The following is a 71,371-nucleotide window of genomic DNA, read 5'->3' as shown; positions in this document are numbered from 1 at the left end:
GCAACAAAACAATCCCCCCAAAACAAAACAAAACAAAAAACAATAGCACAATTTCACTCTAGATTAAAGGTGCCGTGAGAGACGCGATGACTACACACCATGCACAGCCCCAGCGGGGTCCTTTGGGATGAGCAGGCAGCACCAGAAAGAGGCAGATCCGAGTAGACAGTGTCTCAGCAGCATAACTGAGTGTTGATGGTAGCACGGCAGCTAAGAAGACATCATTTTTCAGTTCTTATAATTTTGGGAAGTATTTCTTAATTAGAAAACCATTGATTTTGCTCTTTGAGACCAGGTCTCATGGGACCCAGGGTGCCCTCGAACTCACAAGGTAACTGAGAATGACTGAACACCCGATCCTGCTGCCTCCACCTCCTGTGTGCTCGACTCACAGACATGCACCACCACACGTGCTTAAAATGTCATTTTAAAAAGCCTAAAAATATCTAGGGGAAAATGTCAAGAAAATGATACCTTATTTTTAATTGGGGAAGAAAAAAAAAAAAACGAACAGCAAAATGTTAGCAACTGTTGAGCGCAGTTGACAGGTCCAAGGCAGGCGGGCTGCCATTCTCTCTGAGGACGTTTGTAATGGAGTTGTTCTTCTAACTAATGCCCATTCCTTACCGAGGGGATAAATGCTTATGATATTTTTTAGGATTTAATTGTATTTATTTTGTGCCCATGCCACAATTGGCTTATGGGGGCAATGTCTAAAGAGAACTGGCCAAAAGAAGCCAGCTCTCTCCCTCGGCCATGGGGCGGGGGTGGGGGGCGTCCCAGGAGTCGAACTCATGCTGTAAGTGTTGGCAGCAAACACCTTTACCAACAGAGCCATCTTGTCAGCCCCGAACCCCTGCCACACTTTTTTTTTAAGTTAGTAAAGTCTCCTCAGAGCACAGTAGGTTGCTTCTCTTTGCAGCTGGATCGCCCAGCAGGGGAGGATGACACACAGTCAGCCTGCAGTGGCAAGACGATGCCCATTCATTCCCTTATGTTTCCAGAGGCCAGAAGTGCAAAGTCAGTGTCCCTGGGTGGCAGGTCTGAGTGGATGCCATTTCAGTGCTATTCCCAACACCCGGCCATCCTGTGGAACCACCACAACCATGAAGAAGGCCCACGATGCCCTTCATGAACAGGCCAGAGTCCCAACCCGAAGCAGAGCTGATATTTGGGTCAGACCATTCTCTGTCACGGTGGCCTGTCAACCACCTCGGGCCAATCAGCAACCTCCTTGGCCCCAATCTACCTCAGAAACAGTGTTCCCTTCCCCCATGCACTGTGACAGGCCTGTTTCCAGGTGAAGTGCCACAACTGCTCAGCATAGCTCCTGTAAGAGGGATGTGGAAAGTGGGGTGAAGGGGATCTGGGTTTAACTCCCAGCACCCGCATTGCAGCTCACAACCCTCTGCAATTTCAGCTACAGGGGACTCTGGTGCCCTCTTCTGGCCTCTGAGAGCACCTACACTCACATGCGCACATACCCACACACATGATTAAAAATAGCATCAAGCTATAAAGGAGGGCATGGGATCTGTTTGGGGTGGTGGGTTGGATTCCCGGGAGCGTGCCACAGGAGGGAGAATAGGCCCAGGCTGGAACAACAGACCTCTCATGGGGGGGGGGCACTTATTCCACAAGGGTGTAGGGAACCAGTTAGATGGGTGCATGTCCACCTGGCTATGGGGATAGCAAGCCGTAGGGCTCCTTGTGGGAATGGGGTAAACCTTGGCCTCTGGTGTCCCTGGAGGGGCTTCTTGCTGGGCCCTCAGGTCCATGAAGCTGCATGTGGTCAGCCAAGGCTGCTTTACTCTTCCTGCCACAATGCCTGGGCCACGTCCTGGGACCAGGAGCTGGCCTACCTGAATGACTGTGGAGCCTGAGCCCTCATGTCCGGTCTTTTCCACTCCTGTTGCCCTTTCTCTTCAAGACAGGGCAGGCCTCTGCTGGCTGTGACAGCCTGTGACAACACTGCCTGTGCTCATGCTGGTGTCAGCAGTGACTCATGGGTCCCAGCTGCAAGCTATTAGCCTCAGAGTGCCACTGTGTGTGTGCCAGGCTGAGTGCTGAGGGCTCGCTGTGTGAAAGCATGGCACCCTGAGCTAACACATGCTGGGCATCTGAGAGTGGTGACTGTATCTTCAAGGTCACTCAGTGGTCACAGGCAGACCGCAGGACAGGAGGCTCCTGGCAGGGAAAGTGACCACTCTGAGGCTCCCATGGCGATGACTGTAGATTTGCCATAGTCTACAGTCAAAAGGCAGGACTCAGTGTGACCTGAGGGCTATAGGAATATCTGAGAGAAGGGAAACAAAAAACAAAAAAACACCCATCTGCTCGGCTGGCTATATCCCCAAGGAGGCAGGAGAAGGGGGCTGAAAATAGAGCCAACGCGCTGCCCATTAGCATGTAATTTCTCTCTGATTTGCATATTTTGCACTAGAGCCTCTAAGCGTACAATTATGAAATCAAATGCGTGAATGAATTCCTGTGCCTTCCTAGAATAGACACACGGCAACTTTAGCTTCGTCCTCTCTCCCTACTCTCTCCCCTCCAGAACTCCCAACTAAATGTGTCCTTGCTCTAAATAAAACTCCCCAGGGATGGGAGGGACGATGGCTACTTGGGTAAAGTGCACCTGAGCAGGATCCCAGACCCCACATCAAAAAAGCAGCACACACACCTGTAATCCCAGAGACCGGAGGCTTCCTAAGGCTTGCTGGCAGCTGGCATAGTTGAATCAGCAAACTCCAGGTCCCAGTGAGAGACTCTGAGTCACAGAACTGGGGGATGGTTCCTGAGGAAAGGCCTCTCTCTGTCTCTCTCTGTCTCTGTCTCTCTCTGTCTCTCTCTCTGTCTCTGTCTCTGTCTCTCTCTGTCTCTCTGTCTCTGTCTCTCTGTCTCTCTCTCTGTCTCTCTCTCTCTCTCTCTCTCTCTCTCTCTCTCACACACACACACACACACACACACACACACACACACACACACACACACGAAAGAAAGGAAATTCCCCAGCATGCCTCACTTCCATCATTAAACAGAGAGCCAGGAAATGGTCATGAGCAAAATCTGCCATCATGGAAGGAGTCTCACTGAAGGCTTTAGTTTTCAACAGTTTTTCCCAGGAGACAGGAAAAGGCCCAATGTGACACACCTGGTGGGCTTGGTCCAAGGGAGCTGGCCATGCACCTGGGCTTCCAGGCCTATGTTTCTGTTGTGAGCACTGATGAGACAGATGCAGAGCACAGAAGCCGGTGTACTGGCATTGGCTTGGCATTAGACAACTGAGACCTTTGCTTCTGTTCTCTGTTCGTTTGGGCTGTTCTGTCGGGCTGTGGACCATCTGTCTCAGGAGGAACCCCTGAGGTGCCACCAGTGATGTGCCACTGGGTGGGACAGAGTCTATGTGCAGGAAGCACTAACAAAGCTTCCGGAACCGTTGGACGCTCGGGTTTTTTGAGATAATCATGGGGGTGGGGAACTGTCCTGACTACAGCGGCTGATGCTGAGAGCCCCAGCATAACTGGGGCCAGGGTCACTCCCTGCCTGGGATCCTTGGCTATATAAATGCGAGAAGGGAGATGCACACGCAGAAGCACGCACTCATCTCCATCTTCTGATCGTGGGTGGGATGTGCCGGTAGCTTACACCTCTGCTGCTTTGGCTTACCGCCATGGTGGACAATGAACCGCAGCGAAAATAAACCCTTTGCCCCAAGAAACTAAAACCAGCGACGGCACTCTATAATGCCAGGCCACCCCAAAACTGTGTAGCTCAAACTAGCCTTGAACACGTGGCGAGTCTTCTGTTTTGGCACCCCAAGAGCCAGGACCACAGGCTCGTGTCCCCACCCAGCTTTCAACTTCTGGCTTGAGAGGGAGGGGCTGGTGTTTAACTGTGGGTGTCTCTTCTAGAGCGAAGGGAATTCATACAGGCTCCCCCTGAGCATCAGGGCTTGCTGGATGAGAACTTGCCTTTGTTTGTTTGTTTGTTTTGAGACAGGGTCTGTCTGTGTTAGCCTTGGCTGTCCTGGACTCGCTTTTATAGACCACGCTGGCCTTGAACTCACAGCGATCTGCCTGCCTCTGCCTCCCGAGTGCTGGGCTTAAAAGCATGTGCCACCACACCCCGCGAGAACTTGCCTTTGAAGGATTGGGGCCGCACCTGCCATTGAAGTCAGACGTGTCACATCTGCTGCGGCATTTGCTAAGGACAAAGCCGCAGGCTGGAAGCCCCCGAACCCGGGGCCCAGAGCGGATGCCACCGTCCTGGACTCCTGGACTCTCTGGGTAAATGCCTTAACCTCGCTAGACTCTATCTAGATTCTGTCTTCCTAGGAGGCCAAAGCTTCTGCTAAGCATTCCCCAGCGTCCAGGGCGGCCCCATATGCTAGGTGACGGAGACCAGCCACCGAGCAGCCCCAATCTGGGGAAACAGGATAAAAAAGACATTCTATCCACCAAGTGGGAAGCCAGGTGGTGTTCCTGCAGGGCAGGGACATTCCAGTGGGAAATTCAGTCCTGCTCTGGGGACACTAAGGAAGGAGGCGCTGGCCCGCCTGGGGCTCAGACAGCGGACACCAGGAACTCAGCGCACCAATGAGAGGGGCCAGGGGGCCTGCCCCGAGTATCAAGGTGACCATGTCCTAAACCCACCTCCTTTCTTTGGCTCTGTTCTTTCTCCTTGGTAAAACTGGCCAGCTCCACATTGTGGGCAGTCAGATGCCGAAGCTGGCCAGCACTATAAATCCTTTTAGCAGAGACATAGCCATTTATCCTGTTCCTTTCACTTAAATTGTTTTTCATGTGCGTAGGTGTTTTGCCTGCGCGCACATGTCTGAGTATTACATGTATGCCTGGTCTTTGCAGAAGCCAGAAGAGGGTGTTAGATAGCCTGGAACTGGGGTTACAGGAGACTGTGAGCCGCCACATGGGTCCAGGGAACTGAACCCACATTTTCTGGAAGGGTAGTGAGTGCTCCTTACCACTGTCTCAACAGACAGAGGAAGTGATAGTGTGATTTACACACACACACACACACACACACGTGCACGCACTCACAGCATGCACAAGTGGTTTTGTGTTTCTGAGACTGGATCTCACACAGCCCAAGCTAGATTTGAATATATTATGAGCCATTATATATTGAACTCCTTGATCCAACTAACTCCATCTCGTTTGACTTAACAATTTTTATTTATGATTTTGTGTCGTGGGGCTGGGGTGCATATGCCACGGCACACATGTGAGGGTCAGAGCCCAGCTTGGGGAAGTTGGTTCTCTTCTTCCACCATGAGGAACCGTAGGATTGAACTCAGGTCGTCAGGCTTGGTGGCAAATGCCTTTCCCTGCTATGCCATCTTCTCAGCCCCAACCTCCAGCCTCCATGTCTTCAGTGGGGCATATACCACTATCCCTAGCTTGATTTTCTGTTTATATATTTGTATTTTCACTTTTGTTGTTGTTGTTTGTTGTTTGTTTCCAAGACAGAGTTTCTCTGTGTAGCCTTGGCTGTCCTGGACTCACTTTGTAGACCAGGCTGGCCTCAAACTCACAGCGATCTGCCTGTCTCTGCCTCCTGAGTGCTGGGATTAAAGGCATGTGCCACTATGCCCAGCTGTATTTTTACTTTTTGAGGCAGGGTATCAAGGTATGTAGATGAGGTTGGCCTTGAACTCACAGAGATTTGCCTGTCTCTGCCTCTGAGTTCTAGGATTAAAAGCACAGTATTTTTATTTGTTGTTATTGTTGTTTTTTATTAAAGCGTGTGTGTGTGTGTGTGTGTGTGTATGTGTGTGTGTGTGTGTGTGTGTGTGTGTGTGTGTGTGATCTCCTGGAGCTGGAGTGCTAGGCAGTTGTGAGCTAAGTGTAGATGCAGGAGCCAAACTCCAGTCCTTTTAAAGAGCACAAGCACTCTTTACTGCTGCGCTGTCTCTCTATGCTCTTGATTTAAAATAAAATGAAATAAAAGCTTCTCTCAAATCTGCACAGGACACATGCTCCCTCCCCCTCCAGAGGAGGCACTACCAGAGCCAATGGTGTTCCGTAAGAGCCAGTCTCAGAGCATACCCCTCCTCCTTGCGTTTCTCTAGAAATTTGTCAAACTCCACAATTCTTGGGAGGCATGCAGAAGTGTTTAAAAGAGGAAATAAAAATAAGTGACTTGTTCTGGGAGATATACAGAGTCACTTGCTGGCTAAAAGCTGACACAGGACTCACAGGGCAGCCAGCAACTCTAGTGCAAAGACAGCTCGGAAAAGGGGTCCCTCGCACCACAAAACGTGCTCCACTGCTGAGGGTCACAGGATCACAAGTTCAAGGCCAGCCTATGATCCTAGTTGTGGGGAGTCCCTATATAGACAAGGCTTCCCCTCCAACCTGAAGCTAGCTGCACCCAGCAGAGCCAGGACACACAGAAGCCTTACACAGGCCTGGCCCATTCTTACTGTCACTGTGGCCCCAGGACAGACAGAGCACCATCACTCCTACCTGGCCTGAGCCATCTCTGTGAATGCCTGTTCTGGATCCCAGGCAGAGAACTGCATCCTGTCCTGCGTCCCAAGGAGGAGAGAAGGCAAGGGCGGGGCTTTTTTTTTTTTTTTTTTTTTTTTTTTGGTTGTTGTTGTTTTTGAGACAGGGCTTCTCTGTATAACAGTCCTGGCTATCCTGGGCTCACTTTGTAGATCAGGCTGGCCTGATCTACAGTTGAACTCACAGTGATCCACCTGTCTCTGCCTCCCAAGTGCTGGGATTAAAGGCATGCATCACCAAGCCCAGCTGGCAAGGGCAGGCCTTAGACAGAGCTTGGGGACTGTCGGAGGGGGATACAGGGGTGTGGCCACTGTCAAGCCCTCCAGTCCGTGAAGCACTTCCTGCCTTCCCTGGCTGTGCTTCCCTCCTTCCTGTTCCGAGGTGAGCTCAGGGTTAGGGAGGTGAGCTGTTATGTTAGCTGGGACAGGCCTGGGCTCCTGCTAAGGACGCTTCCTAAGTAGGCCTATCCCCTGCTAGGATCCATCTTGTCCCTCAGGCCCTGGTGGGGCAGAACACCATGGCCAGCAGTCCTGAGGCACTGCCTGGCTGGCTCTTGTTTTCTCGTTTGTTAGCTGAGACAGTGGGCACAGTCCCCAGGCCCTCGGGGCCTCGGTTTCTCCAATGTGTAATAAGGCTGGAGCTGGGTCAGTGAGTTCAGGGCAGGCCTGGAGAAGGCTTCTAATGAATCAGCAGATTAGATCGTCTAGTAGGCTATGCATGCCCTGACAGGGCCCCGGGACAGCCAGGCTGAGCAAGAGTGGTGCTACAAGTAACACTGACTAGCAGATTTCACAAGTATCTTTAGGTTGCACATAAGTCTATGCAAGGCACAGAGGTACATGAAGAGACACTGGCCACCGACTTCCAGGGACATGGTGAAGGGCTTCCAGGGAGTCCCCTAGGCACAGGGCACCTGGGGGAAGTATGAGCAAAGCTAGATTGGCTGACCTGGAGCCAGTGCTGATCCAGCTCAAATCCTTTCACAAATACTGTGAAGCCTCCATAAGGCAGGGATTAGTGAAAGGCCTCTGGGAGTCCAGACCTCCGTCAACAGAAATGACCCTATCCACTGCTCCTTTGGAGATAGCCCCACACCTCTGAGACAAGTCATGGAGTGGCTGGGGATCCAGAGTGCTGTGGTGGGCCTCTGTATGTCCTGCACAGTGGGAAGCTGGTGCCGGGAGGCCCGTCAGTCTATCCTGGGCAGCTCCAGGCCTGGCTGGTGGGGAGGGCTATGAAGAGCAAGCAATGATCACCCACCTCAACCCTTCTCTCTGACCAGTTCCCTCTCAAACCTAGTCCCCAAGTCCTGGCTGGCAGCCATGATGTGTTAGGAATCTCATGTACACTAAAGTGGAACATTAAAGGGAGATTCAGAGAATGAACATGGGCCGGGCGAGGGAGTGCCTCAGGTCCTCAGTCAACACTTCACGGGAAGAGGCCTCACCAGCCCCAGCTCCACTGAAGAGACTGTGGACACCAGGCCAAGACACCACCAGGCATCCCCAGCTATCCCACATCCCCAGCCATGTTGAAGAGTGAGTGAGGCCTGACTTCCTCTGAGTCTCCAGAGCCTTCTAGATGCATCTGCCCCATTCTCCTTGAATGCTTCACACCAGGCCACGGCCTGTGTTTTCCTGCAGAGCGGCAGTGCCCAACCTTCCTGATGCTGTGACCCTTCTGTACAGTTCCTCATGTTGTGGTGACCTCCCTCCCCCCAAATGGGTCACAACCCACAGGTTGAGAGTCACTGCTCTAGGGAGTAATAGATCATCTATACCCATAGGTGCCAGGATGCTCAGGCCCAAGGGAGAAGCAGCGAGTTAGCCAGCCCACTCCTTTGGTGGTGGAAGGCCCACTCCTCTCCCAGTCTTCCCTTGGGCAGCCTGCCACTGAGCACAGACCCCATATAAAGAGGCATGGTGGCAGGCCAGGTGTGGTGGCGCACACCTTTAGTCCCAGCACTCAGAAGGCAGAGGCAGGTAGATCTGTTAGTTCAAGGCCAGCCTGGTCTACTGGGTTCTAGGACAGCAAGGGCTATTACACAGAGAAACCCTGTCTCAAAAAACAAACCAAACAAACAAACAAACAAAATGGGCTGGAGAGATGGCTCAGAGGTTAAGAGCACTGGCTGCTCTTCAAAGGGTCCTGAGTTCAATTTCCAGCAATCTCATTTATAATGAGATCTGGTGCCCTCTTCTGGCCTGCAGGAGTTATATGCAGGTAGAACACTGTATATGTAACAAACAAACAAACAAAAATCCCAAAAAAGGAGGCATGATGCCAAGCTTTGTGCCCATGCAGTGGCTACAGGTAGACAGCAACTCCGCGAACACCTTGGAGGGGTCACTAGGAGGAAGAGCCTCACTGTGGAAATGCCTCTTTCCACCCTGTCCTTGCACAGTGCTGAGGGTGTGGATAGGCGGGAGGCATCAGCCACTCAGCCTTGCTCCCTGCGGTGAGGAATATTGCCAACTTGGAGTCACTGAGGAGACGCATCTCCAGGTATGTCTTTAAGGTACTTTCTAGACTGCGTTAACTGTGAGAAGACCTACCCTGGACAGACAAGGCACCATCCTGTGGCCTGGTGCTGTGAACTGCATAAAGATGAGACAGCGGACCGGGCGTCAGTGTTCACGCGTCTCTGCTTCCTGACTGGGTGCATGTGGTCAGCTGCCTCCCCAGCTGTTGCTATGACTCCCCGCCATTATAGACTGCACCTTAAATTGTGAGGCAAAGTAAACTGTCCCCCCAGGCCTATGTCATCTTTGTCAGACATTTTGTCCCAGCAAAAATAAAAAACACAACAAACAAAAAAACCACTCCCCACTGCACTGGCCACCGATCTTGATCTTGATGCTGACTGACAGACCCTCTTCCTGATTCCTCTCTGAGGAGGCCCCCGGGGTGCTGGGCCTTCCTTTCCCTGCCTTCTGGATCAGTCTGCCCTCTCCAAGAGTCCATGAAAATATTTTCATTTCTTTTAAAACCAGAAGAAAGCCTTGAGTTTGTTGGACGCCCAGTGTGTTGTGAGTCCAGCCCGTGTGGCAGGGCCTTCTACAGATAACCAGTGAAGCACACTTGCTGACACGTGCTGATGGGGGGAAGGGCCTGGGGAGGCAGAGGTAGTTGGGCCCAAGGTCAGATCACCTCCCACTTACAAGGCTGGGGCCTACAAGAAACCACTCAACTTGACTCCACTGGAAGGTCAGGGCAGGCCAGCTCAGGTGCAACACAGGGGCAGAGCCATGAACAGAGCAGATGTCGCAGCTTGGTGAGCCGCACACTCCACAGGGGCTGATGCCAGCGATTGACAGGAGGCCAGCCTGTGGACAAGAGACGAGAAAGGCAGAGACTGGGGGCAGCTTTTCCTGACCCACCGTCTTCCCCTGTCAGCTCCCCCAGCCCTTGGACCTGGTGCTCAGCCCAACACATGGCCTGTGCTCTCATTCCCAGGGGCTCTGGAGCTGAAGAGCTGCCGGGTGGTGCTGCCATTCCACTCTCCATGCTCATCTCATGTCCTCTCCTGAAGAGAAAGCAAACACAACACAGACCCTTACCAGTGCCCATCAGGTTGGAGGCTGGAAGTGCTGACTTTCCAGTCCAAAGCCAGGCTTGAGCTCTTGCCTGGGAGGCAGTCAGGAGAGTCACTTTCTGGGTTGGTGGGAAGAGGGGTGTCAGCCTTTTTATCCTAACTATCCCATGGCCTGATGGCATGGGACATCTGCTTTACACAATCTATAGAAAAAGGTTAATTCTCCCAAAACACCTTTGCAGAGGTACCTGGTTATCAGTGGGCTTTGGGCCACAATACTGACAGATCTGTGACAACAGACTTAGGGGAAAGTTTCCCTCACAGTTTTGGAGGCTTGGGCCAGAGCTGACTTGGCAGGAAGTGAGAGTAGGGGACCCCAGTGTCTTCTGAAGCTTGTGTCTGTGACCTGAAGACTTCCCAGTAGGCCCCACCTCCTAAGGACCCCATTGCCTCCAATAGTGAGCTGTGAGCACCAGGGCCTCTGGGGGCTCCTGCCTGGTCCCTGGACATAAGAGCTGGCACTGGATGAGGAATGCCTTGGATGACAGACCTAGAAGCCACCCATCACCGGTGTGAGGTGGCCTAGGCAGGGCAAGAGTGGCAGAGCAGGGCAGCTAGTCTGGGCTTAAATTTCAGCTGTGGGCTGACTATGAACTCCGTGATGGACGGCATGAGCTGGAATGGAGCTAGGAGGAGTGCAGGCAGCAGCTCTGACTCCTCCCACCTCTAACCAGGGCACAGTGGTATTGTCTATGAGAGCTCCTGACTGTCTCTGTTTCTGGTTAAGCCCAAAAGCAAGGTCAGGGTGAGCGACAGCCCAGTCCTTCCCTGTGAAGTCACACTAGCACGTGACGACAAGGCTCAGCTTTAACTGGGTCAGCAACGACAGTGAGGGACGGCCCGGTGGCTCAATGCCTCCACCGCAGCTCCCGTCCTACGCTGCTGTCCTTGGCATGGCCATAGCATGTCCTGGGCCCACTGTGATTGCTCCAGGACGTGTCGCTCCAGCCTACATGACTAGAAGATAAAATGTGCCTTCTTCCTTCAAGGCACACTGACGTGTCTAAAGTTTGTCACTAACTCACACACACACACATAAAACAACACCCTTGTTAAATTGTAATAATGGAAACAGGTTCTGCACAAGTTGAACAAACACCTTGTGCTGGAACCACCAGCTGCAATCACAGCAGGCGCCAGAAAGAGGCACTTGTCTTAGTCACCATCAGTAGCCACTTTGTGGATTTTGGCTGTTTTTAAGATGGGGGTCTCGGGCTGGAGAGATGGCTCAGAGGTTAAGAGCATTGTCTGCTCTTCCAGAGGTCCTGAGTTCAATTCCTAGCAACCACACGTGGCTCACAACCATCTATAATATGATCTGATGCCCTCTTCTGGCCTGCAGGTGTACATGCAGGCAGAGCACTGTATACATAATAATAAATAAATAAATCTTAAAAAAAAAAAAGATGGAGTCCCACATAACCCTCAAACTAGATATAGAGATGCAAATGACCCTGACCATGTGATGCTCCTGACTCTACCTTCCTGCCGCCCCATTTCTGCTCCCCCCCCTGGGGGTACCCTGCCTGTACTGGAGGGAATGAAGCTTAGCTGGGGGTGGGTGGGTACAATGCAAGGTCTCGGTTGGCTTGAGAAATTGCCTTCTCAGGAGACAGCTTCAGACAGCTCATTTAATTGGGGGGTGGGGAAGGCGGAAACAAAGGCTTTGGGGAGCAGGCTTTTGGGGTGAGTGTACATGACTGCGGGTCAGGGTGCTGGGAATGCCTTATTTGCATGAAAAGGAATTCCAGGTGCTTGCTGGACATGACCATATAAGGAGAGAGGAAGTTAAAGCCTTAGTCTGGGTTATGATAACTCCCTGCCCCACAGCTCATGTTCCCTGTTAACCATCTACTCATATTTGTGCCTGGAGACCCCTTACCTAGCCTCTCCTTGCTGTGTCCCACGTTGAATTCTGGACAAGGGGCAGAGGGAACCTGATTTAAAATATCCCATAATTAGTTGAGGATGGAGGCACACACTTTATAATCTGAGCAACCTGAGAGGCTGAGACAAGGAGGATTGCTGTGAGTTTAAAGCCAGCCTGGTTTTACATAGTGAGTTCCAGGCTAGCCCAGGTGAGACCGAGACCTAGTCCAAAAACAAAACAGAAGAAATTTTCCTGCCTTACTATCTGCTTCTGAACCCACAGGACACTCAAAACATTACTCAACACAATGTTTGCACGGACCCTCCCTCACTCTAAAAGGCTGCTGTGGGCGGCACCTGGCACCTGACCTCAAGCATCCCACCCACCTCTCTGGTCTTAGTTTTGTAGCCGCACACACCAAGTTGGTTATTTTTAACATTTAAATTGTGTCTGTGTCTCTGTATGTTTGTGTGGTGTGTGTGTCTGTGTATGGTGTGTATGTCTATATGTGTGTGGTTTGTGTCTGTGTGGTATGTGTGTGTGTCTGTGTATAGTGTGTGTATGTCTGTGCCTGTGTCCATATATGGTGTGTGTGTCTGTGTGTTGTGCGTGTCTGTGTGGTATCTGTGTATGGTGTCTGTGGTGTGTGTGTGTGTGTGTGTGTCTGTGTCTATGTGGTGTGTGCCAGTATGTGGCTGTGTTTGTGTGTCTGTGTGTCTGTGTGCTGTGGTGTGTCTGTGTGTGTGTCTGTGTGGTGTGCAGTTGTGTGTGGTTATATGTGTCTATGTTTGTGTGTGGTGTGTGCCTGTGTATGTGTGTGGTAGTGTGTGCCTGTGTTTGTGTGGGTGGCCCTCCAAGGGTATTTTTAGCTCTGTACTTCCACTGAAAGATTTCTTGATTTCAGTTGTCCCAGTCCCGCCCCTACCCTACTTCCATTTTCCTGGCTGTCAATCACGTGTCACTCTTCACTGGAGATTATAGTTTCTCTCACTTTGTGCTCCAAGCTAGTTAGTTAGTGTGAAATAACATATCCTCTCACTTCTGAGAAGTTCTACCCACTTCTGAGTTTCTCACAGGTCATTTACTGACCATCTCGACGCCCACTGTCTTCGCGTTCTAGTTCACATTTGGGGGAAGGTGTGATGAGAGTCAGGTGTGGTGGCGCACGCCCTTAATCCCCAGCAGGGAGGCAGAGGCAGGAGCATCTCCGTGAGCTCTTGGCTAGCCTGGTCTACAAATGGGAGTTCCAAGACAGCGAGGATTATATAAGAGATCCTGTCTTGGAAAAAAAAATGTGTGTGACATTTTGAGTCACCTTTTGAGTGAGGGTCTCATGTAGCCCAGGCTGTCTCTTAACTCATGGTGCACCCAAGAATGACTTTGAACCCCTGCACCCTCTTGCTTGCCCAGTGCTGGGATTATAGGCACGCACAACCTCTCTGTTTTATGTGGTGCTGTGGACGGAAGCCAGGCTTCCAGCAGGCTAGGCCAGCATCCTATGAACCGCCCCACACTCCAGGCCTAAAATTCAGTTTTTAATGTCGGGTCATCCACTTGGTGGGTGTGGGATTACTTTGGTGTGAGTGTTCCTAGGCTTTCATAGTTTACATGGCTCCCTTTCCTGTTTTGGTGGCATTTACAGTGGTAGGCCCCTCTGCTGCCAGAGCTGCCCCTGGCTGCTCAAGTGTGCATGCAGCAGGTTGGGCAGGCCGGTCGCTGCTGCCCCTAGACCCATCTGTCCAGCAAAACCTTGGGCTGCAGAGGCCTTCCTCTTATAGCATCTGCCAGACCACCTCTACTTTCTCCTTAGAGTCCATGAGGCTCGTCTATTGGTTTGTCTAAGACATGGTTGCTTTGGATGTTCTTTTTTTTTTTTTTTTTTTAAATATTTATTTATTATGTATACAGTGTTCCGTCTGCATGTAATGACTGCAGGCCAGAAGAGGATACAGGATACCAGATCTCATTATAGATGGTTGTGAGCCACCATGTGGTTGCTGGGAATTGAACTCATGACCTTTGGAAGAGCATCCAGAGCTCTTAAACCTCTGAGCCATCTCTCCAGCCCTGCTTTGGACATTCTAACATACATTACTGCCTAGTCTTGTGGCAGAGTGATGTTGATAGGAGCTATTACTATGGGAAACACAACAAATATGTCATTTTAGCATTTTGGAATGTAGGATTCAACTACACACTGGCTGCAGGTTTTGCCCTTGCTGTATTTATGTGGGGACACCGTTGCTGTCTTCCCAGAATGACTAGCTCTCCCAGTCCTCAGTTTTCATTTTTTAGAATTACATTTATTTGTATGTTCCTGTGTATGGGCACATGCATGGCTCAACATGTTATGGGGTCAGGGGCCCATTCTTTCCTTACACCATGTGGGTCCCTGCGATGGAACTCAGCTCCTCTGGCTTGGCGGTGAGTACCAGACCTGCTGTGCCATCTTGCCAAAGCCCTCACTTTTCAAGCAGAACTGAGTCTAGTTGTTTTGTTTCATGACACTGATGAGAATGCCTCCCCTGGGACTTGAGAAGTGTAGGTACCCAAGGTCTAGGCTTGGTCAGAGTCCTGCAGGGATCTGGCATCCAAGAAAACATGGGGCTGGGTATGGCAACACACACTGGTAATACCAACACTTGGGAAGAAGAGGCAGGATGGTGAGTTTCCAGCCAGCCCAGCCTGCAGAGTGAGTTCTAGGAGAGCCTGGACAACACAGCAAAACCTTGTCAACAAAACACGGAGTCATTCAGAATGAGCACATGCTAACACTCTGTCCTGGACTCACTTTGTAGATCAGGCTGGTCTCGAACTCAGAGACTTGCCTGCCTCTGCCTCCCCAAGTGCTGGGATTACAGGCATGCGCCACTTCACTGGGCTACATGCTCCTAAGCCTTGCGCATTTTCAGGCTGCTTTCATGTCCGTATGATGTAAAGCTGGAGCCAAAGCTAGGAAAGACAGGTTTGCCTTGACCACCCTTGGGAAAGCCTTCCTTGGGTTGCAAGCTCAGCAGGAAGTGCCATGGTGGCTGTGCTGGCAGGCCACTTCCTAGCCTGACTGCCCAGGGCAGAAGCATCAGCCAGCAGGGATCACGCACCAGGCTGAGACACACTTGGGAGCCTCCTGCCTCAGACCTTTCATCATCAGACCCCCAGGTACATCTCACTAGAGACAGATCAAGGACTCAGCTAGGACAGAGCTTGCCCTTCCCTTTGGGGAGGTTTTGGCTTTCCTCTGCCCTGCTGTCCTGGACTCTGCTACTTCTGCAGACCCTGAAAAAGGACAGCCAGGATGAGGTCACTCTGGCCTCCCCAGGTCCACAGCTGCCTACAGTCCTGAATTCCAGACACTCGCTTGGAGAAACCCATTTACTACTAAGCAATGTGATGGCGCTGGGAGGCAGGCCATGCCCATTGTAGCTGTGCCCACTGCAGGGTGCTGAACTGCAAAGGCCTTGGAGAGGCAAGGGGTGACTGCGGCCATCCACTCTGCCCCTGCCTTTCGGCACCAGAAGCCTCCTCTCTCCTCAACCTCTACTCTTCACAGGCCTTCCCAAGAAGAAAATGACACTTTCTTAAACAGTTCACATTTATTATTGTAACAATAAAAAAATCTTTTAAAGACTATCAGTATTGTATTACCAAGAGTGAGGTAATATGTTTACAAAACATTTACAGAATTTGATATGCAAATAATGGATTCAGGAAGGAAAGTGAATTAAGACATTAGAAACAGGGAGAATCCAGAGAGTCGGTACTGGGGGGCGGGAGGGTGAGACAGCAGCATTTTAGGAGTGCTGGGCACTACGAGAAGAGGCTCTAAGAGCCGCATGGTCACATCACGGCCAGTTACCCCTTACAAGGCAGCCAGCGCCCTGGTTTTGGGGAAGCTGAAGGCCGGTGAGAGTGCAGTCGTGTGCTCTGAGATCTTAAAGACGTGCTCAGCTCTGAGGGGCTGAACAGGGCCACTTTTGAATGGCCTTAAGGGGACCAGATCTTCAGCCTGGGACATGGCTGCGACTCAGATAGTTCTACAAACACCTCTGGGCACATGTGGGCTGTTGAGTGAAGCGTTTTCTTGGAGGCTGTCAGCAAAACCGCCATCTGGGGCACGGAGAGAGGGAGGGGGAGAGGAGGAGGGAGAGGGAGAGGAGGAGGGAGAGAGGAGAGGAGGAGGGAGAGAGGAGAGAGGAGAGAGGAGAAAGAGCAGGGGTGTCTTCAGGTCCTTTGACTTGGAGCTGGGAAGCCCTGACTGGATGCGGCACGGATGCAGTAACTACAGCCCTGGTGTGCTGTCTAGAAACAGCTTCCACACACAGGAAATACATGGCAAGGGGCCAGAGGCCCAAGCACAGCCCAGGGGGCTCACAGGCCACGCCAGGCTGCTGTGTAATCTCTCTGCATGCTTGTTGCCATGCCACGGCCCTTACACAGTTCAAGTCATACAGCCAGCCACACAATGCCACAGAGCAACATCAACACATGATTCCACGCCCGTCTCACTCACGGCCATATGGGGTTGGCACACATCTTTAGACACTCTTACCACCTACACACAGATCCCGTGCCCTTCTCTAGGGATCAACCACCTGCAGCTTCCAAACAGCTTTGTAAGAAACATGCTTTTCCCACAAAAGCTGTAAAGCAAGGCTCTGCTCAAACAGCAGGCTTTGGGAAGTCGGGAACCAGGAAAAAAAAAAAGAGAGAGAGAGAGAGACAAACCAGTCCCAGCCCCTGATCTGCTTCTATGAAATGCTGATGGGACAAGTGAAGCTCTCCTGCCTGACCCCAGCAGCGCCCCACCACCTCATGCACACACAACACCTGCACACACCCACAACATCCACTGATACACCCAAGGCCACCACAAGCCATGCGCCACCCTGGAGAGCATTGCTGGAGTCTACATTGCCACGCTTCCAAAGGCAAGTGTGACCTACTGCTTCCAAACACCCTGCTGAGAGCTGAGGACCCTGGGTGCTGAGGGCTGAGGACCCTGGGAGCTAGAATGACTGAGGATGCTTGGTGCTGAGGACTGAGGACCCTGGGTGCTAGAATGACTGAGGACTTTGTGTGCTAGGACTGAGGACCCTGGGTACTGAGGGCTGAGGACCCTGGCTGCTAGGAGGACTGAGGACCCTGGGTGCTAGAATGACTGAGGACCCTGGGTGCTAGAATGACTGAGGACCCTGGGTACTGAGGGCTGAGGACCCTGGGTGCCAAAGCCTGAGGACCCTGGGTGCTAGGAGGGCTGAGGACCCTGGGTGCTGAGGGCTGAGAACCCTGGGTGCTAGGAGGACTGAGGACCCTGGGTACTGAGGGCTGAGGACCCTGGGTGCTAGGAGGACTGAGGACCCTGGGTACTGAGGGCTGAGGACCCTGGGTGCTAGGAGGGCTGAGGACCCTGGGTGCTAGGAGGACTGAGGACCCTGGGTGCTAGGAGGGCTGAGGACCCTGGGTACTAGGAGGACTGAGGACCCTGGGTGCTAGGAGGGCTGAGGACCCTGGGTACTAGGAGGGCTGAGGACCCTGGGTGCTAGGAGGGCTGAGGACCCTGGGTGCTAGGAGGGCTGAGGGCCCTGGGTACTAGGAGGGCTGAGGACCCTGGGTGCTAGGAGGGCTGAGGACCCTGGGTGCTAGGAGGGCTGAGGACCCTGGGTACTAGGAGGACTGAGGACCCTGGGTGCTAGGAGGACTGAGGACCCTGGGTGCTAGGAGGTCTGAGGACCCTGGGTGCTGAAGACCCTGGGTGCTGGAGGGCATGGAGCTGCCCACCTACAGAAGGAAAAACAGGGAAAGAATTTCCCCACCCCCAAGTTCACGGACCAGAAAAACTTTGCTCTGAAAAATATCAAAAGATTTGAAGAGGAGAAAAGAGGAAGCGATGTTTAATGGTGGCGTGTTGTTGGGTGCGAGGAGCCTGACAGCCCCTCCTGGGCCCTGAGCACCTGCTCAGGAGTGGGCTGGCTCAGCCCCAGGACCGATGCTCCTGCTGGCTGCCAAGTCCTCAGAGGAAAGGGCCCTCAAGAGCTGTCCTGAATCCACAGGCCACCTCTACTAACAGGGAGCCGAGAGGACTCCGGTGCAGCTCAAGGGCTGCCTGCTGCAGCTTTCCGTTCCGTGGAGGAGGCGGCTCGTCTCTGCAGGATGTCATACAAGTCATTCACTAGTGGACAAGGTGGAGTTGGTTGGAAATTTTTTGCATCAGCATCTGAGACCAGTCAGTCTCTTATTGTAGATAAACTACTTTTCTTTTGAGAGCCCTTGTGCTCCGGTTTGATTTTGTGCACGCTGTATACAAAATCTATGGCTATTGAGTTAAAGTTAGGGGTGGAGTTAGAACTACCTGTCGATAGTCTGGGGAGTGAGTGACTATGTACCATCTGGAGAGCTAGCTGCTATCTAGAGGGTTAGGAGCCAGCCATCCTGGGGTGGGTGGAGCAGGTGGTCGTGGAGGAAGAAGAGGAGGAGGAGGAGGAGGAGGCAGCGGCGGCCCTCGCACTGGGCACAGGCTTCGGTGCACTACCTGGATATCATGGAGCTGGAGTGCGACTGGCTGGACGAGGTGGTGGCAGCACTCAGCTGGGAGAACCCGCTGTGGCTGGACTCGAGGCTGGTCATGGAGCCTCTGCAGATGAAATCAACAGAGAACCAGGACTGAGGAGCTGCCAGAGCTACTCAGGTGCCCACAATGCCTGCTGGACCCCCAACTCAGCTCCATCTGCTTCTCCCACATCAGCACCTGCTAGCAGGGATGGGACATGAATATCCCACTGGAGGAGTCCATGACCTGTGGTTTGCCCACAGGTGACACTGCACGAAGCAAACACCAGGGCTATACCCCCTCTCCTGATGCCCACAGAGGCCCCAATAGTGAACGAGCAGCACCCCCTGCCAGAGCCGCCCTCTCAGGCACCTACCTGAAATCCTCAGACCCGATCACTTCTGTGTAGTACATCACCTTGCACTTGTGGGAGGAGACCTGCAGAGAGGCCAGCACATCATCCACGCGGGGCAGGTTGGTGGCGGCACATGCTGGCATACTGTGAAATTTCCACTGCAGGATGTAGAAGCCTGGCCACCTGGTCACATGGGACCCCTGCAACATCGAGGAGCATCAGCAACTCAGGACAGTCTGCCAATCTTCAAACAGGTCTAGACAAGCTCCAAGGGGAAGGGTATCCTCAGAGCTCGCCATGAGCAAACAGCCTAATGATGTCCTTCCACCCACTGAATGTGGCCTGTGCTATCACCTCTGCCAGGTGCTCGGAAGGTAGGATGTACCGTGCCTACTGCCCTCAGCAGGGTCTGTCTCTCCAGAAGAGATGTCTGGGCCAGGGAACAGCTTCTCTGTCACTCTCCTGTCACCTCCCCAGCACACTCTGTCCCAATAGTATTTTCCATTCTGGATTAAAGATTCAGAGGCAGAGGAGCTGGAGAGATAGCTCAGAGGTTAAGAGCACTGTCTGTTCTTCCAAAGGTCCTGAGTTCAATTCCCAGTGGCTCACAACCATCTATAATGAGATATAGTGTCCTCTTCTGGCAGACAGGCACACATGTGGGCAGAATACTATATAAATAATAAATAAATAAATATTTTTCCCCCTTTGGTTTTTCAAAAGGGTTTCTCTGCATAGTCTTGGCTGTCCTGGACTCACTTTGTAGACTAGGCTGGCCTCGAACTCACAGAGATCCACCTACCTCTGCTTCCCGAGTGCTGGGATTAAAGGCGTGTGCCACCACCACCCAGCCCAAATAAATAAATCTTTAAAAAAAAAAAAAAAAAGGTCCAGAGGCAGAGCCAGTTCCAATGACCAGTACTTCTAAGATGGGTGAAGATTCCTAAGCTGCCTCAAAGACCACTGATGCACTGGCAGCCTGTGTCTGGAAACCACAGAGTTAGCGAGAGCAGGTGGCCACTGTGCAGGCCAGCGGCACTGCAGGGGTGAAAGGAGGCATTTACTGGTAGAGGTGCTGTGGGAGCCAGCACAGAGGGAGAGAGCCACCCGGGGCCAACATAAATACAGTATAGTGCTGACCTGTTCTTAGTGAGAGCTGGCAGCGCCCTCTGTATTTGTCCCTCTTGCTTCTGTCTATGTGACTTTCCTCTGGAGGCAAAGCCACGTCTAGTCACACATCAGTAAAGTCACCTGAAGCCCAGAGGAGTGTCTACAAAGCACGTCTTCCTGTCACGCTGCACTTGGGTGCAAACACTCCTGGGGAAACACACCCTTTTCTACGTTCATCGCTCTGCTCTCAGGCCTCTCCTTCCACTGTGCCCTGGGTGTCCTGAGTCTTCCTGGCTGTGGACCAGACGCCTCCTTGGCAGGACAGCGGGAGCAGCGGCGTGGAGCGCAGGCTTACCTGCACGCTCTCTCCCTCTTTGCAGATCAGAGGGGACTCCACCATGCTGTAGTCCCGGCCCAGCTGCCAGACTTTGTCTATGAGCTGCACGTTGTTCCCGCCTGGAGAAGTGATGCTGTGGGCCCCCAGCGAGTCCTTTTTGGGTGGCTGGGGAGACCTCTTGGAGTGATAAATATTAAAGACGATGTCCCCTTTGCACACGTCAAAATCCCAGGTGATCACTGAGGCGGCGTCCACAATCTGAATGAGAATCTGGGGAAAGACGTCCGGTCAGCGACAATCTACCACACAGGCTGCAGCTTGGGCAGGGATGGCCCTCTAGGGATGTGTGCTCAGATGTGCCAGCTGGCAGATGGCAGGATAGATTGACTGGCAGCTCTCTTAGCCACAGGTCACTCAACCATCTAGATGCCCACCTAGCAACCTACCCGCCATTCTCTCAAACAGTGTTCCTGCTGGGCATTACCTACGAGCCAGACAGTCCTGTGTGGAAGAGTCCCACTTTTCCTCTTCCCAACACAAGTCAGGAAAACTTACAAGCATGGACATGGGAGTCAGTGGACTGCCTCAAGCTAGGAAGCAGTGACAGGCCCTAAAGAGGGGACAGAGCCTAGCACAGTGCCTGCTGCCTGCACAAGGCTGGTACAGGAAATCATGGCAGACAAGGTGGTGGAGAGATCAGCTGTGCCCTGGGGGTGATGGTCGAGAGTACAGAGCGCCAATCCCAAACCTGGAATTTATTCTGCATCAATATGCAGTGTCACCGAGGGAAGAAGCAGGCATGTGAGGAGGAGGAGGCTGCAGAGCAGGAGCAGCTGTGCAACCCCTCCATGACCCTCTCAAGGTCAGACAGCAGACCCAGGAGGCACAGTGGCCCCTCTCAAAGCAGAAGGTGGCACTAGAGGGTGCAGCACATCTCTTCATCAAAACAGTGCCCCAAGGGCAGACCTATCCAGGACAGGGCAGCAGGGACTGTGAAGTCAGCCTTGACTCTAGGCAGCAGGCCTCTGATGTGACCTGACTTACACCCCAACGCAGAAGGATGCTGTTGCTGTTTCAACATTGACGGGTACTTTGTGACAAAAGGCAAACACTGTGAGGCGCTGTGCCTTGCAACAAACACAAGACTGAAGAAAATGAGGGCTCCTCCACCCCAGTTTGCCCCCCAAGAAAGAAATGAAGGCAAGTGATTCTTGGGACAGTCAATGAACCACAGTTCCCTGCAGGGGACTGGACCATGAGGGAGGGAGGCACACAGGATCTGGGCCTGCCTGTTGTCACACAGCCCTAGGAGCCGTTTTTGCGTGCCTCTATGTAGCTTCTACGTATCGGTCAGCTGTCTGGGAAGACATATCACCCATGACACTGGCAAGCTGCTGAACAGGGGATTGCCCCAGCAGAAAGTCATCAGCAAAGCCAGTGCTACACTGACGGATGGGCCTGCTCTGTAGAAAGTGCTGCCTCCCACCAGAACACTGAGCACACGCCTGCCCTAGAGCTAAGCAAAGGGTGAGGTAGCCATGCTCACGCCACAGGGACAGGCAAGAGGGACAAGTCAGACAGGGACACTGCTGTTTCTGCACCTGCTACCATACGCTCTGCTGCCAAGAAGGAAAAAAGATGTGCTCACTTCTCCTCCTCCCACCAGACATCCGCAAGCCAGCAAAGACTAAGACACAACAGAGCCTAGCCAAGGAAAACTACTGAGCAAAACCAGTTCCATAAAACTAACTAAACCCAGGAGCTGGAAACCACCTCCCAGGCAGGAGTCGTTCTGCTCCGGTCAAGGGTCTCCAGAGAAACAGTGCTGGGCTAATCTGCTTTCAAAGTCCTCTGATCAGACAGCAGCGTGTCCTGAGCCAGCTCCGCAGTGACGCCACCCCTGCCCTAAGACTAGGGAAAGGAGCCAAGGGTCTAAGGGAAGCCCTGCCGCCAGGTGGCAGGTGAGGGCGAGCCAGAGGGTGGGTACCTCGTGCGGGGCTCCTTTGAACACGCTGGCAGACTGGTAGATGGTCTCCGTCCAGAGCGTCAGGTCCTCGTTCTCCAGCTCCTCTGCAGTCCTGTACAGGGACTTGGGGACCAGTCCACCCTCTGGCACGTCACACTGGGAAGGTAAACATGGCAGTGAGAAAGAAGCCTGTGGAAGGCAGGCAGCCTGTCAGCCCACACGCCCACCTCCTGGAGCAGCTGAGAAAATGGAGAACACTGGCGTTCTTAGCACATGGTCTGTAGCACTTAGCAGAGTCTCTGTAAAGGCCACGTAAATATATGTGTTTTCACTGGACTAAATGAAAGCAAGCTGAAGCTGCTTTAGCACAGGAGGCACACTAATACGCGTGAGCTACAGAACTCAATCACTGGATGATTTACATGAGAATTAAAGAGTTTATAGACGCAGTATTTAGTTAGGCAGTCTTTTCCCAACAGCCACAGAAGTTATAATCGCCCGGGGGGGTGCAGCTCAGCAGCGCAGTGCCTGCCTAGTATGCACAAGGCTCTTGGTTTCAACCTTCAGCACCACAAAAAGAGAAAGAAATTATAGTCAAGATAAAATAAAGACAATTTCCTATGTAACGCAGGACAACGATCAATGAATCAACCAAAAATTAACAAAGAATTACCACTTCTTTTGACTTTACTTTAAAAAGCTAAATTGAGTTAGAATTTATTCTTTTTTTATTTATTTTTTAATTTTTATTGTATGTGCAGGTTTTGCCTGCATGTATGTCTGTGGGGGGGGGGTGTCAGATCCCCTGGAACTGGAGTTATTGACAGTTGTGAGCTGCCATGTGGTACTGGGAACTGAACCCAGGTCCTCTGATAGAACAGCCAGCGCTCTTAACTGCTGAGCCATCTCTTCAGCCCCTAGAACTTGTTCTTATTGTAAATGCTCTAACTGATCTTAATAAAATAAACTCACATTCGGTGCATAAGCTCTAAGCACGCCCTCGATCATCAATCTGGAAGCAACTCCACAGAAAATGAGATTACAACCCTTAGCTTGTAGCACAGGACCAGTGGGACAATGTCCCTGCAGTTACCTGAAGCCACAAGCCTTGGTGTGGAACAGGCGTGCTATCTGAGCCTTCTCAGCGGGAGCTCAATGCCCTCTGTTCACAGGGAAGGCAACTGAACTCAGAAAAGGCCTCTCTGATAGGCAGCCTGCCCTCTGTTCACAGGGAAGGCAACTGAACTCAGAAAAGGCCTCTCTGATAGGCAGCCTGAGCAGCCACTGGGGAGAGTCGAGAGCAGGCCACAGGAGGCCTCAGCCTGACTGACACATCAGAGCATTGGCATACAGCGTAAGAAGGTGTGACTAACAGCTGTGGGCTGAGCTTTCCTCTATCTCAATCCTTGTCATAACTGCCCAGGGTGGCTAGTTTCTCCCATGACAACAGTCATGGGTGCCACTGCCCCGCCTGCATTCCAACGCTGACTGTGGTCACTGTGGTTGCATCTCACTTGCTCTTTGTACTGCGATGACGTCTTTAGTCTCCCTCACAGGACTGGAGCTCAACTCTTCTGTTTACTAAACTCCTCAAACCACACTGAAAGCTCTTCAGCTAAACTCACCAGCCAATCCCAGGGCACACACATCAGAAGACTAATGTCACTGTCATGTGTGACTAGCGAGCCTGGAGAGAACATTGACTCCCTGTTGCTTCCTGTGGGCTTCCATTCCCTGACCCCTCAAGTCAGGCTGCTGGTGTGAGCCTCTACGCTCCGGCACTGGACTCCTGCACCACAGTGCAGGGTTTGCAAGCAGAGGCCTCTGGCTAATTACTCATCACCTCTTTCTTAAAACCCCAAACCTACAAAAGAGAGAAGCAATTCTACTTTTCAACTTTAAACAGTATATTGGTTTATTTATGTCAAGGAGAAATCGTCTTTGGAGATGATGCAACATCTTACAAGTGTTTTTATTGTTTTTGTTTTTGTTTTTCTTTTTCGAGACAGGGTTTCTCTGTGTAGCCTTGTCTGTCCTGGACTCACTTTGTTGACCAGGCTGGCCTCAAACTCACAGCAATCCACCTGCTTCTGCCTCCTGAGTGCTGGGATTAAAGGCATGAGCCACCACTGCCCAGCTACAAGTGTTTTTAAAGGCTGAGGAGATGGTTCAACAGATGAGGTGTTTGTCATGCCACCGCGAGGACCAGTGTTTGGGTCCCCAGCACCTCTGTAAATGCTGAGTAGGCAGAGAAGCCCATATGTAATCCCACCTCATGGGATGTGGAGGGGAACCTGGAGCAAGCTGGCTAGATGGACACGCCTTACTGAGTCCTGGGTTCAAACGAGAGACCCTGCCTCAGTTAACAAGATGAAGAGCAACTGAGTTAACCTTGGGCCTACACACTGATCCACACACTGACGCACACATTCACTCACACAGCTCATACCAGAGTCATGTAAAGCGGGGTAGTTCTGAAACATGCACAACTCCTCTGAAGCAGTCAAGAGAGTCACATAAGGCTGAGCGAATAAAGGAAGCTGGGCTGCACGGGACCCTGTGACAATTGCTGCAAAGTGCTAATGTAAATGTGCAGCATCAGCAAAGTCCCCAGTGGCTCAGCCCAGGTCAGCCCCGGCTACAGTGTTATTCAACTACATAACACCCATAACACAACCAAAAGGTCGGAGAACCTAGTGCCACCCAGTGCCATGGTGACGTGTGCACCTCCCTGCCGGTACATACCATGCACTCCCCACTCAGGAAATCTGGAATAATCTCTTTATCGATGTAATCCAGCAGGCCTCCGGGGCCCTGGTAGTCATTTCCTGCGTAAATGAGGAATTTCCTTCTGGTGTTGTCATCAATAAATGGACTAACCTGCAAGAGAGCAGACAAAATAGTGACGTCATCTGCTGAGCCGTGACAGGCAGAGACTGAGCCTGCGCTGTGACATCATGCACAGGTGGGGTGGCGGGTCGCAGCTTTCACATACTTTGTAAAGTCTACTGGCCAAGCACTAGGGTCCTCAGGAAAACCCCACTTCCTTCCCTCTTAAAGAACCAGACGCACTTAGTATCTGTGTTTACTTGCTTTCTCCTGCCTAGCGGAGGCTTCAGTGGGAGGTGTACGCTGAGCATGCCTGGCTAGCTGCAGAATGACATGTAAACCCACCAATGTCCAGAGGACAGGGAAGACCCTAGGGGCTCGGAGGATGAGGAGGCGGCCCAGCGTCTCTGGGTAGTTGGCTTCCACCACCTCGATGATGCGCAGCAGGGCTTTGACTCCAGGTCTCCACAGATGGCGCATGTTCAGGCCTTCGAGGTCCACCAGGCAGGTCCACGAACTATAGGGTGTGTGAAGATGTGTTTTATTTAAAAGATGGTACTTTGCAAATGGGGTCCTACTTCATTTTCTTCTGATGTAAAAGTCATTTACAGCCATTCCCAACATACCAGTTTTTAAAAATTACAGTGCAGCGAGCGCCTATTCCTAGCTCTGTGTATGAAACACGACTTTCAATGTGAGAGGAATAAAGCCTGAACCAAGGCAGAGACCTGATGGATAGCAGCAAGTCTTCCAACTCTAGAAACCCCAGTGCCCAGGAAGCAGAGGCAGGAAGGAAGATCAGGAGCTCAGGGGCAGCCTGGGCTAATGAGACCTTAGTCTGAAAACCCCACTAAACAACCAAGAGCCCCTTTCAGACCTGCTCAGTGCCGAGCAGGCAGGTGCCACCTCCCAGCCTGTCATCCAGGCAGACCCCTGGCGTTTGATACAGAGTGTGACCAACAGTAACTACAATATGCACAGGTCTAACTGCCTCAGGACCCCAGCATGCCCTGGTCTGGTAGAGCCGACACTGCTCAGCCTGTCAGTCACAGCCCCTTTTCTCTGAGACAGGCTCTCATGCATAGCTCAGGCTGGCCTTGCACTGTGTGCAGTTGGAGATGACCTTGAACTCTGGATCCTCCTGCCTCCTTTCTCTGGAACCATCATGCCTGGCTTTTCTTTTCTAAAATGTTTTTTTCTGCCTATTTTCAGAACAGCATTCCACAGTCAGAAGTTGGTTCATGAAAAAGAACTGGGGGTTGGGAGAAGGAAGAAAACAAAAACCAAAACCAAAACCAAAAAACCCCACCAGGCAAGCCACCTGTAGCCCTGGCTCCTAGGACCACACAGACTGGCCCCTCGGGGTGACAAACACCGAACCTTGGCACTCACCTTACCACCTGCTTTTCAACCTTCTAGATCATGTTGTAAACGGTCAACTATATTAGACTGTGGTGCCAAAGGTCAAGTAAATGTATTTAGTGCCTGTTCTTAGCGCTGAGAAGAGACCAGGCCCCACCCACCTGATCGGCCGGCCAAAGACTTTAGTGTTTTCCTCGCATCGTCTCAGGCCTTCTTCGTTTATGGAAAGAACCTGTAAGCAGAGGCCATCACGGTGGCAGGGTCAGTCCCGAGACGAACGTGACCCCAGACTCACTGAGGAGAACAGGGCAGGATGGCACAGGCCCCCTCCTCACACCCCACAAGGCAACAACAAATATGCACTTGCAGAAAACAAACGGCAGCATCAACGGCAGAGAAAGCAGACGGGCCAACGAGAGCACCAGCCCAGGGAGTCACCTGAGTAGGGAGCACTGGCGTGGGGGTGTCTGCAGAGCAGGCTTGTCTGCGACAGTAGGAGAGGGGTGAACAGAGAGGGACAGAGAGACAGAGAGTGTGTGTATGAGAGTGAGTGTGAGTATGCGTATGTGAGTGCCTGTGTATGTGTGAGTGTATGTGAGTGTGTGAGTATGAATGTGTATGTGAGAGAAAGCATGTGAATGTGTATGATATGTCTGAGTGTGTGTGAGATTGTGTGTGAGTGTATGTATGTGAAACTGTACGAATGTGTGCGTGAGTATATGTGTGTGTGTGTGAGTGTGTGACACACATGGCTGAGGCACAGGTACCTGTAAGAATACATAGCAAAGCCAGGCATGGTGGCACATAGCACTCAGCGAGGCAGAGGCAGGCAGCCAGGGCTACACAGAGAAACCTTGTCTCAAAAAACCAAAAAAAAAAAAAAAAAAAAGAATACATAGCAACACAAGAGCTGTGAATACTGGGGAGATGGGATTTGCTTTTCTAAGTCTTAGCGGAGAACAGGTCCTTCTCTGGGCCAGGGGTGCAGTAGATTTGGAGAGATACAGAGGTGTCCTGGAATCAAGAGGTCAGCAGTCTATGAAAGAGGCCATCAGCCTGTAACAGGCAAGGCCAACAGAAAGAGATCTGGCGAGAGCGGTGATGTGAGTGAGCGCTCTAGGCTGAGGTGGCAGGAGCTGTCTCCTCAGGCTTGTGTTGTGCGTCTTCCTCAGATCCTTTACGCAGAGCACATCTCCCCAGGTGTGGAGCACTGCATGAGCATCCCAGCAGCCAGCTGTGGGGGCCAGGGCTGCGGGCAGCAAGGGAGCCTCACGCGGCACTTACGTATCGCAGCAGGGCCTCCTCTCCGAGCGCTCGCACCAAGCCTTTGGTGTCCATCTGCCCCAGCCTGAGCACATACAGAGGCCGCCCATCTGTAAGGAAGGTGGGAAGACGCTGTGATGAGTGAATGGCAGGACAAGCCACTCTCACAGCATGCTTCCCTGTGCTGGAGCATGAGGCTCTGGCCTACTCTGAGGAGGAGACTGGCTTCTGTGTGAGGATTGCATTGGGAGAGGCAACACATCTCCGAAACAAATACAAAGGGAAAAAGGGTCAGCTAATAGCAACTGACAGGTCCTAGGGTTCACGTTGCTAGCAGGGCCAGGCCAAGTGGGACTGAGCTGGGGTGTAGCCTGCCTGACTTCCCCCAACCTGTGTGACCATGGGTGCTGCTAAACAGGGGACGTGAGCACAGCCAAGTATTTTCTATGAATACAGTTTTGTCCAGGTTTCTTAAAAGCCAGCCTTCCTCAATAAAGACACATATCTGGAGACCCTTAAGTTCCACAGCAGCACACGCTGTGTCTGTGGCTCCCTAGCCTGGAGGGCCAATGAGCAGGCCACCTACCTCACTCTAGAACCTGTCACCATCCATCAGAGTAGAGAAGCTCCTGGGCCAGAGTGCACCCTGCTGTGATGGCCCTGCACCCTGCAGTGATGGGCCTGCACCCTGGCCAGGCTGGAGGGCAGCACTGAGATCAGCCTCCAAACACACCAAGTCTGCTGTCCTCCTGCTGGGACCAACATCTGTCCCTGCAGAACGCCCCCACCCCCACCCCCGCAGCCCACTGTGTAGCTCTGGCTAGCTTAGACCTCACTCCACAGATGAGGCTGGCCTTGAACTCACAGGGACCCCCTCCTCCTGTCTCTCAAGGAGCAGAGCTGTAAACATTCACCTGGCTCTGCTGACAGTTGTTAATCTGCTGTTTATGACAGTCTCACTGATAACCCTAGCTGTCCTGGAACTCACTGTATTGTCCAGACTGGTTTCAAGATCCACCTGAGTCTTAAATGCTGCATAAGCCAGCACAGCTGGCCTGTCAATATCTTACTGCCAAAACTTTTTAACCTCTCAATGAGTATTCTATGTCCAATAAGAATAAAGCCATGAAAAATAAATAAATAAATAAATAAATAAATAATAAAGCATGGACATTGCAATGTCTCTAGCACGTCTCTGCATCCAAGAGCCTAGGGCAGGAGGACCTTGGTTCAAGGCTAGCCTATACTCCATAAAGAGCCTCCTTGTCAAGCAGAAACTCAAAAGTTACTGTGACCTTAAGTATACACAATATTAAAAACAAAATCAATAGATTAGTGATTTAAAGCCTCTGTCAGCTATTTAAAGTTCAAGGCTAGCTTGGGCTACATGAGACTTTTTCTCAAAAAATAAAAACAAAAGCAAAACTTAATATAGCTACAATTAATCTGAAGAACTACATTCACAAAGTTTAAAAAAGCCAAGATGTCCAGGAGTTTTTGATCTGAAAGGACATGTTCGAAGGCAGGAGGACCAGTGTCCAGGATCCCTGTCCTGTCTGCAGGGCCACATGCCCGCTCTGCACAGCTAGCCGGCTCTGGGCCAGCAGAGGGAACAATCAACAGTGCTGTGAGGCAGGTGAGGGAGCGGGGGCCGTTTCCTGGGACCGCTTCTTCCAGAGGTGGCTGGCGTGCACTGTGCTGTGCCTCAGGCCTCAGCAGAGCCTTTCTCTACTGTCTGTGGCAGGGCCTGGGCTAGGCAGCTGTCGGCCACTATAAAGGTGGAGATCACTCTGCGCTGTCAGCACTGTGCCACACACAGCAGTGTTTTCTCAACCAAACTCTCCAAGAACAGAAGGCAAGGCACTGGGCCCACTTCCAAAGCCTGGCTGTGCAGGCTGAGGTGTGAATGGGCTTCCAAAAGGGTCTCGCCAGCCAGTCATGTGGTGAGAAGGGCCCCACTCACCTTCACAGCAGGGCCACAGGATGCCATATAGGGTGACGCGTAAGACAGTGCAGAGGTCACCATGTCAGGCTCACCCTACCTTTGTCATGGTGATGCCAGCCTCCAGCGTAGTAGTCCTGAAGGACCTGGGGTGGAGTCCAGGTGTCTAGGATGTAATCCACCTGGTGCTGTTTCCGCCAAGTTAGAGACTGGCACATGATCTCTCTGGCCTTATCGATATTAAAATCCCGGGCACGCAGAAACCGCAGAATATGCTCATCCTTTGGGATCTGAGAAGAGAGGTTTCTGAGCATCGGGGGGGAGGGGGGTCCTCTGGGGAAGGCCCAAACCCACCCCGCCAACGGTGAGCCACCCCATTGACGGCTGAGAAGCAGCGCTCCTGGGTCGGCGCGGCTTGGGCAGAGTGCTTTCCTAGCATCAACACGACCATGGGTCTATGCCTTGCACTGCCCCCCCCCAAAACAAGCTGCTGGAAGAGTCACCCCAGGTGCCATTTTAATAAAACTACGATTAATCTGGAGAACCACATTCATGAAGTTCAAACACAGCAGTGCTGCTGTTTTCAGCTCAGCAAAGTAAAGGAGGCATGCCGATGGCTTTTGTCTGCTGCTTGTGTTTTCTGAGGGGCTCACTTTGTAGACACCTGCCTCTGCCTTAACTAAGGACAGATTGACAGACACCAGCACACCTGGCTGCAAACAGGCTCCTGAAACAACCAGCCTCAGTCCTACAGTCTGGCCTCCGTGTGAATTGCAGCAGTACCCAGAACACTTCAGAGGCTGGTGTGGACAGGATGGTGGTGCTGCCACACTTCTCTAGGGTCCACTACCATCAATCCATAGACTGCTTGCCTGATAAAGAACGAGGCTTGGGCTGTGTTCCCAGCCTGCTCTGCTGAGCCAGGTACTTCCCTCACAGCGCCTCATCCATGAATGAGGGTGGCGGGGCCATCAGGGGAGCAGGCCGTGAGTGGGAGCAGTAGCCTCTCAGGCCCCTTCCCAGCCATGTGAGGCAAAGCCGGTACTGATGATGTGGTGCCAACCATTTGAGAAGAATAAAAGTGATACAGAAGTGATTAAGAATGTGGGTGATGGAGTGAGGCAGGGGGCGGCACACACTTGGTGGCTGACACGGAGGGATCCAGAGGGCTTCGCTGTTTGGGGCTGGAGAGGCAGATCAGCAGTTAGACGTGCTATGTAGATGAACATGTGAGCCAAACTCTCATAAACGTAAAATAATTTACAAAAGATGCTCTAGTTTGCAGCTGGAGTAAGACCCCCCCCCAAATAAAGAGGGAGCTGAGCAGACAGCTCATCAGTCGGGGCGGGGCCTGTGCTGTGGGAGGACTCAGGTCCAACTCCCAGCTCTCACAGGGTGGCTCACAACCACCTGTAGCTCTGGTCCCAGGGGATGTGATGCCCTCTTCTGGCCTCTGCAGACACTGCATGCACATGGTGCACAGATATACATACAGGGAAAACACGCACATAAAATAAATAATATTAAAAAACTAACTACCTAAATAAAAATAAATTCTCGCCCTAACAAACTGGTTACCTACATTTCTTTTAAAAGGAAAGGGGTCAGGAGAGAGGCAGGATGGGGCTATGGGTGCTGGATCCAAGTGGTTGGAGTTGCAGTCCTATTTTATCATGCACTGAGCCCCAAGACCTCAGCTGTTCTCCTAACCCTACCTTACTTCCCACAGTGCACTCACCCACAGGGCTATGAGCATTCCAGGAGCCTGGAAAGCACCTGCCACAGCCGTCACTCAGGGCAGCTACTCTTTGTGGCTGGTGCTGCACGCCTGTAAACCTAGGCATGTAAGCCCAACAGAGCAGGCTGGCCATCCGTGATGCCTGGGCCCCTTTAACAAAGTCCACCACTGGCTAGGCATACCAAACAGCCTGTTTCCCATGACTTCAAGGCTGGGAGGCTAGATCTCCCACAGTCTCAGAACCAAAGCTCCTTTGTGATGGGGAACAACCCTCTCCTACACGACAAAGTTATGATATGTGTGTATGAAAGTGTAACACAAGGCTGGTTCCTTTGTATGCTCCAACACGCCTGGCCTCAGCCCCTCAGTACTATGGACACTCTGTACTGCAGCCTGGCATTTCCCGGTTTCTAAGCTAGACCTTTCTGTGAAGTGAAGGAAACACAGAGCTGGTGAGTGAAGGTAACTTAACCCTGCCGTGAGGATCTGGCATCGTAGCAGACACACCGATGGCTTTCAGCCGGGAGGGGCAGGCACAGTGAAGTAGCCTCAGATGAGACTGGAAGGTTCCACGGTCAGCAGCGCTGACCCAGGAGTTGACACTCACTTTGCCCTTGTGTGTCTCCTGGAGCCACTGGCGCAGTCTGATGAGGCAGCTCTCCTGGAGGGGAGTCAGGTCACCCAGGTATCTCTTGATATAGTCAGCATCTAGTTTGTCTGGAACGTGAGGAGCAAGGCGTTACTTACTACGGGCAACACTGAGCCCTCTCTCAGGGCTGGTGTGGGCAGCGTGTGCTGGAGTGGGGGCAGAGCTGGCAGCTACCCTGGCAGTCTTTAGGGAGGCATCACTGATAACCACAGGTAAGCAAGCAGTCTTTAAGATGAGATCCCTGATAAACACAGCGAAGCCGAGCCTCCTTCCAGACCTCCGCCTGTGATTTCAGCACTATGCAGGACGGGCTAACGGCGGAAGCACACAGAGCATGCTCCAGCTCCAACACGGGAAGCGAGTTTACGGACACTGCCCCAGCCAACTGCCTGAGGTGAGCAGAGTGAAAGGAAGGTGAATACATTGTCTCAACAATGGGTCTCAGTGTGACAATCTCCCTCTGTTTTCTGATTTTCTCCCATGTCTTTTAAACTTTTTGTAACTAAGAGTTAAAAGCTTGTGTTCTGTGTGTGTGCTTAGCACACAAACTCTGGGTGCAGCCAGTGTAAATACATTCCCAGCACCCACTCACTAGCTATGTGACCACTACTCTGTGCTTCATGAACCCAAATATGAACCAAGGTTTTCCCAGCCTGAAGGCAGCCATCATTAAAGGAGTAATCCTGTCACTGAGGGCTGAGAGTGGAGCAGGACCACTGTGATGAAGGAGCTGGCGGCAGGACGTATAGTCCTGAAGGGGCCCCAATCCAAACGCCTGGGCAACATCTTCTGGTCTCAAAGAAGGAAAACTAGAAATAACCTCTATTTAAAGAAGAAGACTAGAGCGAGTGTGCTCTGTAAGTGGGGGTTCAGGACAAAGCCAAAGCAGATGAACTTCTTTTCTGTGCACGATCAACTGTCATGAGGACACACGCCTGGCTAGAGCAATGGAGGGGAGAGGCCCCATGGGTCCCCCCCAGCCATGCCAGGCTCACCGTCAGGGGTTCCCACTACGGGTTCAGATGCCGTGCCCGGGCTGCTGAGGCCTTCCCCACTCAGCCCGTCCTTGACAGCAACAGCGTCTGGGACAAGCACAGCTGCAGATGTGGCTTGATTCTTGCTTGACGATAATGTTTCTGATGAGGGTCCCAGAGAGGGCGGGGTCCAGCGGGGCACAAAGGTGATTCCTTCTTCCTCCAGCTGTCGCAGGTAATATTCAATGATTTCTTTCCCCTGTAAGGTAAGACAGATAGAAAGTTAGCATGCATTCAACATGGAGACTTTTGTCCTCACTAGTTTACAAGATGTTACGCAAAAAGGAATCTGGAGGCTGTGGGTGCAGCTCTTTGTGGAATGCTGGCTTAACATGCAAGGCCCTGTGTTCAGTTCCCAGTCCCCCACCTACCCACCCACAGAATACTTCTCACTGGGTGTAGTGGCACACACCTGTAGCCCTAATACTTGGGAGGCTGAGGGAGGAGGATTATGAATTTGAGTGAATATGGAAGTCTTGTTTCAGTAAGTAAACAATCAATTTAAGAAGGCAACTAGCTGTGGCCATCCTCTCAGAGACTCCTACTTGGCTCTTCCACACAACCCCTAGGAAGACACTCGCCTTTTTAATGTTGCTTGTATAATGTTTCATGGCAATTTTTTCCACTGTACTTTCAAAACCGAAGAAGGATTTGATGTCTAAACTTGCAGACTGTTCGAAGCAGGTCCAGTCTTCATTCTCAGGGTGAACCTGCAGGAGAGAGAATCCACGCTCACCACGTTTACCATGGCAACATGACCTGTCTGCTGACCACGACCAGAAGAAACATGTCTAATGACATCACCGCCGTGAGGAAGGAGGAGAGCAGGGCAAAGGTAAGTGACTAACACAGCTTCTCACCTCGGCCCCTTCACCCGCTCACCCCGCAGCTATAGCGGCTCTGCACAGACAAAAGAAAGGCTCACTGCTCAGGCTTCCGGAGAGACACATGAGCCACAGATATGAAAAGCCAGACAGTCACGTGCTACAGGGGAGGCAGTGCTCTGAAGAAGACTGAGCAGGCTTGAAGGGCTAGAGAAACGGCATGGCTGGCTGCAGGGCGCAGCAAGTAGTGGAAAGGCTTGTGCCTGAAGATGGCTGGCAGGGCAGAAACAGGGGGCTGGGAGAACTGTGGGACCCTCTGAAGGGAAGGGGAGATGTTGGTTTGAACCAAGGAGTGACAAGTGTGACACTGGCTCAGGGGATCCTTTGGGTTCTGTGTGGAGGATGGTGCAGGAGGCCAACAGCTGAGGTACAGACCAGGAGTGGCTAATCCTTATGGTCTGGGAACAGACGTTCCTGAAACAGGTATGTGCAGTGACGACCAAGGTGAACAGATGGCTCTAGCTGCAAACACACACAAACCTAAACACACACACTTCTAAAGTGTCAGGAATGGGCCAGAAAAACGCGATCACATTTAAAACCAGTTGGGCTTTGGTACTACATGCCCTTAGCTGAGCACTTGGGAGGCAGAGGCAGATGGACCTTTGTGAGTTCCAGCCCAACACGCTCTACGTAGTGAACTCAGGCCAGCCAGGGCTTCATAGTAAGACCCTGTTTCAAAATACAAAACAAGCTAATTCATCAGGCGTGATGGTGTAGCCCTGTAATCCCAGCACTCAGGAGACAGAGGCAGATAGATCTCTGTGAGTTTGAGACCAGCCTGGTCTACAAAGTGAGTCCAAGACAGCCAAGGCTACACAGAGAAACCAAAGAACATTAATGAGGAGCTGAGTGAAATGGCACACACCTGTAATCCAGCACTCAGGAAGCAAGGCAGGAAGACAGCAGCAAGTTAAGGCTAGCCTAGTCTACATGGCAAACTCCATGACAGCAAAGGGGCACTACGTTTTTGTTCATGTCTCAGAGACAAGAACAATCAGGGCATCAGCTGGCAGCCTTGCCTGTCACAGTAATACAACCCTCCCGCAGTGTTCCACACCAACTCCCCACTGTGCCACTCATCAGAAAGGAGGGACAGCGCTGGTGGTGCACAAAGAGCTGCCCTGTCTTAGTGGCGGTCGCACGTGGCCTCGGAGCCCCAGGAGCAGCACAGGACTCACCGTGTAGCAGCAATGCTCATGGATGACGACCCTGTTGGAGAACGTCTCGTTGTGGGCCTCGATGTGCAGAGTGCGGTCCCGGGAATTCAGGGAGTTTTTCTGGACAAAATAGACGTAATCGACTCCTGCAATCTTTAAAGGAGAGATAAGGAGGGAAAGCACTTATTACACCGTGGCTCAGTGGCAAGCACGCACTCACTTCACAGCCTCCTACAGGGTCCTTCTCCCGCTACCTTCTTCAATAGCCTGGGAGCATCTATATCCAGCTTGCAGCGCCTCTCGATGACATGAACAGCCCCATCTTCACTCTTGAATTCACTGACGGTGTCACTGTCCACGAACATTGGAATCAAAGGACACGTAGGAAATCTCCTTTCATAGGCCTGTGGATACATGACAGTGACAAAGAGGAAATGGCAGCTATCACTGCTGCACCCTCACACAGAAGCATCCTGTCCACAGGCTGCAGCACGGCTGCTGGTCTATGGAAACAGGGAGGACCACGTTCATGGACTGGAAGCTTTGACCTAGTAAGGATGACAACACTGTATATGCAAGTTCAACACGGTGCCAAGGCCCAGCAAGCTCTGTTGTAGCTAAATGAAAGATGATTTTCAAATCTATAGGGAAGGCAAAACACCCCAGCATAGCTAGCATGGCTTTGAAATCAATAAGCAGGAAGGATCGCCTCAACCTGGCAACAAAGAGGAGAGGCAGGGAGAGACAGAACACCAGTGGGCAAACACAGCACACACCCAGCTCAGCTCATCGCTCCCTCTTCTCTTTCGGGTGAGAGGAAGGACCCACGGCTGTGTGCCTGCTAAGCAGCTGTTCAACTGGCTGCACCTCGGGTTCTGCCTACCTCATTTTGGACAAATATAGAAAATGGAAGAAAAAATTAGGATGCTTTTTGCTGTTGTTAAATATTTACCATGATTTAAAACAACAAAGCAACCCCCCCCCCCCCAATAATTAAATCCAATCAGAATGTGAACAAAAGCTAGGCATTATGGTACATGTCTGCAACCCAAATGCTTGGAGGCAGGATTATGGGTTCAAGTCCAGACTGTGCTAAAGAGTGAGACCACCACCTAAAAAAAAAAAAAAGATAGAACACAAAACAAACATCTTCCCAAGGAGCTGGGACACACGGCAAACAACTCTACACAGAAATGAACAGCAGAGAGGCCAGCCAGCAAGAGACACAGACAGAACCACACAGGCGCAACTGTGCACTGTCAGAAACAAAAACCAGCACACACTAAGTGCTGAGGAAGATGCGGACAGAAACATACTTCAGACACTGCTGGCAGGCCTGTGAACTGATGCAGCTACTCCAGAAAGCAGATATGTTTCTCAGAACCAAACCCTGAACACGAAGCCACCACAGCAGCAGCTCCATGGCCTGCAGTGAGTGCATGCACGCACGTGAGCACACACGCTCGCGCGCACACAGAGGGATGACTTTACCTCTGCACATGGAGTGTCCACACCCACAGGGATCCACTTTTACTGCTTGGAGATGGGGTCTCATATATCCCAGGTTGGCCTTAAACTCGCTCTGTAGCTAAGGGTGACCTTGAACTTTATATATACCATTCATGAAAAGACAAAATTAAGGAAACTGAAAACATCACTAGGGGTGATGAGGGGCTTAGGAAGGGGAAAGAAAGAGGGCATGGCTGTAAGAGTGACATATGGCGCACATGGAGTGGCTGGCACCCTCACCCTGATGAGACGCATATTTCTGCCATGTGTTACCCCTGTGGAAATGGTATTGAAGAGCTCGTGGAGACTCACTACTGTGTTATTTTGAATCATGCTAATATATTATGAACGAACAATGACCTCAAAACAAAAATCAAGGGGAAAAAGACGTATGATGTGATTTCTGAGCTCTGTAGGATGCTACTAAGCACCATACTCAGCTAACTCTGCAGCAATTGAGATGAGAACTAGAGACATTGCTGGAGACACGCTTACACCCAAGGCCTCTGTCCAGGCATGGAAACCCCGTACTTGCTCTGCTCTCTGCTTGTTCTGTGAAGAACATACTGCAGGTGACACTCACACAAGACTGGTGGGTGCTGCTCCTCTGTAGGGCTTAACTAAAAACCGGGAGAACAGTTTATGGCGATGTCTCATCTTAAATTAACCACAACCAAACGCAGATTTAAAGAGGAAACGTGTGACAATAGTAAAAAGAAAAAAAAAATTAGCTTAGACTTCCCTGCAAACAAGTGCAGCCCCCAAACAGGGACATGCTGGAAGCACAGCCCACGGTGGAGAAGGTTGCTGCCACTCACCAGCCAGGCTTGCCCATCTGACTGCAGGGAACCTCAGCCAGGAGTGTAGCAGAGCCCTTCCACCTGGGCTGTGGCTAGGACTCAATTCAGTCCCGGCTCTCCGGGATCATGACATTTGTTTTTTAAAAGCTGTAGGTCATATCCGCTGAAGTATGGTTACGAGGCACCATGGAAGGCAGGAAGGGCAGGCAGAGAGTGACCACCACACTGCAGAGGTCCAGGAACATACAGGAGCTTCTGCACAGGAGCTTCTGCAGGAAGCACCAGCCTGGCGGGGCAGCAGTGTGCAGACACACAGGACAAGGCTTGGGTTCAGTGAGGAGCAGCATGTCCCAAAAGGGCAGGGCCCTGCAGCTGTACCCCAAGGGCCAGGGAAGTGGAGAGTCGCAGTCAGCACAGCAGGAACAATGACACTTGGGTCCTAATCTTCTGGCAAGGTCCTCCTTATGGCCAAGGCAGCCCTGCCCTTCTCCTCCTCTTGGGGAAAGGAGGAGGAAGTGCCAAGAGCAATGAGAGTCCCATTTTCAGAAACCGAGCGAGTCATGTGAGGACAGCTTGGCAGAAAGGCAGCCTGCACGTGGCACTGATGGTGCTTACAGTTCTGGCTTCACATGGGCCTCTCCTGTCCTCCAGCCAAACGTACCCCAAGCTCCACGATTGACAATAACTGTCTCTCCATGAACAACCTGCATCTGAGAAGTCCAGCTGCCTACTCAGGTCACTCCATAGACACGCCTCAGGAGGCCACAGCCGAACAAGGAGTGAGCCCAGGGAGGAACTGCACTCTCTGCTCCCAGCAATGCTGAAAGCCCTGTATGAGAAGGGGGCTGGGACTCGGCCCCGCACATTCCATCACTGACAGACCAAGAAATTAAGGACACAAGGGCCCCAAGATACAGCTCTTAAGAAAGAGTGACTAGGAATCTACCAAGAAACGGCAGAGGGAGGCTTTGTCAGCACTTAAGGCAGCCACTTTCAAATACACCATTACGTTCTTGGGGGTTGGGGGCAGTTGAGACAGGGTCTCTGCCTCTGCGGATCTGCCTCTCAAGTGCTGGGATCAAGAGTGTGCACTACCAACCCCGAGCCTTACCATTACCTTCCTGAGGCTGACTGGACCCTACACAGCAGGGCCTGGAACTGAATCCATACTCAAGTCCTTCCACTCCCTAGGAGCCGCCACTCTGTGCCGTCTCGCACATGGCACCCAGGCTCAGGAGAGGCTAAAGGCTCCAGAGACTCCTCTTCAGACCACCTCTCTGTTCCTCCTCCCCTCCTCCCTCCACGCCCCTGCTCCTTCCCATCCTGCCACAGGGCAGAACCAGCCACGGGGCAGAACCAGCCACGGGGCAGGACCAGCCACAGGGCAGGGGCCAAATCCCACTTCTCTTTTCATTCCCAGGAAAATAATGTCTGAAACAAGGTCTGTTAATATTTTTTTGCAGTATGGAATAAAAGTTTCCTAAACTAATCAATGGCTCCAACCTTTGTTTCTCACTCACCATGGCCAGAGTCCTATACCCTGCCAGCACAGGAAACTCCCTTCCAAGGCCATGGGGAAGGAGACTCAAAAGCCTTGGTGACCTCAGGTGACCTCAGTCTTCAAGGCTCACAGGCACCAGTGCCTAGTGTTCAACAGCAGCGGCCTCATGTGAGGTTCCTACTGAGCAGATATGCAGCCCCTGAAGACAGAAGCAAGCCGGTCTCATGCAAAACGTATTTTCCTAGGTCTACCCAACAGAAAAGGCCATAGAGAGGGCCAGGACACAGCACAGTATGCAAATTCAAGCAATCCTCACAACAACAGCTAAGCCATCACCGTCCATGAGAAGATGACCAGAGAAATCCTAATTCCATAAAATTCTACAGTTAGAATTTTTTAAAAGAAAAACACAGGGACAACCAGTAGTCACTAACACGCGCCTTTGATCCCAGCACTCAGCAGGCACAGGTAGGTGGATCTCTGAGTTCGAGGCCAGTCTGGCCTACAGAGTAAGATCCAGGGCAGTCAGGGCTAAACAGAGAAACCCTGTCTCAAACAAAACAAAACAAACAAACCACCCCCTCCCCAAATTAAAAACATGGGGCTAGAGAGATGGCTCAGTGGTTAAGAACACCAGCTGCTCTTGCAGAGGACCTGGGTTTGGCTCCCAGCACCCACAGGGCAGCTCACAACAACCCCAACTCCAGTTCCAGGGGATCCAACACCTTCTGACCTCCGCAGGCACTGCACACGTGTGGCACACAGACATACATGCAGGCACTGCACACGTGTGGCACACAGACATACCTGCAGGCACTGCACACGTGTGGCACACAGACATACATGCAGGCACTGCACACGTGTGGCACACAGACATACATGCAGGCAAAACACCAAGAAACATAAAATAAAGCTTTCAAAATGAAACAAAATGTTAATGTCTTAAAAGACAACAGACTTGTCTGGAAAGGCTGGTGTCCACAGAGACCGGGGACAAAGTGGGGCTTAGGTCTTTCCCTGGGGTAACAATGGCCAGCAATGAACACTGCCTGAGGACAACTGAGGCAGCGAGGCCTGTGCTACCAAGAGCATCACTACCTTACTTTGCAGGTGCGGCTGGGATACATCTCAGTAATTCAGGAGAACAGCCTCTCATGTGCCCACCACAGGCGTGCGGGAGACTGCGGTGGCATTTACTGTTCTTGTTTAGGAGTGGAAAGTTCCCAAAAATAAAAAGCTGGGAGAGTCAACAAACAACAAAATTGGAGAAAACATTTAAAGGAAAAGAAAGCTTTATGAGGGAAACTTCCTCCTCCTCCTCCACTTGTTTTGTTTTTTTGAGACAGTTTCTCTGTGTAGCCCTGGCTGTATTACACCAAGCCAGAGTATACACATACTGACACGAATTAGAGCCAGGAGCCTGCCTGGTACGTAATGCCAGGTACTCAGGAGCTGAGGCAGGAGGACCTCAGGTCCAGCATCAGCCTGGACAGCTTAATAAGACCCCAACTCAAAATAAAAGGTAAAAGCAGGGCTGAGGTAGAGGCTCATGCTAAGCCTTAGAGGACAGCACCATCCCAGTGTGCCGGAGGCGCTGCACTTCATTCACCAGCATCTCAAAACAAACAAAACAAAAAATAGAAACCAGGGCTAGGGTACAGCCCAACGTTTATGCATGTACTTGGTATGGGCACAGCTATGAGTGCAAGCCCTGGCATTGCTCGTCTTTTTCTTTTCGGAAGGAAGGAAGGACAGACCGACCCCAGGATGTACTGTCTGCCCCTCACACAGCAGGGGTGGCACCTCTCCCGAGGTCTCCTTCCCAGCTCTGGCTCCCAGGCTGGAGGGGGCAAGAGCCTGGGAACAGAGGCTGGCCTGCCGGAGCCTCCTACTGTCAAAGCTCTGTTCAAGCCCGATGACACATAAGCTCTGCTCTGCACAGGAGGCCAGAGGGGTAGCAGCAACCACGCAAAGCCTTCTGAGTCTCCCCCAAAGTCTGTAGCATACCCAACTTCCTAAGCACACCCAGGATTCAGCAACATGGAAGGCAGGAGGAACAAAACCAAGGAGGACAGGTGACTTCTTCAGAGAGAAGACTTGCTTTTTGAGACTCCCTCTCAGGAGAGGGCTGGCTTTGCAAAGAGAAAGCTATTGTGATCATCTGCACTTTGTTTAAAGCAGTAATTGTCTGAATAATAAAAACAACACTAGACCTGTATCAACTCCCTCCCCAGGAGGAAGCTGCCTGCTGGAGAGCCCTCCCCCACCTCCACACCCACTCTTCCCCTTCACAGGCTTAGGAGGTGGCAACAGAGCTTTCAGCTCTTACCCAACTTCTGGATACAATGCTGACATATTAAAAGCAAGCACTGTGCTAAAGAAAACTGTATTAGTGAAGGCGGATTGACTTCGAATTAATGAGCTGAGTACTGCACCGGTGCCAGGAAAACTTATTTAAAAGAAATTCTGTTTAAAGAACAACCCCCTCCAAACTGAACTGTGTTCACACCCAATTCAGCTAACAAAGCAAGCTAGTGTTTTCCTGACAAGTGAGATGTTCTGGGGCACTAGATAGGACCAAACACTGATTATCAGACATAAGCTTCTGTGGAAAAAGTCAGTGAGTATAGTTATACCATAACCTACTCAAAGGCACCAACAAAGAAACAAACACCCAACACACTCAAAAGACGCAGACGGACCAAGTTGTCCGAATCCTTGTGCTGCTACAACGCACTGCCTGTGGAAATAGCAAACCGAGGCAGGCTCCTGGTGCTCATCTGTCCTCCCAGTGCTTATCCATCCTCCCGGTACTCACCCATCCTCCCAGTGCTCACCCATCCTCCCAGTGCTCATCCATCCTCCTGGTACTCAGGGCAACAAACCAGGGCCCAAAAGATGCCTCAGAGGCCTCATAACCTCACTTTGGTCCCCAAACTCCATAAGATACCAGAAGAGAACCCAACTCCCTGAGAATTGTCCTCTGACCTACACACACACACATACACACACACACACACACACAAACTGTGACACATAGGCCCTAAGCTATGGATTCTGGAAGATGTAAGGGAAGACCCAGGAGTGTTAGGTATCTAGATAAGACTTGAAGACCTATGTAACAATAACGCAACAGCTTTAGCTATCGGCCACAGCACTCATTTGGGGCAGCGCTGGCTACCCCACGAGGAGGAGCCCCGTGGAAGTGTCTGTGGACAGCCCTGCAGAAGGCAGCTAGGGAGAATCACCCAGAAAGGAAACAGTAGTATTGACGGCCCAGGCCAACTCCAGAGAAGTGTTTCAGATCCATGCCGAGATATAGCATCCCAGGAGGGACCACAACGCTGCAGGTGACCTGGCCCATGGCTGCAGCTCCAAAGTGTGGACTGCAGGGCAGCCCAGAGCTGGACCTCTTGCCTACAGGAGCAAGGCCCTGGGTTTGACCCCCAGTAATACAGGGCAGGGGGAAGGCCTATGGACACCTAAGTCTAGACACTTATGTTGGCAGTTCTGAGCCAACCAGGACTATACAGCAAGAGCCTGTCTGGAGCAGAAAGAAGAGGAAGATTGAGGGAGGGAGGGAACTCTGCTCAGTGCCAACAAACCAAGGTTCCCAGTCACCAGCCATTCTAATGCTCACACTCAGTGTCTGTTTCTGAGATGGTATCTCACCAGGTAGCCCAGGCTGGCCCCTGAGAATGTTATGACTAATTAGTTACAGCACACTTAACTATGCAGCCCAATTGGAGGAGCCGGTTCCAAGCTCAACTCAACACTGTTGACTTCACAAGTGGAAGACACATGAGAGAACCGGCCAGGCGACTACAGTGTCCCCTCTCCACCATCAGTCCTAGTCTAAAACTAAGACGTGTATGTACACGCCTGAGAGACACCAAGCTATTACCCCAAACCATTTCCTCTAAAATCAAACAAATTTGAAGGTTAAACATGAACTTCATCTTAGAAAACCTCCAAAGTCTATGGTGCTGACAAATGCACCTTCAGGTGCTTTAGTTCAGAAAAGTCCTCTGCTCAGCCCACAGGCTGCATGGTAAGGTAAGGGACACACAGGGTTTTCCAGTGCCCGCCAGGCCGTCTCTCTGCTGAAAATGTCCATTAAAATGTGAACGTCAAGGAGCTGGAGAGGTGGCTCAGAGGTTAAGAGCACTGTCTGGGGGCTGGAGAGATGGCTCAAAGGTTAAGAGCACTGGCTGCTCTTCCAAAAGTCCTGAGTTCAATTCCCAGCAACCACATGGCTCACAACCACCTATAAGATCTGGTGCCCTCTTCTGGCCTGCAGGCATACATGCAGGCAGAACACTATACATAATAAATAAATAAAAATAAATAAAATGTGAAAGTAAGTCAGGGTGTGCCAAGGTGGCAGAGGTCAGTGGCAACACCTGTGACCCTAGCACTCAATCGGTGGAGGCAGGGGGATCAGAAATTCAAGGTTGTCCTCAGCTCTACAGCATGGTCAAGGCTAACGAAATATTAGAGAGAGAGGGTAGGGGTGGGGAGATATGAATGAACCAAACATGAACCCATCAAAAGAACTGCTGGAAACCGCAGGTCTCTACCTCCCCTCTGACCAGGAACACCCCAGCATCCACTCAGTTTACTGCCCACGTACAAGCCAGCTGTGCTTGCTTATGGCCCTCAAGGGGAAGGGGCTGCCCTGCAGAGCCAGGACATTCTGCTTCAGCACGCCAGAATCCGTCAAGTGCCTGCTCCTTTGCTCCAAGGTTCTAAACATGGTATACACTGATCAAAGGAAAGGAAATGTAAAATTTCTTCTAAAATCCACCAGTATTTTACTGGGAAAGAGCACAGTGAGTTGTGGTGGGGTACAGGGTGTGCAGTGAGGTAGGGACGCCCCACTTCTGTGTCTAAGAACGACTCAGGCCAGTGCAACTGTTTCTAACAGCAACTCCCTGTGCAGATCTGATATCCAGAGCTCAGTACAGGCTAGCCACTCTAAGAAGCATTTCGCATCATGTGACTCTCCACGTCCACAGCAGCAGACACCAGGCAGGCAGAGGCAGCAGCAGCAGCAGCAGCAGCAGCAGCACACAAGCACCACAAGAATGGGACTATCACAGACAGCAGCTTGACAGCTCTGTCCCACATCCCCCACAGACAGTGACCCTGTGAGGGCAGACAAGAAAACAAAGGCTGCTCCCAGGGAACTGAGCACAGAGCAGCAGGCCCCACCTGCTCAGCAGAGGGGCTCACTGCCACCACAGGACAGGAGCAGAAGCAAAGGATTGTGGAGGGAAACAAAACTGTCACTGACTCAACGGTTAGGAGCACTGCCTGCTCTTCCAGAGAACCTGGGTTCAGTTCCCAGCACCCATATGGTAACTCACAACTGTCTGTAACTCCAAGATCTGATACCCTCACACAGACATACATGCAGGCAAAACACCAATTCACATAGAATAGAAGTAAATTATTAAAAAACAAAACAAGCTGGGCATGGTGGTGCACGCCTGTAATCCCAGCACTTGGGAGGCAGAGGCAGGTGGATTGAAGTGAGTTCGAGGCTGTCTAGGACAGGCAAGGCTACACAGAGAAACCTTGTCTTGAAAAGAAAAAGAAAAAAGAAAAAAAAAGAAAATCACAAAACAAAACAAGACTGCCACTTAGGTCTGCGATAGGGTTTCACTCTGTAGCCGAGTCTGGCTTCAAATTTGTGGCAATCTGGTCTCAGCCTCCCAAGTGCTGGGATTACAAAGCTACTATGCCTGGCCTTTTGTTGTTGTTGTTGTTTGTTTTTCAGTTTCAATGCCACCAAGGAGGGCTCCTGGCCCTCCAGAGCCCTGGGTGATGGGTACCACTTAGATCCGCTCTGGAGGTTGCATGGAGCCTGCTTCTCACTGCCTCTGCAGCTTCTAGCTGAACCGAATAAGAACCAAGTAGCTCAATAGCTAAAATCATGATTTAGCAAGATCATCTAGAGTATTTTATCTTGAAATACTTGCACTCTTGAGAGCTTGTTAGGAGGCGGAGCAGGGGAGCACAGCTATTCACGTGCCCTTGACTGGTCCTCCTCTATTCTGGGAAGGCCGTCCCTCTCCACAGCAAACAGTGAGGGAGGAAGGGGACATCCAACTAGCCAGACACATCAGGAGAAATACTTATACTCTTCCTTCAAGAATTCCCTGGCCAGAGGGCTGGAGATGGCTTCATTTGCTGCTCTTGCAGAGGACCTGGGTTCAGTTCCCAGCACCCACATGGCAGCTCCCAACCATCTCTACCTGCAGTTTCAGGGGATCTGACACTCTTTTGGCCTCTGCTGGCACCAGGCAAACACACTATGTGCATACACTGATGTAGGTAATCACACATAGATATAACTTCTTTTATCTTATTAAGAAGAAAAAAAGAATTCCCAAGCAAGCCCACCAAGAAATGTTCCTAATAGTAACAGGCTAAAGGGAGCTACTGAGTCTTCAAGTAAAATTTAAAGTGCAGCCAAGAAGGCTTGGTTAACCGTAATTAGAAAACTTGAGCCTTGCCTCAGTTAGGGCCAGTTGCTGTCAGAACAGTTCAGGACCGTCTCAGACAATAGGCTGGACACACCACAGCTTGCATCTGTTTAAGTCCTGAGGATAACCATTCCTGCAGCTCCAGGCTGGCTGATCTGGGTGTCCTCCAGTACCCCTATTACAGAGCTCTGCTGCAGAGTTCCCAGCACCCTTGTTACCTTAAGACAAAATGCTTGAGTCAAGGTGGGGTGCAAACCATTTATTAAGTTATTTGAACAACACTTCAAAAAGTATTATATGCCTAAGTTGAAGGAGAAAGCGTTTCTACTTCACTCTTTAATACCCAGGACAGTTGCAATGGCAGATCTATGACACCAAGTCTGCATCGGGCCCACAGGCGCAGTGGAGGGCCCGGGAAACGGGTGGACCTACACCTACTGTAAGTCACCAGTACTCAGCCTTCAGCAGCAAGGATCACACAGGCACTAGCGGGGAAAGCACAAGGCTGAACAAAGGCTCCACAGAAGCTCGAAGGCCAAGTGGGGGTCAATTTTCTGTGAACATAAAAGTGCTCTTAAAAATAAAGCCTACTTGTACGCATGTGGTTGCACACACACACACACACACACACACACACACACACACACACACACACCACACACACCACACATAAAATAAAAATGAAAATAAAGACTGTGTAAAAGGCATCAGAAAGCACCTTGGGCAAAGGTAAAACCCAATTGTTAGTGATCAAGGAAAACAGGCTAAGTGTTTCTCTAGGGCTCTAAGGCATCGCCTGTCAACACACGCTCCCTTCCGCACGGCTACAACCCAGGCTGAGCTACTAGCAGCGAGACAAGAGCCCTGCCACGTTTCCAAGGCATGTGGGGGGTGGAGGGGAGGGGGAGCTATCTGTGTGTGTGGGGAGGAGCTATCAACCTGCACCTAACGAGGCCTATCACAAATGCCCTCAGTTAACCACACATAGATGAACACTCGCAACAGGTACAACCTCCCTAAGAAATGGGTGATCTCTATTTTATGGTTATTTTTTATAGTTTTCTCATGTAACCCAAGCAAACCTCTAACCTCAAACTTGCTGTACAATAGACGTGACTTTGTCCTGGTTCACCGGCCCCTGCGCACAAGTGCTGGAATTGCAGGGTGCTTGCTCCTCTGCAAATTTTAAAAAAGATTTATTTATTTATTTATTTATTTATTATGTACAGTACTCTGCCTGCATGTACACTGCCAGCCAGAAGAAGGTATAAGATCACACTATAGATGGTTGTGAGCCACCATGTGATCGCTGGGAATTGAACTCAGGACCTCTGAGACACCATCTCTCCTACCCCCTCTGTGCTTGCATGCTCTCTCTCTCTCTCTCTCTCTCTCTCTCTCTCTCTCTCTCTCTCTCACACACACACACACACACACACACACACACACACACACACACACTGACACACTGAGCACACACACACTACCCCACATGTGCAGTGTCCTGGGGAATGTGTCTGTTCACTGCCATTTCATGTTCCTCAACTCAAAGCACTTGCTGAGAGATTAAGAAAATGCCAAGTGCTTCAGGGCTTGTCCCAGGATGAGCACACTATGCTCTGACTGCACACTAATCTCCCCAGGGAGGGAAGCCGTGGGAAGTGCAGGCATGGTACACAGCCAGAGGCTGGCTGAGCACTGCAGAGCAAGGAGAGCCTTTCGGAGTCTGCAGGCGGCTCACATGAAGACTCTGCTCTGGGGGTCAGGGGGTCCTTCCCCAAGGTACTGAATGTTCCACATGCTTCCCGCAAGCCAGGCAAGCACGTCACCACCACAGCACTGCATCCCAATGCTTTTTCTATTGTTTATTTTGAAACCAGATCCCCTTAAACTTCCTAGGATGGCCTGATATTTATGATTCTGTTTTAGCCTCCAGAGTAGCTAAGATTTCATCCTTCAACACTGGGCCTGGCCAAACTAAGATTTCATTCAGTGGTTCTCTGAAAATATGCCATATTAAAACCTGTGTTAACTAAATTAACACTGCAGTGGTCTCCTCATAACCTACAAAATGCCAGACGCAAGCCTCGTGCTTTGCTGGAACCCACTACTTTAATTCAGAATTCACCAGCCACAAAAAGACGTCAGCTGTGAGCATCACACCCTGGCCTCCTCCATCAGGAGAAGAAGACAGACACTATCTCATTCCATTAGGCACAAAGAGCAAAACTCTCCCTTTCTAAGAGGACAGGCAAGGCTTGGGCTCACGAAGGAGCTAGCATACCCCACCGCGGCTGAAGAACAAAATACAGCCTGAGGGTAAGGACAACAGGAAGAGAAATGTCATAATATACAGAGTGGTCTCTGGAATGAGACCCTGTTATAGACTGCCCTGAAGCTGGCACTGCTAACGGTACTAACACTCCCTACACAATGGAGAAATGCAATCTAGACTCGTGTCAGGAACCTGACGCTGTGTTGCCTGAATAAGTGTCCACATTAGCCTGGGTTTCCACGGCCCCAGAAAGCAGACAAAAGCCTTCTGGGCAATCTTGCACAATTGTTCCAAAGACTTGACACCAGCAGCACACCAAATCCCAATGACTTCTTGAATTTTACTCCCGCCCCTCCTCCCAGCATCATGTTTGTCACTCAGTGGCCCTCCTCCAAGGGCCTGTCATCTGAAGACTAACTAGGAGGCAATAGGACAGGGAACATTAGAGCCCGGAAGTCATGAATGGTGCTTCACTGACATGTGCTGTACCACCGAAAAGGCTGAGACCAGGAGAGCCACTGAACAAGAAGGGTATTGATTGACTGGCATTGCAGGCACAGGTGAGACTGGAAAGATCTGAGGGGGGGATGAGAGCAGGGGTTGGGGGTGGAAAGCCTCTAAATCAAGACTATAAACTGGCCCCTGAGCAATTGAGCGCCACACACTGACTAAGGCCAGGAAGAGAGCTCAGAGTCTGATTTGCAGCACAAGGCCATGGCACGGCAGCACATTCCGGTGCTGGCTGCTGTCCTTGCACCTTTGCGCTCTGCTTTTCACAAGCTGGTTCAGCAGTAGGCTCCCTGTCAGCCACACAGGGGCCAGGCTGGTCTCCAGGCCAGATGGGCTCATCAGACAGTCTGTGGGGACAGCTTTGCTGCCCACTGCACAGCTGAGAACCAGCCCAGGGGACTGAGCTGTGTCAACCCTCCAGAAGAATCACAGACTCTTGGAACTGTTTCCCACCCACAATGACACAGGCTCCTCCTCTACCTGCCCCCACACACTTAATATTCTCCAAGTTTCTTAAAGTTCTACGCTTCTGAGGCACACATGGTGGCTCACATCTTTAATCTCAATCTGGAAACTGAGGCAGAAGGATCACAAGATTGAAGCCGGCCTGGGCTGTGCTACAAAGGATAACCTCCATGTCCAGAGTCTCTGAGGACCGCAGTCGGGTTACCTGTATATGTTCAAGACTCCTCAGGCAACAAACCAGCCATCTGGACACAGGCAAGGCTGTGTCCCCTCCCCTTGCAACTGCTAACCACTGGTTGCATTTCAAACAAAACCCAGTTTAAGGGTCTGGCTGATGTGGATCCCTGAGAGTAAAGCAATGCCCTGGGGGGCACATACAAACCCTCTGTCAGTTACCTACTGACTGGCAGGGTCTTATGCACCCAGACTGGCCTCAAAGTTTCCATCTTCACATCTCAGATGCTGTCTGCTGAGATTATAGGTTCTGTTTACATGGGAACAAGTAGAAGAGGCTCGGTGGACTGGCACCGGCACACCCAGCCACTCAGGGGACTGGCACCGGCACACCCAGCCACTCGGGGGGGCTGGGGTGGGAGGACAACTTCAGCCAACATGGCCAGACCCTGCATCAGAAACAACACGGCAAGGAAACCAGAAGACAGGGGCACCTCACACGAGGGCTAACTCCAGTACAACACACACTGGCCATGGCAGGCGGATGAAGACACTTTCTTTGGGACACAGAACCATGCAGGCCCAGCTGCCCCTTCAGACAGACCTGAGCTCTGGCTCTCTCTGCCAAGCAGGCATGCAGGCTGCAGACTGCACCTCCCACCACTTTGCTTACGCCCTCGTTCCTGCAGCGCAGGCCCAGAGCAGCTTGTGCTATACTTGGCTCTGACACGCCAGCACCATGTCAATCCCACTCTTTTGTGTTTGCCTTCAACTGTGAAAACAGCATTATCTGCTGTTCACAGAAATGAGCAAAGCAAACCAGTGCTGCCTGGCCGTGCCTGGCCACAAACACAGGGGAAAGCCAAAGATCGCTGTGTGTTGATGCATATTCTTCAACTATCAAAATAAAAGCCCAACTTTAGTCAGAGAATTAAAGGACGCCAGGGCTGGAGGCGACCCACTTTGGAGAACACTCCTGGCATCTTAGCATTTAAGGAATCCCTGGACCCAACCACCAAAGCCGCATAAGCCAGGCGTGTGGCACATGACAATAATTTTTAGTATCTGAGAAGTGGAGGCCAAAGTATCAATGGGGAGTTCAAGGTCACTCTCCCATACATGGGAAGTTGGAGGCCAGCGTGGGTTAGAGATTCTGTCTAAAAAAAGATAAAGTACCGTAGAACAGACTGGGTCCAAGTGCATTTCCAACAGTGCCCACAGTCCTTCAAAGCCAGGCCCCACTTGGCAGAGCTGTTTGACTTTTCACAGTGTAAAAGATAATCCGTGGCCTTCAGAAAAGCATTTGGTGTTCCTGGGAATTGCAGTTGTCAGCTTTAAAACTGCCATGTGTTTGCCCACATGAAAGAATGCAATGAACTGTGGGAATATTATCTAGTGTCAGGAACCAAAGACAAAGCCTGAGGAGTCAGCGGCCAGTGCAGGAGCTGTCGCAGCCTGAGGGGTCTAGGCTGAAGTCACAGGCAGCAGATGACAGGAAGTCAAGTGCAGTCCTGAGTGACACAGACCCTCAGGGGGCGGGGCCACTTATGGAAAGCCATTGTTCTACCACAGCCAGTCCTCTCCCACTCCACCCCCAATAAAAGAAAAGAAAATGACGGCCCCAGTTCTCACCATGAGGGATACGTGTGTGCCACCTCACTGCCATAGCAGGCTGCATGGGAAGCCAATGCCACATGCCACCTGTGTCTGAGCCCCAACATCACAAGAAGATAAGAGCTGTGTATCACCCCTGGACTGAGGTATTAGGGGTAAAGGGTGGGCTGGAGCTGGGCTGGGTTGCTCAAGCCTCAATCTAGTGCTCAAGAAACATGAGACTGGGCTGGAGAGATAGCTCAGAGGTTAAGAACACCAACTGCTCTGCCAGAGGTCCTGAGTTCAATTCCCAGCAACATAGTGGCTCACAGCCCTCTTTTGGCCTGCAGGAGGTACAGGAAGGCAGAGCACTGTATACACAATAAATAAATAAATAAATATTTTAAAAAAGAAAAGAAACATGAGTCTGAGGTCAGACTGGCCTACAGAGCAAGACCCTGTCCTCAAACAAGTAAGTAGCCTTAAACAAAACACACCTGAAGAGGCACACAGTTACTCTTATTTTTGGTTAATATTACAGTAAAAATTGTTTTTAAAAGTGTACAGTAGGGAGCCGGGCGTGGTAGCGCATGCCTTTAATCCCAATGTTCAGGAGGCAGAGGCAGGCAGATCGCTATGAGTTCAAGGCCAGCCTAGTCTACAAAGTGAGTCTAGGACAGTCAAAGCTACACAGGGAAACCCTGTCTCTCAAACCATCCCCCCCAAAAAAACAAAAAAAAAGTGTACAGTAGGGGCTGGAGAGATGTGAGTAGTTAAGAGCGCCCACTGCCTTGTTGCTGGCCCACAGAGTGGCTCCACAGCCCATAGCCCTTGTTGCTGGCCCACAGAGTGGCTCCACAGCCCATAGCCCTTTCTAGGGGTCTGACATTCTCTGGACTCGGCCAGCATCAGGCACACACACAGGACACAGATGCAGGCTTAGGCAAAACACTCACACATAGAACAAAACTAAATCTTAACAAACTCAGAAGGACAGTGCAGGGGGTGACAGTTCCAATAACTCAGAAGGTAAAGGCGTTTGACACAGTGTGATCCCCGACTATCATGGTGGAAGAAGTGACGAACCCCTGTCAGCTGTCTTCTCACTGCCACACACGTAACAGACACACAGAACACATTCCTTAGAAAATGCTTGAAGTGTACACTACACCTCAGAGGCAAAAGGCAGAAGTAACCAGCCAGGAGGTGGTGGCACTCGCCTATAATCCCAGCACTCAGGAGACAGAGGCAGGTAGATTTCTGAGTTCAAAGCCAGCCTGGTCTACAGAGATGAGTTCCAAGACAGCCAAGGCTACACAGAGGGACCTTGTCTTGGGGGGAAAATAGGCAGTAGCAACCAAAATGTTCATCGATAAATGGATGGATGTGTACACACACAATGAACTCTTTTTGTTTGTTTTTTGAGACAGGGTTTCCCTGTGTAGCCTTGGCTGTCCTAGACTTGCTTTGTAGACCAGGCTGGCCTCAAACTCACAGGTATTCCCTGCCTCTGCCTCCCAAGTGCTGGGATTAAAGGTGTGCACCACCATACTCGGCCTTATACAATGGATTCTATTCCAAGTGTGGTGGTAACATCTTTGGAAGGAAGAGGCAGCCAGATCTCTGAGTTCCAGCCCAGCCAGAGAGTTTCAGGTCAGCTAGGGCTACATGGTGAGATCCTGTTTCAAAAACAGAGAAAAAAGAAGAGGGAAGGGAATTTTTACCCAACATGGATGAGCCTTGAGAACATTAGGTTAAGTAAAATAAGTGAGTTACAAAAGATCAAAACTGCTTCCACCTCTTGGTGGAACTTAGAGAAGACAGATTTACAGACACAGAGAAGAGAGTAAGGGGTGGGTAGCTCAGTGGTAGGGCACCTGCCCAGCATCTACATGGCCCTGGGTTTCACACTAGCACTGACAACAGAAGGGAGCAGAACAATGTTTGAGATGTGTGTCGGCATTTGCTGGCACAGTGTCGGCTGCAATGATGGTTAGGATGGATGCACTGAATTTAATTACAACTGTATCAATACCCTAAACTATATACTTAAAATGCATTTACATGAATTTATCATATGCATGTTTTACAACCATAAAATTTTATAGTACAAATCTACCTAAAAATTAGCAAATAAAGTCATCCATGTGATGAAGGCAGGGAATCACCATTTGTTAATATAACTTTGGGGTTTACTAGCTATACCCCAAAGAACAGCACTCGGGAGAGGCCCACAGAGCAAGGAGACAGTATGCCAGGGTATGCTCACTCTCGACAAGAAAGCAGGTAGAAGAGCTGACTATGCAGTCTGCTTCAGGGCCTATTTATTCCTTTGAAATTTTAAGTTTAAAAGATTGTAACTGGAATCCACCTGTTTTCTTTTAACTCCCCGAAAAGGGTCTAACCCAGCAGCTTTCCCAGCCTGAACAGGTTTCAGAAGCATGGTACCTCATGGTGAGACCCCAGACTGTGTGCCTACCCCTAGAAATGGTCCCTGAGCCAAGTGTGAATATAGTTAAGAATTAGCATTCTAAACAATGCTGTTAACTAGTAAATGTAGGTGCTGGGGTCTGGGAGCAAGCACTGTAGCACCCCACTATCCTTAAGTCAATTTTCTTCTGAATATAGTTACCTGCAACTTTGAGCTCTGGCCTTGATTTTTAATATGTGCACAAGCATGAAGCACAGAGGAGAAAAGAAATGCATTTCATGATTAGGACAAACTGACATCACAGAATAACAGCTACCGAGACAACAGACTCAATAACAACTTCTTGGATGTAGAGATCTTTTTTTAAAAAAAATTAGATTACTCTCTCTGTGAGTCCGAGGCCAACCTGGTCTCCAGAGCAAGTCCCAGGATAGAGAAGGCTACATGGAGAAACCCTGTCTCAAAAAACAAAACAAACAAACAAACAAAACGATCAGATTACCACTCTCCCAGCATCAAGAATGTTACTTAAAATGAACCCTGTATCCAGCGGGAAACTGGAAGAAGCGCACGCTGTGGGGCCAGCACATTTCTCAGGCAGCTGCAGCAACGCTCCATGTCAGCCAGAACACACACTCTAGCTGACTCATAAACCCTGACCTGCACCAGAGTCTCTCGGGCCGTGATCCAAATCTAAGTCACAGACGCATCTAACCAAAAGTTATTTCAATGTGACCTGTCACAACTTTCATGACCAATGGCTGGGGTATAGCTCAGTCCCCAACACAGGAGATAAAATCATTATCAGAAGCAAAAATGATGTGGAGACACTGGTATTCTTCCCAAGACGAACCGGTCCTTAAGACAAATCTATGTAATATACTTTCAGGATAAAGAGCAAGACGGACCTTAGTAACCATCTAACCCCTGGGTGCAAAACAGGGCAGCGTGCATCTGTGAAAGACAGACAGACAGACAGACAGACAATTTCTTTCCGCTTCCTTCCCATCCTCCCAGTAAGCTCTCACTATGTTGCCCAATCTGTACTCAAATTCTAGGTTCAAGTGATTGTCCTGCATCAGCTTCCTCAGTAGCTGGAACTTACAGGAACTGCATACAATTTTCCTTAAACGAAAAGACTGCCACCCCAGCCTCCACGCATGCCCTTCCCAAGGCTGAAAGGCAGTACCCGACATGTTACATTTACCACAGCACCACTGGAAAACACAGTTTTCATTCCTAAACAGACTCAAAACCAAGAAATACAGACCAACTCCAACAGCTGCCAAACTACCCTAACCTGCCCCTCTCTGCAGTGTAGTTTCCATGAAGGGCTAGAATGAGAGAAATGTGGAAAAGGGCAGAGGCAAGCAGCCAGCACAAGGGGACACCTGGTCACATCCCACCTCCCACGGACCAGCCTTCCGCCAATGGTTTCCTGTATACACTCCACAGAAACCTGCCAATAAAGCCATGGTGCTCAGAACAAGCATGCAACCCAAGTCACCCAAGAAACTATAAATAGGACAGCCCAGTTAACCTGAAGAGACTGGGCACTGGGCATGCACATCCACTACATCGGCACTCCTCAGGGGAACGATGTGTTAACCTCCCCGAGCACGCCTCTGGAGGATGGAAAAAGCGGTTAAATGGCTGTATTCAGGCTAGGCTCTCTGCCTCCTGGCTTAAGAGAACAATTAAATCAGCAAAAGGTTGCAGCGCAATGCACAGGACAAACGACCCAGTTTCCCTAACAAAATCAGAAGTGAGAATGCAAACGAGGAGGGGAGCTCAGAATAGGCCCCACCCCAACAGGGGCCAAGAGCCAGGCACCCAAATGCAAACCATTGTACTGGAAGCAGAAGGCAGGTGAGGCAGCAGCTCTCAACTTTCCTAACACTGTAATCTTTTAAATTCCTCATGTTCTGGTGACCCCTAACCATAAAAGCATTTTCATTAGCCAGGCGTGGTGGCGCACACCTTTAATCCCAGCACTCGGAGGCAGAGGCAGGTGGATCTCTGTGAGTCTACAAAGCAAGTCTAGGACAGCCATGGCTACACAGAGAAACCCTGTCTTGAAAAACAAAAAACAAAAAAAAAAAAAAAGTATTTTCTTTGCTACTTCACACCTGTAGTTTTGCTACTGCGTCTGATCCGCATCCACAGGACACCTGGTGTGTGACCCCAGCGGGGTTGAGAGCCACTGAAGGTGACTAGAAGGTAGCATAGGTGATCCCAAGGAAGGATGGCTATTAACTGCAATGGGAACATGGCTATGTTTAAAGCTGTAGAAATACTTACCAATAAATCAACAATCTGACTTAGGGTACCAGGGAGAACAGTGGGAAAATCATTGCAAGAAGATGACACTTCAGAACCGGATAGTGGGTACAAGGCAGTCTGCCATTCTCTGTATTTGTGTATGCCTGAAATTTCCCATAATGCCGTGTTTAGGGATCTTGTTGTTGTTGGAGTTAAATCTGGACCTACCTCATTTCTCTACAGAATGCTACAGCACCCACAACTGGACCCCACAGTAAACATGACTTGGAGGGCTAAAATGGGAGTGGGGTGAAGGCAGTGAAAGGCCTGGCTCCCTACATACAGACAAGAATGGCCCATTTTTGACAGTCGGCCCAATCACCTCAGCTTGTTTGAGAGCCACAGGGCATGGTACTCAACCCTAACCTCATCAGGGAGCACAACATGCCACACACATAACTGTCTAGGACCCTTTGTCGCTGTCAGAGGAAATGGACCACACTCCTCCACTACCAGGCTGCACTGATACAGAGCTCTAGGGCAGTCTCCTCTGGGGCAATGTGCTTCTTCGTGAGAGTAGAAATTAACTCTTAGGCATGGTGGTGCTGCCCTGTAATCTCAGCTACATGGGAGATGGAGGCAGAAGATCCAGAGTCTAAGGCCAGCCTAAATTATACATCCATAGGAAGGAGAAGAAAAGAAGTCACCACACACCAGCCGGTCTAAAGATCAAACAACAGGTATTACAACTTTGTGCCTAATTATCAGAAAATTGGAAACCAGAATCAGAAATAGAAAGGACCCAGGGATGAAAACTACGGTAAAGGGAAGAAGTTCAAGATGATAAAAGGGGACTGGAGAGATGGCTCAGCAGTTAAGAGCACTGGCTGTACTTGCAGAGGACCAGGTTCGACTCCCAGCACCCACCTGGCAACTCACAACCATTTGTAATTAATTCCCAATCTAGAGTGGATCTAATACTCTCTTCTGACGCCTAAGCATGCCAAGTACACACATGATGTATACACACACATGCAGGCAAAACACTCACACACACAAAATAAAATAAATATAAAAAATAATAAAAGGTTGGATACCAATATTGTGGGTCCGGCGACAGTCCACCCTACCTATCTACAGGGAGGGAGCCATCTGCTCAGGATGAACTAATAGCTCAGGATTCTGCCCAGCACCCTACAGTGCCCACGGGGACTCATTAGGGAACTGTAGGCTCCTCTTTCCTCTTGTTTACATACCGCTGGAAGAATAAAGCTTAACTATAAATCCCATTTGATGTAAAAGCTATCTGTGGATAAAAAGGGGCTTTTTTGAGGGGAGGAGTCTGGTACTTGAAGGTGGGCAAAAGACAACAGAAAAGGGCTGAGGAGGATGCAGCTGCCCATCACTAGCTATCCACTAGGGCACAAAATTATCGGGGGTGAGGAGTGGGGAGGAATTTGCATCTAGACTCTGAGCAAATTTCTTTTTCATCCTTTCAGCTGTTTAGAGAGAGACTGTGAGATACAAAGCAGGAAATGAGAAGAAGCCTAACGAACAAGGTGCAGGGGCACCAAGGGGCGGGGGCACCAAGGGGCAGGGGCACTGCTGCATTTCTCTGCTGGGCTATTTAATCACAACTGCAGCACAGGCAGGGCTTCTGGCTCTTCAAGTGCACAGCAGTCGTTTTTACTGCTGCTACAGCGTGTGCCAACAGCTCTGCACACCTCACAGGTAAAGAAGCACTGGGCTTCATCGCCACCAAGGGGCCTTCTCCGGGCGGCCCTGGACAACCTAAGGACCCAGGGAAACACAAAGCCTGTGACAGCAGGTCACAGTTGCAGTGTAGAACCCAGTTCCCACCAAATACCGTCAAGGCCTCGTCCTGGAGGTTCAGATGAACAGGCAGAAACCCACTGCTCAGCCCCTGCATGCCTGAGGCTTTCGGGACCCAGGGAAACAACAGGCGACACCATGCTCTGAGGAACACTCATGACCTTTGAGGAAAAAAGCTTATGCAATCACAAGCCAAGGACCTAACGCTGACTGACATAGTACTTAGAACAAGTCGGAAGTGTGGGTGAGCCTCAGCAGTGGGGTGCGTGCCCAGGGTGCGGGAGGCCCTGGGCTCATCCCTCAGCAGAGAAAGGGAAAAAAGAAAAAGAAAGCGAAGGAAGGGAAGGGAACATGAGGCACGCCTCGAGATAGGGAAGCAGGGCAGGACACGCTGCACAAGATCTGAAGAGACAGATGGGAAAGGCAAACATGTGAGGCAAAGGAATATGAAAAGAGACGGAGGGGCAGAGAGGCACCAGGCCCACAGACCAAGTCAGAACAGAATATCTTAAAGGCCAGGGCTCAGTCAGGAAGGGCCCTGAAGGGACAGCAGGCAGCACAGTAGGCCGAGGGTCTCCGGAAGTCACCTTCAGAGCCAAGGGGGGGGGAGGTTTCCACAGGGTGCCCTGAGGGGCTCAGAGACTGAGAGGAACACGGACAAGTAACTAGGTCACTATTACCTAAGAGCAAGGGCTCAGGGTGGCCAGGTGACAGGGTTGAGAGACAGAGGGACAAACTGCATGACCCAAAGGCACAATCTCTAGGTGTCTGCACTACAGCAATGAGAGGGCAGCTCTGCAGCAAGCAGTGCCACCAGGGACAGGAAAGAAAGGGGAGAGTGCCCAGTGTGCCCCACCCCCACAGGGGGATGCCAGGGCAGGAGCAGGACTAGACAGTTACCAGTGCTGTGGGGGTTGGGGGGAGCCATCAGAACCCTTCCACCACACATCTCAAGTGTCCAAAGGGACAGCTGTGCTTGACAAAAGGAAACACTAGCGCTCCGTGGCCATGGCCCACCCAGGCTGAATTTGAGATTCCTTTGCCGTCACGTGCACGACTACCCCTGCCCGGGCTTTAAAGCGTGTGTTTTGTCCTAAGTTTCTCAAAAGGAGACACAGCACCCCAGCACATCAGCCTTTGCCTGGTCCTGACCTCTGATCTGTGGGAGCACACTGGGTACTCCCAGGAAACCACATCCCTTTGGATAGGCACGGGGGCTGAAGCAAGCCGACGGGAAAAGCCATCCAGGAAATCCATAGGGCTCACACCTGAAGACACGGACACAAGCGTGAGACAGGACCTTCACAAACTATGTTGGAATGCACATGACCAGGAGTGTGGGTGACAGAAAAAAACCACTGAACCCCAGAATCTCATCTCCCCAATAAATCCACTCCCCTCCCACAGGGCAAGGAGCTGGCATTGCTCCACCTCTGCAGCCTCTGCTTACCTCTCACTAGAACACCACAGAATGTCACAAATGCCTGTTCAAAACCAGCACTTCAGTTGTTTGCTTAAATGCCATTGTTTAATTCAAATGAACTAAGAAACCTTTAACATTTTTAAAATGTTTTTGATATGATACTCAAGCCAACAGCGAACTTTCATTAATTCAACTGAAATGTGATTAAAACATGTGACCCCACTGTCTGCACCAGGCAGGGCTCACCTGACAGACCCTGGCTTCACAGGGACACAGGTGTAAGCTGAATGGTCCTCTGGCCTTCTCCTGTTCAGTGCCTCTTCTCCTCTGAGGCTGAGCTACAGTGCAGCTCTCAGGGAATTGGCTTACACAGTACACACTATGCTACTGTTTGCCTTAATAAAACAATAAATAAATAAAACTTAGTTAGCACTGAGGAGATTACACCTCAGAATCGCAGTCAGGAAAAGGATGAGTGGAGCTGTACAAAACTGGAGCACTTGGAGCACGCGTTTAATCCCAGCACTCGGAAGGCAGAGGCAGGAGGATCACTGTGAGTTCAAGGCCAGCCTGGTTTACAAAGCCAGTCTAGGACAGCTAAGATAACACAGAGAAACCCTGCCTCAAAAAAACACTAAAAAAGAAAAAAAAAAAAAAAAAAAAAAAAAACCTGGGGAGCACTGACATCCTAGTTCTGGAAGGAGGAAGGAAATATATTTTATTTTCAGACCTAAGAAAAAAATTAACAATCCAAAAGGAAGTTAGCCAGTTCCAAAAACAAATGCAGTTTACAAGTGGCTTGTTTTTAAAACTGGAGGTGGCAGACAGGCATGGTGGCACACACCTTTAATTCCAGCACTCAGAAGGCAGAGGCAGGTGGATCACTGTGAGTTCAAGGCCAGCCTGGTCTACAAGTGAGTCCAGGACAGAGAAACCCTGTCTCGAAAAAACAAAAAAACAAAAAACAAACAAACCCCCCCCCTAAAAAGGAAAAAAAAAACAAACAACAAACTGGGGGTGGCTAAGAATTTGAATTTATGCAAAAGTCATTCATAAAATTTGCAAACCAAAATTCCTCATTTTGAAAACAGTACAGGGCATTAAGGAGTCTGAACACTCACACAACCGGGACACCTTTATATGAAGTCAGGGTCAGAAGAGGCTAATCTGCCTCTGAACACAGACTCACAGAGATATTTCTTTTTTATTTCTTTAATTTATTAAGGGGGAGTATGCATGCCACAGTGCAAGTGTGGAGGTTGGAAGTCAGATGACAAGTCATCTGCCACATGAGTCTCAATATTAAATTCAGATTCCTGGGCTTGGCAGCCAATGCCTTTACTAGCTCAGCCACCTCACCAGGCCACATCAAGCTTTTTAAAATATAAAGTTTTGGCAAACATAACCTGCCAGCCCCATCCTGGTGCCTCCCCACACACCTCCTCCCTGACTCCAGCCAGCCTTGCAAACTGAAGATAGGTCACGTGACTCCCAAAGTGGACACCCTGAGCCTCAGTCTAAGGAAGAAAAAGATGGGTCTGGTCTCTCTCTGGAATATGAAGTAGGAAACGTAACAAGAACTGGCCACTCAAAAACTGAAAGATGCATTAAGAAATGCCACGGAGCCGAACTAGCACCAACAGCTGTGGCCAGCTTGGCAGGCCCATGAGTGGCAGCCACAGGAGAAGAAAACAAAGTAAACCACAGGAGTGGGTGGTGGGTCGGGTGGGTTCCAAGCATAGCTAACTGCTTCCAGGAGCGACGCTCCACCAGCAGGCTCCAGCCTGTCCCGTGCGAATTCCTGAACTTCCGTGTGATTCCTATCACAGTGTGTTGTCCGTATAACAAAACTCCTTTCAAGCTGGCTGGGGGAGGGGGTGTCCTCAGGGGAGAGGGCGGGCTGTTCCACACAACCAAAAGCCAAGTCAGCACACAAATAGAAAGGCGTCTTTCTCACAAGTCAGTCACACAAAATATTTAGGGAAATACAGAACTATTCTAGGATACAAAGCCCCCAGCAGTAACCACAGGCAAGCCTTACACCTGACAAGGAGCTGTCTGTGTAAATATGCAAATGTCCCTCCCAGACAGAGGTGTGGCCTCGACTACTGTTAAAACTGACAAATCTGCATGGCTACACAAAGTCTTTCACTGTACATAATCAGTAATACTTCAATCAGGAAAAAAAAAAAACAAATCTTCTCCCCTTGAGAGCATTTGAGTCTTTATTCTGCTTTTCAAGACTCCCGATCTAGCCGACCTGAAGCATATTGCTGAGTAGAAGTTCCCAGAGCAGCAGAAGCTGAGCTTCTCTACGGAAACAGGTAACGGTCGCCCAGGACTAAGGAGAGAGGCAGCCGTGCAGAACCGTGCCCAGCCGCAATGCCCAGCCCTGGGGAGCCCAAGGCAGGAAGAGCATGAGTCCCAGGCCAGCCTGGGCTATTCCCTCTGACAGGAGTGAGCACAGCAGAGTTATCCCCCTGCAGTGGCACAGGTGCATCCTGGGTGTTTATGATAGATGCACTCTCCGGGTGTGTCAGCCATTTCCATATGGGCCTCACACCATAACAGAACCACAAATGAAAAGGCACGGACGGGCTAGAGAGATAGCTCAGAGGTTAAGAGCACTGACTGCTCCTCCAGAGGTCCTAAGTTCAATTCCCAGCAACCACATGGTGGCTCACGACCATCTATAATGTGATCTGATGCTTTCTTCTGGACTGCAGGTATACATGCAGCCAGAGCACTGTATACATAATAAATAAATAAATATTTAAAGAAAGAAAGAAAAGGCACAGAGTGCTCACTATAATTTACAAGTGATTGGAAATAGTGCTTGGCTTGTTTTAAATCCAGCAGAATGCTTGTCAGCCCAATTCAGGCAGCTAAAAAGCACTTCAGCTACACTATTCCGGGAATTCTGGTTTGAATCGTGGATTTGCTATTTGGTGGGAAAACTTACTGAACAGAGCTACTTATTAACACGCAGGGAAACCTCCACCCCGCAGTGCTCAGTCCTGAGATGAAGCAAAATGAATCCCCCCTCAGGACCAGCACTCTCTCCCAAACAAGCAGCATAAGGAAAGAACTGCACTCCCTGTCTTCACTCCTGTCCGGCAGCTGCTCGAACAAAGAAAAGCAGCCAAGTTCCCAGGTCAGGCTCTGCCTTCTGTGTTCTCCAAGGGGGGAACGATGCAAGCTTACACATCGCCTCAGATACACTGCAAAAACACAGACTTGCGAGCCGGGCGTGGTGGCGCACGCCTTTAATCCCAGCACTCGGGAGGCAGAGGGCAGGTGGATCGCTGTGAGTTCGAGGCCAGCCTGGTCTACAAAGTGAGTCCAGGATGGCCAAGGCTACACAGAGAAACCCTGTCTCGGAAAAAAAAAAAAAAAAAACCCACAGACTTGCAGATTTGCAGTTTCAGAGGTTTCTATCTTAAAAACGTCACAGACTCTGGACACAGGTCACAAGCACAGAAACAGCAAGTGAAGCAATGATAACAATGAACATTGTTTGCAGATCATCCAAGTTTAATCTTAAGAAAAAGCCAGAGTAAACGGAAATGTCAAGTACTTACAGCCATAATTAACTCAAAGGGATGTTTATACACCCTCACTGGGGACTGGTATTTTTGCACCATGGTTGTAATTCAATAGCAGTCTTCTTACTCCTGAAAAACAGAAATATGTGTAATAAATGACCATACTACAGAAAAGAGTGAGTCTGAATTCACTTATCATATATCATAGAGACCACCATAATCCCAAACTCAAACACACACACCACACACACACACACCACACACACCACACACACCACACACACACACACACACAAGATGATACAATGAAATAGTCTGACGGGGGAAGTAGCAAGGCATTAAGAATAAGCAAGAAGGGCTGGAGAGATGGCTCAGAGGTTAAGAGCACTGACTGTTCATCCAGAGGTCCTGAGTTCAATTCCCAGCAACCATGTGGTGACTCACAAGCATCTACAGTGTGATCTGATGCCTTCCTCTGGCCTGCCAGTGTATAAGCAGACAGAGCACTGTATATATAATAATAAATAAGTCTTTAAAAAAATAATAAAAATTAAAAAAGAATAAGCAAGAAAGGCCCACATGGAAGGAGGGAGGCACGCTGGTCTGCCCATTTATTGACTCCCCCTGAGTCTCTAGCCTGGGTCAGGAGATCTAGTCCTCCACAGCAATGAAATCTTAGGATTCAATTATTCTGTTTTCTCTAGAACAACTTCTACGAAGAGCCAAATAAAAATAGCACCGTGCTAAGGCATAAGCTCTGGAGATGACACAAAAAGCGGGAGGGGGGGCGACAAAACAAACAAACAAACAAACAAAACCACTACTGTTTCTCAAATTATGGAATACTCCTCAAGAGCTGCCTTCAAAGGGAACCTTGTTGTTTCCTGTTTTCTAGCAGCCCGCTCCCATTTCAGAGACTGTCTACAGATGGCAGGGAGGCTGCCCAGCTTGGGCTATAGGGGGTCCAAACCCCTCCAGCCTCTTGAAGCCTTGATCTGGCAAAGTAATCAATGGCCCGCTCAAGCCTGAGGTCAAGCGACCCTCCTTTGCATACATAATCACCCTAGTGCTGGCAAGGGAGGCTTTCTCTGCAAACACCCAGAGGAAAACAAAAGGTGGGGCTGGGGAAGAAAACTTCAGTGAGCCCACCAGTCCTGCTGAGGCTCAGTCAGTAGGATGTTATGGAAAAGACATTCTAAAGTTCAAAACCGAGTACCTAAGCATCTCAAATTCTAGCTGTAAAAACCAAAACAAAAAACCGTACGCTGATAAACTTCAGGGAATTGCTATCTATGCAGCTGCAGTTCTATAATGTTTACATTGCTTTAAACAGGTCTGAAACTTTCTCCGGGATGTTTGCTTGGCACAGGACTCGGAGGGAGCAGGTTATGCTGGAAAACCACCTTCCACCAGCTGAAAAACTACAAAGGCTAGTAACTCTGGGTGACCTCAAAGCATGCCACTCGGCTTTCCTGATTCCAACTCTGTCAGACGATCTTACACTCCCAGCTCTCAAACCAAGAGGCCATGAGCCAAACTCAGCTCTCCTCCAAACTCAAGCCTTCATAAATCTTGATTCAGGCGCTAACGCGTCCTGGAGCACGGAGACCGCGTTCCATTCGCTCTCATAAACCTTACAGTGCTGGTGTGCGGTAGGGAATCTAACAATCCTTTACATTTTTTAATTGAGAAAACTAGTTTTCAGGTATCTCCCAAATAAAAGGAGAATGATTACCCGTGTGCTGACGGACAGGGGAGAAGATGCAAGCACTGCGTGATGCCTGTATTATAAGAAACTCTTACCCAAAGTGACTACACTGGCCTGAACTCGGGCCAGATCTCGGCTTTGAGGGGGACTAGTCCAGACCCACGCCCTGCGCGGGCATCCGGAGTGACCACCGACAAATGGCATCGGAGGCCGAGGCTGCCTCTATTGCATGATAATTGGTATTTGAAAATCAACCCAGGGTCGGCCCCGGTCCGGGCGGCGGCGGCGGCGGCTAAGGGACCTGGCAGGCTCCGCAGTCCCGGAGACGGCGAGCGCCTCCCGCCGCCGCGGCCAGCAGAGGGACCGGGCCGGGGGTGGGGACCGGGACGCGCTCCTAGCCTTCCACGACGACGATGAGCGCTTACCTCTTGTCAGAAGGACCGGGTCGGGGACGCGGGGCGGCGGGATGCGTTCATGCCGGCGGCTCCGCAGGTAAAGAGCCGTGCCACAGGCTCGGCTGCCGCCGCTGGACCGCCGGTTCCGGGGACGGGGGAAGGGGCGGGAGGGCGGAGGGGCGCGGCGAGGGCTCGAGTGGTTGTTACGGGTGACGGGGAGGGAGGGGCGAGCCCCGAGGGACGCGCGTGCGCACACCGGGCCGAGGGGGGGCGGGGGAAGGGGGCGGGAGGCGGTTGCTAGGGAGGGGGAGGGGCGACTGCGCGGCTTGAGGCCGTATTGCGCCGGCGCGAGTTACGGATCTGCGCGTGCGTAGGAGGAGCTCAGGAAGTAGTTCGCGCTTTCGGGAAGCCAGCCCATGAGGCTCCTTCCCTGTGCGTCACGGGGAAGGGTGGGGCGAAAGCGGTGGGCGGGGCTTCGCAATTAGCCGCCCGGGACCAGAGGAAAAATTCGAATGCGAACCTCGGCTGGGGTCCTTCTGGGGAGAGGAGACCCGGACCTTGGCAGGACGTCCGCTAAGCCGGCCCTCCGGCTTGGACACTGCGCGCTTGCGCTGTCTGGATCTTCCCCCGTGTGCTTCATCTTTTTCTTGACCGCTCAGAAGCATCCTGCACCCCTATAGTGGCCTGACTACGTTCTGGCCTAGTGATGGATTAAACAGAGTGGGGAGGAGCTGGTGGGACCCAAGCCGCCCTTGTCATCACATCCTGATGGCTGGGGAATGTCAGGCTGTGGGGTGGAGCTAAAGCGAGGGGCCTCAGTGGGCTGCTAGATATGCCTTGCATTTCAACAGCTCCAACTTTAAAACTTAAGTGCGACGGGTCCTGAAGAAGGGCGGTGACTACAAGCGGATGCCTGGCGCATCCACCCACACAGCAAAGCTGGTTTTAGACACAACACAATTTCTCCATCAATGTCACTGTTGTTCCGTTCATATTAGTCACCCAGGAGGGCTGGCTGTACTTTGAAGGCTGCCTTTGCGCAGAAGCGGTTGGTAGTTTCCTTCAGGGCCTTGTTTACCCATCACACAAGCATGTCGTTCACTGCTGCATCACACCTCATTTTCCAACCCAAACCATTTCCAGCTCTGCTACCCACGTTACTCAGGCTGGATGATGACTTGTATCCACTCGTAAGGATCACATTCACCTCTAAAAGATGCTTTGGGGGCCGGGCGGTGGTGGCGTACGCCTTAATCCCAGCACTCGGGAGGCAGAGGCAGGAGGATCACTGCGAGTTCGCGAGTTCGCGAGTTCACGGCCAGCCTGGTCTACAAAGTGAGTTCAGGACAGCCAAGGCTATACACAGAGAACCCCTGTCTTGAAAAACAAAGAAACAAAAAGATGCTTTGGAAGAGACAGTTTGGTAAGACGAGCCCATGGTAGGAGCGAATGGCAGTGTCTATTGAATTGTCCAGAGCTTACCGTTCTAAGCTACAGATGCAAGCACAAATTTACAGGAAATAGAGACTAGAGGACACAGGCCTCAGGGGTACAAACGAAACATATTCTTTATCAAATAATTTCTAAAGAAAGATGAAGGGAAGTCTAATTGTTAGATTAAGCGGAATTGGGGGATTTACTTAGCCAGATAATTGTGCTCCTCACTACACTCATCGCTCTTTCAGGATTTGAGTCCAGTACCTACATATGACAGCTCACCACCGGCTGTAACTCCACCCCCAAGAGTTCTGATGCCCTGTTCTGCACTCCTCCGCCACTGCATGCTGGTGGTGCACAAGCACACACACAGGCAAAAACATCCATGTACATAAAAAGAAGAAACGGAAAAAAATAATTTCAGAAAGCTTTAAGAGAAATATGTCTTCAGGGGTACACGCAGAAACATTTCTTTGATCTGAAATTATGTAATATCTAATAGTATCTGCAAAATAACCCAGAAGGAGAAAAGGAAGAATAAGAATATGAGTAAATAAGATTCTTTGGTCCTTGATGTCATGGTGGTGTAGACTTTTAATCCTAATATCAGGCAGAAGCAAGTGGACCTATGCGAATTAGAGGCTTCTTTTTGGGGTTGGTTCTTTGTTTTGTTTTTTGTTTTTTGTTTTTGGTTTTTTGTTGTTGTTGTTGGTTGATTGGTTTGGTTTTTTTTATTTTTTGAGACAGGGTTTCTCTGTGTTATCTTGGCTGTCCTAGACTCACTTTGTAGACTAGGCTTGGCCTCCAACTCTCAGAAATGTGCCTGCCTCTGCTTCCTGGAGTGCTGGGATTAAAGGAGCGCGCCACCAAGCCCCTGTTGCCCAGCCTGGTCTTTTTAGCAAGTTCCAGGCTAGCCAAGGCTACTTAGTGAGACCCTGCCTCAAAAACAAAACACCAAGCTAGGTAGTGGTGGCTCACGCCTTTAATCCCAGCACTTGGGAGGCAGAGGCAGGTGGATCACTGTGAGTTCGAGGCCAGCCGGCTCTACAAAGCGAGTCCAAGACAGCCAAGGCTACACAGAGAAACTCTGTCTTGAAAAACAAAAAAACAAACCAAACAAACAAAGAAAACACCAAAGTAGAAAACCAAAAAACAGCCTGGCAGTGGTGGCACAAGCTTTTAACCCCAGCACTCAGAGGCAAAGGCAGGGGAATCTCTGTGAGTTTGAGACCAGCCTGGTCTACAGAGTGAGCTCCAGGACAGCCAGGGCTACACAAACCCTGTCTCAAGGACGAAACAAAACAAAACTGCTAAGCCATCTCATCTCATCAGACCCTTACTACAGGAACAATTTTAAATGAAAACATTTCTTTAGATTATAACAATGTCTATTTAAGAGAGGGTGAAAAAAAAAAGGAGAGGGTGTGGTTTGTTTTTTGTTTGTTTGTGGTGCTAATGTTCAACCCAATTTCACATAGGCCAAGCAGGTATTTTGCCGCTCAGCTTACGTACTCAGCCCATTTGATTATTTTGAAATTCATGTAATTGATCAGGTGCCAAAAATCTATAAGGACCTCTGCATAGCTATGGTTACTGAACGGCCCTGGGGCATGTCCTCTTGCTCCCTGTTCACTGTGAGAGGAATGAGGGAAGCATACTAGGACCCAGTATGGCTGCCTCTGATCAAAAGTCCACAGCAAAAGTGTTGTGATCATAGACACTGTTGTCTCAACTTCTATGAATGAGGCCCAGAGTTGGCAAGGCATCTGTGTCCGTGACCAGCCAACTGTCAACAACTTCAGACAACGACCTGAGTAACCTGCAGATGAACCTAAGAAAAGGCAATAAATCCTCCTGGGCACCTGTAGCCAGGCACACTGCACAGACACCTGGCTGAGAGGGAGGTTTCCAGGGTTGAGGATCTCCACGCAAACACTCAGGGCGTATCTTGTGATTTGTGTGTGATAGCAGTGGGCCGAGTTTGTGATGTAATGGTTAAGCCATGGACACAGTGAGGTCCCGAGTCGTGCTTAGTAAAAATGAAAGCAGTTGTTGGGTAAGTGAACTGCTTACATGGGAGAACAGTGTGATGTCCTGGGTGTCGGGGTGGAGAGAATTATTTGCTAAAATGAGAATCTATGAATTCCACATGCATGTTGCGAGGCCAATGCTGACTCTCATCATATTTAATAGCAAGAATTCCCACGATAAAATAGGAAGTCTTAGTTCGCAGTCCTGAGAACTAATCCATGTGGATGCAAGTGTCTAATTGGAAAAACATCAGGGATATCTGTCCCCGCTGTCTTGCTGTTTGCTGTTACTACAAGACACCTTCCACCTCCAACTAGTCAGCAGGAGGATGAAGTGACCATTAAACATCCTCCTGAAACATGCTTCCTTGGAGGACGGGTGAGGGGGCGCTTCCCTTGTACCCACTGGCCAGAGTGTATTCATATGGGCACACTTAACAGACAGGAAGGCTGGTCATGTCACCTACGTTCCAAGTGCTCCATAGCCAGGTAAAAATGAATAGTTCTGTTAGCTAGAAAGAGCAGAGGTTGGGTGCTCAGGGCAACTAACAAGTCTCTCATTAATGATGAAAGCAAGCTAGTCTGGTTCAGTTGAAATGTGTGCTTGAAAACGTTCAATATAAAAGGAAAGGAGGTATGGGGTGCCCCTCCGTTGGTAGAGTATCTGCCTGTTCCCAGATCCCATCCTGGGCGTCGCATTAGCAGGACGTGGGAGTGGAGGCAGGAGGGTCACAGTTCCACAGTTATCCTTAGCTAGGTAGCAAGTTCAAGGCCAGCTTGGGCTACTTAAGACATTTTCAGAAAGAGAGAGAGAGAGAGAGAGAGAGAGAGAGAGAGAGAGAGAGAGAGAGATTTCATAAGAGAAATGGACCCTGAACATATGCTTGGGGAGTTGAGGAAAGCCTCACAGGGGAAACATGATGAAATAGGGATGACCCAAAGACAAGATGGATTTAGTGTCCCTAAGAGCATGCAGGGACACACATGAGCACACAGAGGCAAAGAGAAGGCCAAGAGCTGAATTTCAAAGAACTCAGGCTCACGACTTTAACCCAGGATTTGAGAGGCCAAGGCAGAAGGATCTCTGTGAGTTTGAGGCCGATCGCTAAGACTGCATAGAAAGACCTTTAATCCCAGCACTTGGGAGGCAAAGCCAGGCAGATTGCTGTGAGTTCTAGGCCAGCCTAGTCTACAAAGTGAGTCCAGGACAGTCAAAGCTACACAGAGAAACCCTGTCTTGGAAGAGAGAGAGAGAGAGAGAGAGAGAGAGAGAGAGAGAGAGAGAGAGCATCTCAAAAACAAAGAAACAACAACAAAAAATGAGTTCAATCAGGGGGCCTGGAGAGATGCTCAGTGGTTTAGAATACCCCTTGCTCATGCAGAAGATAAGAACGGGTCTCAGAACCCGCAGTCCAGCTTGTTGCGAATCTAATGCCTCTGGCCCCACAGGCACTTGCACTTCACACGCCCACACCCCCACACAGGTACACATAATTAAAAGATAAAATAAACCTTTAGAGAAAGAGTTGCATCATGGGTAAGAACTGGAGAAAAGATGGTTAAGCAGCTGGAGAAGCGAAGTAAAAACTGGGAAAAGTGGCAATGTCTCCTGGTCACAAAGGAGGAGCTGAAAGTCATGCGTCGTCAAAGAGCCAGGGCCCAAGATACTGATCAGAAGAGGAGAGAGTTCTTGGGCTTTGGCCATCACAGGAGCCTGTATCCTTACTAGTCAGGGATTCATCCGGACTCAGAGGCGGGAGACAGACCTCAGTGGGTTGAGGAGGGAACGGGGATTGGGATGTGATGCAAAGACTCAAGTCATGTGATGAAACTTCATCTTACAAAAACAAAACCAGAAAAGAGCCACTCAAACTATTTACAGGTTGCCAGGGTTGCTCAAGTGACACTTCTCCTTTCTTTAGATTCCCTGAGCGAATAGTGTCACCCATGGGCTGACAAAGGGTGGTGTCAGTGCTCCATGGGTTCTTCTGTGCAAGTGCAAGGAAGGCAGCTGCTGCTCTCCTCCTGTCTGTACACGACTCCTCGCTTTCTTTCACCAGAGTCTGATCATCATGGGAGGATTGCTAAACACCTCAGACGTCCTGATGGATGCACCTCAGATGCCCATGGGACAAGAGCTGAGGAGAGCTAAGTCCCAGCATCCATAGCAAGACACTTGCTCCTTTGAGCTGCCAAGTTGAGACAAGCCCCTCCCCATTAGAAGCCTAGGCATGAGGCTCCTCTGGCCGCTAGCCTGTATGCAGGAGAACAGCCATGTGTGCCTTCATGAGCCTCGACATCTCAGAACTGTGGCAAGTGACCCGCAGTTCTTACCAGAGGTAAGGATGCCACTGCTGGTTCCTAGGCCACATGTTTTCTATGTCCCTCATTTGGAATTCGCTCAATGAAAGCTTGAGGGGTTGGTAGCCCAAGAGCACCTGAGGTAGTGATCAGTGGAGCGTTACAGGGTCAGCCTCCAGAGCCCCCCCGCCCCCACCCTTCTCAGTCCAGAGGAAGAGATAAGCTCGAGCTCCATGGTGGGATGCTAAGAGTCAAGGTCACCCAGTGATCCAGGCTTCTCAAAGAGTCCAGAGTAATTATTTCTCACTCTGGTGTCCTTACACATGGGACAACATTTCTGTTGGCATCCGTGCTGACCATGGACCCTCTCCTGGAAGAGTCCCTGTTCCCACCTGGTAGCAAAGGAGTTAAAGGCAGCCTTGCAAGGTCTCCTGACATGGACCGTCTGGCAAAGTTTCCAGCCTGGAAAAATACTGTGAATGTAGGTTACCCTACAGGCACAGTTTCCTAACGGAGCCCTGGCAGCCAGCCAGCGGCCTTGAGCTAAGGCATTGCATCATCCCCACGCTGCAGAAACCTCAGGCCAAGAAGCCAGATCTGCAAAAGGGATCCATCATCATCCAGCTTCGCACATTTTAAAATATTTCATTTCAGCCTAAAGAGGCAAAGCCGTAGTATCGAGTTTTCTCCATCTGAGCCTTACATTCCCAAAGCACTGCAAGCAGGAGTCTTTTTCAAAAGTACAAATGAGCTCACTCTTGCTCAAAGCGATGCTGACAAGGCAAAGCAGTTCACACTTCAAAGCTGCCCTCAGCGGCCCACTATGAATTCTGTCCCCGGCTGTCCTTTGTTCAGAATAACTTCATTTTCATCTCCACTCATCTGTTCCTTTATTTGGTCCTTTGTTAGTTCAACAAACCTATATTCCGCAGCTTAGCTCATTCAGACAGCAGGGTGGGCAGTGGAGTAGAGAAAGACGTGTCGGATGCTTAGCCAGACACAATGGTGTACCCTGTGCCCCGGAGCCAGTGATGGAAAGATCATGTAAGACAAGCCTGTTCTACATAGAAAATTCTAGGCCAGCAAGATCTAAAACCTGCCTTAAAATAAATAAAGAAAGAAAGAGAGGAAAGAAAAAAGAAGAAAAAGAAGAAGAGTAAAAAGAAGAGAGAAATGGAAGCTGGAGAGATGGCTCCAAGTCAAGAACACTTATTGCTCTTCTGGAGTTTGGCTCCTAGCACCCATGTCTGGCAGCCTGCAACTGCCTGTAACTCAAGTTCCAGAGGATCTGACACCCTCTACTGGACCCCATGGGCACCCACCCATGCCTATGTTACATACACTCACACAGACACAAAATACACACACATAAAAATGAATTAAACGAGATCCAGGCGGTGAAGGCATGCACTTTTAATCCCAGCATGCAGGTGGAGCTCTGTAAGTGTGAGGCCAGCCTGGTCTATAGAGAAAGTTCTGGGATAGCCAGAGCTACACAGGGAACCCCTGTCTTGAAA

General features: G+C 50.5%; 1 protein-coding gene across 1 annotated transcript; it reads right to left on the bottom strand.

The window, feature by feature from the left end:
• Nucleotides 1–18,453: 18,453 nt before the first annotated feature.
• Nucleotides 18,454–64,249, bottom strand: Sec14l1 (SEC14 like lipid binding 1). The gene is made up of 16 exons (XM_051159120.1): nucleotides 64,117–64,249; nucleotides 62,020–62,112; nucleotides 35,426–35,575; nucleotides 35,193–35,324; nucleotides 33,709–33,837; nucleotides 33,089–33,326; nucleotides 32,052–32,161; nucleotides 29,807–29,996; nucleotides 27,786–27,874; nucleotides 26,663–26,733; nucleotides 25,485–25,656; nucleotides 25,056–25,190; nucleotides 22,332–22,466; nucleotides 20,363–20,614; nucleotides 18,919–19,097; nucleotides 18,454–18,626 (listed from the first exon to the last, which is right to left on the bottom strand). The coding sequence occupies exons 2-16, from the start codon at nucleotides 62,080–62,082 to the stop codon at nucleotides 18,521–18,523; spliced, it is 2,151 nt and encodes a 716-aa protein (XP_051015077.1). The 5' UTR covers nucleotides 62,083–62,112; nucleotides 64,117–64,249; the 3' UTR covers nucleotides 18,454–18,520.
• Nucleotides 64,250–71,371: the final 7,122 nt, after the last annotated feature.

The sequence above is a fragment of the Acomys russatus genome, chromosome 16 (assembly GCF_903995435.1).
Source record: "Acomys russatus chromosome 16, mAcoRus1.1, whole genome shotgun sequence".
In the NCBI taxonomy this organism is placed as follows: Eukaryota; Metazoa; Chordata; class Mammalia; order Rodentia; family Muridae; genus Acomys; species Acomys russatus.
The sequence above is the reverse complement of the archived record's forward strand: the minus strand, read 5'-3'. Positions and strand labels throughout refer to the sequence as shown.

Bases quoted from the DNA above. Each gene is read 5' to 3' on its own strand.
- Sec14l1 (XM_051159120.1), bottom strand. From the start codon at position 62,082: ATGGTGCAAAAATACCAGTCCCCAGTGAGGGTGTATAAACATCCCTTT. The intron at 35,325-35,425 runs GTAGCGGGAGAA...TCTCCTTTAAAG, and splicing joins CTCCCAGGCTATTGAAGAAG to ATTGCAGGAGTCGATTACGT. The intron at 26,734-27,785 runs GTAAGTGCCGCG...CTCTGCTTACAG, and splicing joins AGGAGGCCCTGCTGCGATAC to GTTCTTTCCATAAACGAAGA.